Raw genomic sequence first — 72,089 nt, forward strand, 5'->3', positions numbered from 1 at the left:
ATAGTCTTCCTTGCTCGGCTTCCCATTCATTCAACTCTGTCCTAGTCCTCCCTCATGTCTTTGGAGTTACGTTATTCAATTATAATTGTGTCCCATACAAATGTAAGCAATAGAGGTGAACTGAAAAATCGTGATATTGAGATGTTGGAACATGAAAAACCATTGGGGAGAAAGAGAGTGAGACAATATGGATGAGAAGAAGAATAAAATAGAAAATGACATACATTGAAGACAGAAGAGGATATATTTCCCTTTTTTGGTGCAATTCCCATGTGCTTTGGTCCTTTCTATTGTCTGTGCATAACAGAGCAATATATTCACATTCAATGTGTTAGGAAAAACTTATAATTCTAATAAAATGACAGACACCAGCTATTGGCAGAAACTAGCAGGTCAAGTTATTTATTTACTGGTAAAAAGTGGATTCATTGAAATAAGTTGGGATACCAAATACAGGAATTTATAACACACATCCAGATACGAATGAGAGGCTGGAGCAAGGAATCCCAAAAAGGCGCTGGAGGAGGATCGTTTTTGAAAAACGAGGATATACTGAGGATCAAATAATATTTCATGTTCTTGTACAGTACATGCATTACTTTGTGAACTGTGTCTCTGTTGTTAATTCTTGTTATTTGTGCACACATGAAGAATATATTCCGCCTTCAGGAACACACTGGAACACACTGAAATCATTTTTCTACCAAACATTTACATTATCCTGTTTTATTGACATTGTCACTCGTAGTTTCTTCTTCCAAATGGATTCGGTTGCTTTCTACGCATTTACTTTTACTCTGTCTGTGAAATAAACAATAATCGTGGCTGGCGTCACTATGCAGCTTTTTTTTCGTTTCTTAACCAAAGACAAATGTGCCCTGTCTCTGATCCTTTTATCTACGGTTTCAATAAAGAAGATAACTGTAAATATATCATATACGTTTGGACTAAGGCCAAAGAAAAAGACAGACAAATTATAAATTCAAGTCACGAAAACTGTGCAAAACGTTGTTTTCAGCTTTGGTTTATAAAAATTGAACTGCTTTGTGTTGCAGATAAATGTTGTCCTATTAGAGCAGGGAGAGGAAATTCTGAAGAAATCCACACTTCTTCCATACTGTCAGATTTTCAATTTTTAGTTTGGCATTTGGTTCCGGAGACTTCAGTGCCGTAAGAACCTCTCGATTATCTCAATGGAACGTGGTTACAGAGAGCATTGTATGTGGATAACACAGCACAATCATCAAGCCTGTGAAGTGGAGCATTAACTTTTTCCTTCACCCCTAACATTGACAGATTAATTGGAGATGGGCGATAAGGCCAATAGCAGGCGATGTCAACATTCCAGCCAGAAGAAGTGCTATTTTGACATATAAAGGCTGTCGTGAAAGGAGTTAACAGGACATGGTTGTTCAGAGACTGAATGATGTCAGTCTCCGTGGATCTGAACTGTGTCAACAGAGGGTTTCTTTTGTTCTGTGGATAAGCAACTTCTTTCAATATGTTGCATCATTGTCTCAGCGGTCGCGTCATCATCATCATGATCAGGATTAGCAGAGAGGGAGAGATCAGTATCTGAGAATAACAATTGGGATGTTCTAACAATTTATAAGAATCTGACAATAATAGAGTAGAACATTACAAGAATGTAACATAATGTGAGAACGAAGATTGGAATATAACAACAATGGATCAGAATCTGAGAACGATAGAATGGAATATTACAAAAATGGATCAGAATCTGAGAACCATAGACCGGAATGTTCCAAATATGGATCAGGATCTCAATGTTCAAACAATCGACAGAAGTTTATCCTATGGTTTTTTGTTGGTTTCTCATTATTGGAAATGGATAGTGTGGCGGATAGAAGGTGTACTCATGATTATTCAGGCAGGTTACTATCCCATCCTCGCTATTGTTGGTGTTCCTGGTAAGTTTGTCTCTGTTCATTAATTAATTCTCTAAACCATTGTGAACAAAATCGCGTTTTCTGTTATCTATAGTTGGGGAAGACGTGAACCATTGTATTCACTTACATTCACAAACTTCATTTTTATTCCTTTGATTTCATACCTTTCACTAGCAAATATATGAGGAGGAACAAAACATTTTATAACAACGGAAGCCCCATTTTATCCAACGCTGATTTATATTTCAATATTCCTTCCCTTACTAAACCTGTCCACTACCACCACCATAATACATTCAGTCTTCACTTCTTTTTCAGTGCTTTTTCAAAATAAACCATCGTCTTGATATTTGAGGTGACAGTGATCTTCCAATCACTCCTCCAGCTACAAATAATTTGATAATAAACTTATTATTCTCTTTACCTGGGCTTGTGCTGGTGCAAAATGTGAAGCCGCGTTGACTCGAAAATGAGATGTTACAGATTTCTGTCACCTCTTTCAGCATAATCTGTAAAATCACACATGGGTACAGAACTGTGCTATCGGTGCCCATGAAATGGCGGTTCTACGGAACTTTTTTATGCTCGAACATGTGATTCCTAGAGTGCGTAACGTGTCCATCATCTCCCAAGTGCAGTGCCCCGATGTGTTCACATGGTGACGGAGGCTGTTTGTCCCCACTGAAGGGAATCTTTGCAGTACGGGACAGAGTAACTGATAAAAGTGAGAAACTTTGTGAGATTAGAATTAATAAAGATAAATTAGACGAAGAACCTAATTCAATGGAAGGTTGATACGATGCTGCACCAGACTAGTCCATTCCATAGTATTCTGGAAGGTGGCAAAAGAGCTAGTGAAATAATTAGAGAGTCATCCCTTTGGTCCATGCCAAACATCACCCAGTCTAAATTAGTTTCAACCGCCTGATCTTCCTCCCAATCCCTCCAAACATTCCCTCATCATATATTTCTCGAAATGTATACCGAAGGTTGTAACTACAAGAAAGAATCGTTCATTATCCTTTAAAGTTGTTCCTAATCTGAAAAATCGAGAAAGTAGTACGCCGTGAAACAAAAACAAAGTAACTTAACGATAGGACAACTTGATTTCATTTTTGCGGAAATATTAGAATCATTACAACAAATGTTATCATTAGATACTTGGGGAATTACTGTCAGGCTATAATTAGGGAAGAGAAATCACCTTTGATAATCGTGCCACAAGGTATTGTCATTAACGCATCTGCAAGTAAGTGCCAATTGTAGTGGTGTATTTGAGTGTGCAGAAGACATTTGACATGTTGTTCCACAATGAAAGAAGGAAGTCAGAATCCAAGGGTTAGGGGCGGAAATACTCCATGGATTAAGAATTGGTTCATGGAAACAATAATGGAAGTGGAATCCTTTTCTAGACTGAATGCCGTTACTCATGAAGTATCATTTGTATCAGTATTTGGACCATAAAACCGTGGAAGACATAGTAATGAATTGGAGGTTGGACCAAATAGTACACATCTCACTTGGTATTTATTAAATGGTGCGAGGTTCAGAAGTATTGCTTAAAGTGAACTGATTGCCCTTGATCGTGTGTGTGTGTGTGTGTGTGTGTGTGTATGTGTGTGTGTGTCTGCGTTGCACAGTGCTGCTGTCATTCGGAATATTGCTTTTAGTAATACACCTCCTGACACAATAAAGCCTATTCACGATCCACATTCAAATGTCAGGAGCGTGACGGAATATGACCCATGAACTGGATGGTTATGTAATGATGGTGAACCTTTAACAAAGTTATTTTCACATTTGCAGCTTTTTCAGAGTTGTCGTAAATTCAGAGTTTTCACAGTGTCTAGTCAGGATGGGTTTTCGGGGCCAATTTGATTATACCTATAAGAAACTAACTCAGGCAAAAAGCTTTCACGATTACACAAAAATCTTGTTTTATGAAAGGGGAATGGCGAGTTCTCCGCCCTCAACTTAAATTTGGTTTGAGCAAGCAGTCAGTTTCTGTGGCTGCTGATCAAAGTGACAAATGGATGCAAGAAGATGTTTCATGCTAAATCTCTGCATCTCTCGCTCCCCTCTACGACACAGACCTTTTCGTTTAAGGGGTGGCTATGGGGCTTGTTGCAGGCATTTGGATCAACATCGTTAAGTTGGGATAGTCTTGTTTATTTTCGGACACGTTAAGTTATTCTGCATTATGTTCGCTTTTGTTTGTGCTTCATTCTGTCGTGTGTAAATAAATTATGGTTTGTTTGAAGCTGTGAAATTTTGAACAGCGGAATCACTCCTAAAATTTCCACTGTACACTTGATGAAAACAACTGGAACATTCAGTATCTCTGCTGGCTTGTTGAAATGCATTGAGGGTACCTGACATGATCCATAACAGATTGGAGGCTGGTTTGAGGATTTTTCCATAATTCCAATTTGAGATTAGCGTTGCTGATCTCAAAGGAAACGAGTGACAGGTGTTAATGTCATTTGTTGTGTGTTGAATTCGTTTGGTTTCAACATTGCTGGGATAGCTGTCTCAGATACTAAGAGTTTTCTGGCTGTGGATGTAATGATTCCGGGAACTTTACAAAAGGTGAATAGCTGACAATAGCTGACAGTTTGGAGTTTGAGCTGTCTCCTTCCGTGAGAAAATGAGAGATAATTTCACCAAATCTCAGCATATAAAATTGCTGGAAACATGATCAGAATGTTTAGAGACGACGATAATTCAATTGAAAATAAATTGCGTTAGAGGAAAATTGAAGGAAAGTGCGAAAGAAATGGAACTGTTTGAGTTCCGGTTGAAAGCAGAGGAAAGAGAACAAGAATGAATCACTTTTGCAGATTCAAAAGAAAAAGGAAGAGAAAGAGACAGGAAGAAAGAGAGAAGAGAGAGATAAGCAGACCGAGAAAAGGAAGAAAGCAGGGGAGTTTGAGCGTCGGGCATTGCCAGATAGGAAATTCATTTTAAAAGAATGGTAGACGAAGGCTGAATGTAAACTTAGTGAGGAAAAGCGTGAGGATGAGCAAACCTACTGTAGCGAAAGGACGAGTGAGAATCTATTTGAATATATTTACGCATTACATAAATTTGTCAAGAGGAACGGAGAAAACCTCTTTTTTGAGGAGGTGGTTATACAGATGCACTGGCTCAAGACCACGCAGGTTCTGTTGATCCACACAAAACCTGTAAGTAGATCTCGTGAGGTATTTGCATCAATGCAGAGGTGGAATCTGAGGCGTATAGGGAGATGAAGGAAACCATTTAAAGTGCACATGAGGCTGTGCCAGAAGCCAACAGACAATGTTTCAGATATCTAAGGAGGCACCCATGACAAACATATGTTGAGAGGCTCAAGCGAAGGGATTTTGACAGGTTGACAAGCGCATTAAAAATTCAGCACATTTATAACGTTCTTACAGAGATTATTAACTTGAAAGAGTTTAATAATACACTTCAGGAAGTAATAAGAACTCATGTGAGAGGACACAGAGTGAAAATGACAACATTAGCAGCTGAAAGGGCTGATGATTAGGAGATAGCCCATAAATCAAATTTTCGCTTCAAACATCACTTTCAATCTGTAAGGGATAGAAATTGGAGAAAAGATAAATCCTCACGTCGAAAGGGAAAGAGCGATATTGGTGAAAAGCCTGGGAATCTTACTAAAGAGTAAAAAGGATGTCATTGAAGCAGATGTAGATGTTAATAAGCTCGGGTGTTTGCACTACAATAAACTACGTCACGTATAATCACAATGTTGGCGTGTTAAGAAAATAACTGGATGCCTGATGTAGGAAAACAAGATATGTCAGTGAATTCAGTGGGACGAAACACAGTGGCGGCTAAAATGCTACACCAGAATGTCAGATATGGACGCGGATTCGTTAAGGAGTGACTGCCAAATCTGCTTAAACCTCATGCAAAGATGAAATTTGCTTGCATAGGCCAGCAACAGTATGTAAGTACGTTACAATACTTAGAGACACAATATCCTATGATGTTGAATCTTTGATGTTGAAAAATGAGTAGATAGGTACCTCTGACGGACTATTGTCAAGAAACGGTAGTCGTAATGGGAATTTACGGTGAGAAAAAAAATCTTGAAATTACGTCGAGTGATTTCTGAGTCTCCAGCGAAGAGTGGAGATGTCATGGTAGGAGTACTGGGAAAACTCTCAGTTCCAGGAAGAAAATTTGTCCTCACTGATATAAGGGGTTCACAGATAGGAGTGCTATCGAATGTGGTTGAAAGGCCATTGGAAACTCAGGCAATCTAAATATTGTGGGACATATATGCTGGGTTGTTTTGCGGACTCTGGGATAACAAGGTCTAAATGTCAACAGTTGAAACACGGGAGATCAAAGAGTACAGATAACAAAGTTGAAGTTGTCATGGACTATCGCAGAACCCTCAGAACAAATCCAAGAAAGTAGCTCTGTCCCTAACTTTGATAATTATTTTAAGCCAGAATTTCTTATTATTTAGAAAGCCATAACTTGATTGGATATCGTCGCTGTGGCCTTCTCAGGGGCAGGTCATGCCTCAAAAACCTTATTGAATTCTTTGAGGATGTGGCAAAATACATTGACGAAGGTAGGGCAGTGGATATGGCGTTCAATGATTTTAAAAAGGCGTGTGAAAAGGTTCCCATTTGTTGGCTCATTCAGAAAGTAAGGAGGCATGCGATGTCGGGAAATCAGCATTGGCTGGTTCATAGCAGACAGTGTGTGGTAGTAAATTGAAAGTATTCAGCCTTGGAGTTGGTAACCAGTGGTGTTCTTCAGGAGTCGTTTCTGGAAGCTCTGCTGACTGAGATTTTTACAAAGGACTTGCATAAGTAATTGAAAAGTTGAGTTAGCCAGGATGCCGAAGAAACGATGGTTGTTAGAATGGTTGATAGTCTGAAAACCTCTTGTAGGTCGCAACGGGACATTAACAGGATCCAGAGATGGTTTGAAAAGTGGCATTTGGAGTTCAACCTGGATAAGTTGTGGTAAGTAGGTAAGTGCTGAATTTTGCTTGTTGTATTCTTTAGACCCAGTTTTTTTTAAATAAAAGTTAGCTTTAGAGGGATGGCAGTGAAGGCAGTGCAATGTTCCTCCTGCAACATGTATGAGGTGAGGGATGCCATCGACGTCCCTGCCGATTACACTTGCAGGAAGTGCACCCATCTCCAGCTCCTCCAAGACCGTGTTAGGGAACTGGAGCTGGAATTGGATGAACTTCGGATCATTCGGGAGGCAGAGGGGGTCATAGATCAGAGTTATAGGGAAGTAGTAACTCCAAAGATGGCAGATAGATGGGTGACAGTGAGGGGGACTGGGAGGAAGCAGCCAGTGCAGGGACCCCCTGCGGCCGTTCCCCTCAAGAACAAGAAAACCGTTTTGGATACTTGTGGGGGGGACGACTTACCAGGGGTAAGTAACGGGGCTCAGGTCTCTGGCACGGAGCCTGTCCCCGTTACTCAGAAGGGAAGGGTGAAGAAGAGCAGAGCAGTAGTAATTGGGGACTCGATAGTTCGGGGCACAGATAGGCGGTTTTGTGGGAACGAGAGAGACTCACGTTTGGTATGTTGCCTCCCAGGTGCAAGGGTACGTGATGTCTCTGATCGTGTTTTCCGGGTCCTGGAGGGGGAGGGGGAGCAGCCCGAAGTCGTGGTCCATATTGGCACCAACGACATAGGTAGGAGGAGTGCCGAGGATGTTAGACAGGCTTTCAGGGAGCTAGGTTGGAAGCTCAGAGTTAGAACGAACAGAGTTGTTGTCTCTGGTTTGTTACCCGTGCCACGTGATAGAGATTCGAGGAATAGGGAAAGAGAACACTTAAATGCGTGGCTACAGGGATGGTGCAGGAGGGAGGGATTCCGGTTTTTGGATAACTGGGGTTCTTTCTGGGGACGGTGGGACCTCTATAAACAGGATGGTCTACACCTGAACCTGAGGGGCACCAGTATCCTTGGGGGGAGGTTTGCTCGTGCTCTTGGGGGGGTTTAAACTAACTCTGCAGGGGCATGGGAACCCAGATTGTAGCTTCAGGGTGCAGGGCCTGGAGTGTAGGGAGGTTAGGAACATGGCATCAATTTCCAAGGAGGGTACCTGTAAACAGGAAAGTGGCTTGAAGTGTGTATACTTCAATGCAAGAAGTATACGAAATAAGGAAGGTGAACTTGCAGCGTGGGTTGGTACCTGGGACTTCGATGTTGTGGCTATTACGGAGACATGGCTAGAACAGGGACAGGATTGGCTGTTGCAGGTTCCAGGATTTAAATGTTTTAGTAGGGTCAGAGGTGGGGGTAAAAGAGGGGGAGGTGTGGCATTGCTTGTCAAAGATAGTATTACAATGGTGGAACGGACTTGCCATCTGAGGTAGTTTGGGCTGAGGTTAGGAATAGGAAAGGTGAGGTCACCCTGTTAGGAGTCTTTTACAGGCCTCCTAATAGTCCTAGAATCATTGAAGAAAGGATAGGGAAGGTGATTCAGGAGATGAGTGACAGTAATAGGGTGGTTGTTATGGGGGACTTTAACTTTCCTGATATTGATTGGGAAAGCTATAGCTCAAGTTCGTTAGATGGGTCAGTGTTTGTTCAATGTGTGCAGGAGAGTTTCCTGACACAATATGTAGACAGGCCAACAAGAGGTGAGGCCATACTGGATTTGGTTCTGGGTAACGAACCAGGCCAGGTGTTAGAATTAGAGGTAAGTGAGCACTTTGGGGATAGTGACCATAATTCGGTGATTTTTACTCTCGTGATGGAGAGGGATAAGTGTGTACTACAGGGCAAGAGTTATAGCTGGGGTCAGGGAAATTATGATGCGGTGAGGCATGACTTAGGATGTGTGGCTTGGAAAAGTAGACTCCAAGGCAAGAGTGTAAATGATATGTGGAGCTTGTTCAAGGAGCAACTATTGAGTGTCCTTGATAATTATGTACCTGTCAGGCAGGGAGGAAAGGGTCGTGCGAGGGAGCCGTGGTTTAATAAGGAATTGGAATCCCTTGTTAAATGGAAGAGGGCGGCCTATCTCAAGATGAGACGTGAAGGTTCAATTGGGGCGATTGAGAGTTATAGGGTAGCCAGGAAGGACCTGAAGAGAGAGCTAAGAGCAGCAAGGAGGGGACATGAAAGGTCCTTAGTCGGTAGGATTAGGGAAAACCCTAAGGCTTTCTATAGGTATGTTAGGAATAAAAGAATGACTAGGGTAGGAATAGGTCTAGTCAAGGATAGTAGTGGGAAGTTGCGTGTGGAGGCGGATGAGATTGGGGAGACACTGAATGAATACTTTTCTTCAGTATTTACTCAGGAACAGGGCATTGTCGTCGATGCGAATACTGAGTCACAAATAAGTAGAATGGATGGCTTTGAGGTATGTAGAGAAGAGGTGTTGGAAATCCTGGAAAAGGTGAAAATAGATAGGTCCCCTGGGCCTGATGGCATTTATCCTAGGATTCTCTGGGAAGCAAGGGAGGAGATTGCAGAGCCATTGGCCTTGATTTTTATGTCCTCTTTGTCTACAGGAGTAGTGCCAGAAGACTGGAGGATAGCAAATGTGGTTCCCTTGTTCAAAAAGGGGAGTAGGGATAACCCTAGTAACTATAGGCCGGTGAGTCTCACTTCTGTTGTGGGCAAAGTCTTAGAGAGAATTGTAAGGGATAGGATTTATGCACATCTGGATAGGAATAATGTGATCAAGGATAGTCAGCATGGTTTTGTGAAGGGCAGGTCGTGCCTCACAAACCTTATTGAATTCTTTGAAAAGGTGACGAAGGAGGTTGATGAGGGGAAAGCGGTAGATGTGGTATATATGGATTTTAGTAAGGCGTTTGATAAGGTTCCCCATGGTAGGCTACTGCAGAAAATACGGAGATATGGCATTGAGGGTGAGTTGGAGGTTTGGATTAGGAATTGGCTGGATGGAAGAAGACAGAGGGTAGTAGTTGATGGCAAACTTTCTTCATGGAGTGCCGTCACTAGCGGTGTTCCGCAAGGATCTGTTTTGGGACCATTGCTGTTTGTCATTTTTATAAATGACCTGGAAGAGGGGTTAGAAGGTTGGGTGAGCAAGTTTGCGGATGATACGAAAGTCGGAGGAGTTGTTGACAGTGAGGAAGGATGTGGCAGGTTACAGCAGGACATAGAGAAGCTGCAGAGCTGGGCAGAAAGTTGGCAAATGGAATTCAATGTAGCTAAGTGTGAGGTGATTCACTTTGGGAAGAATAACAAAAATATGGGGTACTGGGCTAATGGTCGGATACTTGGTAGTGTGGATGAGCAGAGGGATCTGGGTGTCCATGTACACAGATCTCGGAAAGTTGCCACCCAGGTAAATAGTGCGGTGAGGAAGGCATATGGCGTACTGGCTTTTATTGGTAGAGGAATTGAGTTCCGGAGTCCTGAGGTCATGATGCAGTTGTATAAGACTCTGGTGCGGCCGCATCTGGAATATTGTGTGCAGTTTTGGTCGCCATACTATAGGAAGGACGTGGAGGCACTGGAACGGGTGCAGAGGAGGTTTACCAGGATGTTGCCTGGTATGGAAGGAAGATCGTATGAGGAAAGACTGAGACACTTGGGGCTGTTTTCATTAGAGAAAAGACGGTTTAGGGGTGACTTGATTGAGGTGTACAAGATGATTAGGGGGTTAGATAGGGTTGACAGTGTGAACCCTTTCCCGCGTATGGAGTCGGGTATTACAAGAGGGCATAGCTTTAAATTAAGGGGGGGTAGATATAGGACTCAAGTTAGGGGTAGGTTCTTCACTCAGCGAGTCGTAAGTTCATGGAATGCCCTGCCAGTAGCAGTGGTGGACTCTCCCTCTTTATGGGCATTTAAGCGGGCATTGGATAGGTATATGGAGGATAGTGGGTTAGTATAGGTTAGGTGGGCTTGGATCGGCGCAACATCGAGGGCCAAAGGGCCTGTACTGCGCTGTATTCTTCTATGTTCTATGTTCTATGTTCTAAGTATGAAGTGATTAACTTTGGAAGGACGAATTTGAATGCTGAGATTACTTTTAAGGGCAGGATATTTGACAGTGTGGTGTAAAAGTGAGACGTTGGTATCTCGGTCAAAGTTGCCAGTCAAATTGATCGAGTTGCAAATAAGGCATATAGTGTGTTGGCTTTCAGTCGCGAGAGGGACCGGGTTTAAGTGACATGCGGTTATTTCCCAGCTCTGTAAAGACCTGGTTCGATCACACTAACAATATTAGGTTAAGCTTCAGAGATGCCGGTGTTGGACTGGGGTGTACAAAGTTAAAAATCACACAACACCAGGTTATAGTTTAATTGGAAGCGCACTAGTTTTCGGAGCGACGCTCCTTCATCAGGTGATTGTGACAATCACCTGATGAAGGACCGTCGCTCCGAAAGCTAGTGTGCTTCCAATTAAACCTGTTGGACTATAACCTGGTGTTGTGTGATTTTTAATATTGGGTTAGGTTCTGGTCGCTGCATTATAGTAAGGATGTAGAAGCTTTAAAGTTGGTGCAGAGGAGTTTTGCCGGGAAGCTGTCCGGACTATAGTGCATGTCTTATGAAGAAAGGTTCAGGAAACTGTATCGTTTGTCACTAGATTGAAGAAGGATGAGCGTTGGCCTGATGGAAGTGTGTAAGATGATGAGAATCATAGATAAAACTGATAGTCAGAGATTTCCTTCTCCGGGTGGAAATGTCTATCACTGGAGGACATAACTTAAGGTGATTGCAGAGATGTTTACAGGAGATGTCAGATGTAGGTTCTTTACACAAGGAGTGGTGGGTGCATTGAATCCACTACTAGTTGTATTCTTAGTGTCAGATATATTCGGGACTTTTATCGACTCTTGGATACGCACATGGACGAAAGTACAATGAAGCTTATGTAAGCTTGTTTGATCTGCTAGTAGGAGAAAAGGTCGTTATAGCATCGATGACCGAAAGCTCTGTATTGTGCTATACTGTTCTATATTCTGTGTTCTATACCTCATATTAAATTGGGCAATAAAGAAGATGTCAAAAATTAGAAAAAAATATTGAGTTACTTTCTAGAGCAAAAATTCGATATGCCCCGCAAGAGTACATAGTGTCGCATAGGGAGATGTTTAAATAAGCTTGGATGTACGAACCTGATTATGCCTAGTGTGGATGTAGAAGATACTGTTCCGATTTAGCATAATCCACTAAATATGGCTCAGTTTCAGAAAGAGATCTAACTCATCCTCCAAGACGGAATAATCCAATTGAGTTAAACTGATTGGAACTCATCCATATTAATAGTGTCGAAATCAGATAGTATCTGACTGTAATAAGTGAACGATCGCAACTTCAATGCAGTTATGAAGACTGTTGGATGTCCGACTCTGTGTTTGGAAGGCAGGGTTGAAAAGGTTGGGCAAACATATTTCTCAGATGGACTTGCTCAAAGGACATTGGCAAGTACCTTTTCCAAAAGACTGAATAAAGTTTTCGGTTTTGTAATGTTGAATAGACTATATCAATTCAAAGTCATGCTATTTCGTACCAAATAATGTGCCTGACGTATTTCATGGATTTACCAATAAAGTCGTTTCTGGATGACCAAATTGTGCCACATACATATAGATAATGTGTTAACTTTTCGTCAGACATGGAAGAATCATTTGTAACATTTACCAAAACTGTTCGATTGACTTCGTTAGGTACGCTTGGTTTTCACCTTGGAGAAAGTGAGAACTGCAGATGCTGGGGGTCAGAGCTTAAAAATGCGTTGCTGAAAAAGCGCAGCAGGTCAGGCATCATCAAAGGAGAAGGAGAATCGACGTTTCGGGCATAAGCCTTTCTCCAGGAAGGAGGAGCATTCTCCTGCTCCTTTGGTTTTCACCTTGGTAAAAGTGATTTTTTTCCGAAGCCCAAAGCATCTTCCAAGGCCATGTTATTGTTCATGGACAAATGGACCCACAGGATGAAAAATAAAGGTAACTGGGAGCTTTCCATCCTATCGAGCAATGAAACTGATTGGATTTCATTGAAAATTTATACCAAATTTTAACATTGTGGCTGCTCCAAACACTGAATTGCTCAAGAAAGGCAATGGGTTTCAGCGAAAAGGGGACTGTTAGAAGGCATTTGACAGCCTAAAACGTGTGTGAACCTCTGCCCCAGTTTGAGACAGACAAATTAATGCAAAGCCGTTCAAGGTAGCTATTGATGCGAGTGTTGTGGGTTTCAGTGCTATGTTCACGCCAGCAGACAACGAGAAGAAAGAAAAGACCTATCAGGTATTTCTCAAGATATTGAACATTCATCAGCAGAAATATTCGATAGTCTAGAAGGAGACTTTGAGCTTGTGGTTGGCATCATAACTTTTTAAATGTTTATGCGACGAGTAATGCATCTGAGACAATCATATACACGAATCATAACTCATTGGATTTTGTGGAGAAACGTAAGGACAAACATTCCAGAAAGGTTATTTGGAGCTTGTCGTTACAGTCAGTCAATTCGATGATTATGCATGTGGAGGACTAGAAATCGTGAATGGCGACGTGTTTCCGAGACTTGGATGAGAACGAGACTTCGATGACAGGAGTATAGCAGGTTGCAATCGGATTTAGTGTGCATGCTTGCATGTTTGAAGCAAATATCATCGAGATGAATGTTGCAGTGCAATGAGAATTTAAGATTAAAATGTTTTAAAATGAATATATCTTTAGATATTGTTGTTTCGTTTTATCAGGGAGGAGCTGTGATGATGCTACTCCTTCAACAAGGTTATGTTGTCATTGGGTTTTGTTTCAGAGAGGTCGTATTGGAAGACGTCCGGGATTTCAAGTCTGGATAGGTTTTACGGCCAGTTTGATTATAGCTAATAGATGCTGCCTAAGAAAAAAGGCTTTCACTTGGAAAGAAAATCACTTTTGCACGGAAAGGGGAGCAGCCAGTCCTCTCAGCTCAAATTTTCTTCGATCTGGTTTGCTTTTCGCAAGCAGTCAGTTTTGTGTGGCTGCTGGTTAAAGGAACAGTGACATGAAATAAGGCGTTCCATGCTGAATCTCTCTGCCATCTCTCTCCTGCAATATTCTGTGTTTGACTTTACCTTAAGGGCTGTTTATTCGGAATACTTCACCGATTTGAGGGAAAAAGAAGTATTAAGTTGAAGTAGTCTGTTGGGTTTTTGGCTAGGATAAGTCATTCTGCATTGCGTTCTCGTTTGTTTATGTTTCATTTAGTACTCTGTAAAGAATTTTGTTTTGTATAAAACAGAGGGACTTTACCAGATGTGCCACTTCTGAAATATTCACTATAGATATCGTGAAAATAACTCGAAAAGCTGTGGTATGGGCTAACTTCGTGAAATATTGCGATGTTTCCTGACATGGTCCATAACAGGTTCAAATTCAACAACACTCTTGAAGCTCAACAACATCCAGGAATAAGTTAGAGGATCGACGGGTATTACATACACATGTATGCACCCCCTCCACAACCAACAATTAACAATAGTGTCTAACATCTTCAAGATGTATTTCAGAAATTCACCAAAAATCCTCATATTTCACCTTCGAAAGCGAGGACCACAATATAGAACATAGAACATAGAAGAATACAGCGCAGTACAGGCCCTTCGGCCCTCGATGTTGCGCCGATCCAAGCCCACCTAACCTACACTAGCCCACTATCCTCCATATGCCTATCCAATGCCCGCTTAAATGCCCATAATGAGGGAGAGTCCACCACTGCTACTGGCAAGGCATTCCATGAACTCACGACTCGCTACCCCTAACATCTGTCCTATACCTACACCCCCCCCCTTAATTTAACACTATTCCCCCTTGTAATAGCTGACTCCATACGTGGAAAAAGATTCTCACTGGCGACCCTATCTAAACCCATAATCATCTTGTATACCTCTATCAAGTCACCCCTAAACCTTCTTTTCTCCAATGAAAACAACCCCAAGTGCCTCAGCCTTTCCTCATACGATCTTTCTACCATACCAGGCAACATCCTGGTAAACCTCCTCTGCACCCGTTCCAGTGCCTCCACATCCTTCCTATAGTATGGCGACCAAAACTGCACACAATACTCCAGATGCGGCCGCACCAGAGTCTTATACAACTGCAACATGACCTCAGGACTCCGGAACTCAATTCCTCTACCAATAAAAGCCAGTACGCCATATGCCTTCTTCACCGCACTATTTACCTGGGTGGCAACTTTCAGAGATTTGTGTACATGGACACCAAGATCCCTCTGCTCATCCACACTACCAAGTATCCGACCATTAGCCCAGTACCCCATCTTTTTATTACTCTTACCAAAGTGAATCACCTCACACTTAGCTACATTGAACTCCATTTGCCACCTTTCTGCCCAGTTCTGCAGCTTATCTATATCCCGCTGTAACCTGCCACATCCTTCCTCACTGTCTACAACTCCTCCGACTTTCGTATCATCCGCAAACCTGCTCACCCAACCCTCGAAACCCTCCTCCAGGTCATTTATAAAAATGACAAACAGCAATGGTCCCAAAACAGATCCTTGTGGAACACCGCTAGTGACGGCACTCCAAGATGAACTTTTGCCATCAACTACTACCCTCTGTCTTCTTCCAGCCAGCCAACTCCTAATCCAAACCTCCAACTCACCCTCAATGCCATACCTCCGTATTTTTTGCAGAGGCCTACCATGGGGAACCTTATCAAACGCCTTACTAAAATCCATATACACCACATCTACTGCTTTCCCCTCGTCCAACTCCTTAGTCACCTTCTCAAAGAATTCAATAAGGTTTGTGAGGCACGACCTGCCCTTCACAAAACCATGCTGACGATCCTTGATCACATTATTCCTATCCAGATGTTCATAAATCCTATCCCTTACAAATCTCTGAGATTTTGCCCACAACAGAAGTGAGACTCACCGGCCTATAGTTACTAGGGTTATCCCTACTCCCCTTCTTGAACAAGGGAACCACATTTGCTAGCCTCCAATCTTCTGGCACTACTCCTGTAGACAACGAGGACATAAAAATCAAGGCCAATGGCTCTGCAATCTCCTCCCTTGCTTCCCAGAGAATCCTAGAATAAATGCCATCAGGCCCAGGGAACTTATCTATTTTCACCCTTTCCAGAATTTCCAACACCTCTTCTCTACATACCTCAAAGCCATCCATTCTACTTAATTGTGACTCAGTACTCACATTGACAACAATGTCCTGTTCCTGATTGAATACTGACGAAAAGTATTCATTCAGTGTCTCCCCAATCTCTTCAGCCTCCACACGCAACTTCCCACTACTATCCTTGACTGGACCTATTCCTACCCTAGTCATTCTTGTATTCCTGACATACCTATAGAAAGCCTTAGGGTTTTCCTAATCCTATCAACTAAGGACCTTTCATGTCCCCTCCTTGCTGCTCTTAGCTCTCTCTTCAGGTCCTTCCTGGCTACCTTATAACTCTCAATCGCCCCAATTGAACCTTCACGCCTCATCTTTACATAGGCCGCCCTCTTCCATTTAACAAGGGATTCCAAATCCTTATTAAACCACGGCTCACTCACACGACCCTTTCCTCCCTGCCTGACGGGTACATACTTATCAAGGACACTCAATAGTTGCTCCTTGAACAAGCTCCACATATCAATTACGCCCTTGCCTTGAAGCTTACTTTTCCAAGCCTCACATCCTAAGTCATGCCTCACCGCATCATAATTTCCCTGCCCCCAGCTAAGACTCTTGCCCTGTAGTGCACACTTATCCCTCTCCATCACTAGAGTAAAAGTCACCGAATTGTGGTCACTGTCCCCAAAGTGCTCACTTACCTCTAATTCTAATACCTGACCTGGTTCATTACCCAGAACCAAATCCAGTATGGCCTCACCTCTTGTTGGCCTATCTACATATTGTGTCAGGAAACCCTCCTGCACACATTGGACGAACACTGACCCATCTAACGAACTTGAGCTATAGCTTTCCCAATCACTATCATGAAAGTTAATTTCCCCCAAAACAACCACCCAAAAACTTTCACTCTTTTCTTGAATCATCCTCGCAATCCTTTCTTCTACGTTTCTAGGACTATTAGGAGGTCTGAAAAAACTCCTAACTGGGTGAGCTCACCTTTCCTATTCCTATCCTCAGCCCAAACTACCTCAGATGGCGAGTCTTCACCCATCGTCCTTTCCACAGCTGTAATACTATCTTTGACAAGCAATGCCACACCTCCCCCTCTTTTACCCCCACCTCTGACCCTACTAAAATATTTAAACCCTGGAACCTGCAACAGCCAATCCTGTCCCTGTTCTACCCATGTCTCTGTAATAGCCACAACATCGAAATTCCAGGTACCAACCCACGCTGCAAGTTCACCTACCTTATTTCGTATACTTCTTGCATTGAAGTATACACACTTCAAACCACTTTCCTGTTTACAGGCACCCTCCTTTGAAATTGATGCCATGTTCCTAACCTCCCTACACTCCAGGTCCTGCACCCTAAAGCTACAGTCTGGGTTCCCATGTCCCTGCAGAGTTAGTTTAAACCCCACCCCAAGAGCACTGGCAAACCTCCCATCAAGGATACTGGTGCCCCTCAGGTTCAGGTGCAGACCATCCTGTTTATAGAGGTCCCACCTTCCCCAAAAAGAACCCCAGTTATCCAAATACCGGAATCCCTCCCTCCTGCACCATTCCTGTAGCCACGCATTTAACTGTTCTCTCTCGCTATTCCTCGACTCTCTTTCACGTGGCACAGGTAACAAACCAGAGACAACAACTCTGTTCGTTCTAACTCTGAGCTTCCAACCTAGCTCCCTGAAAATCTGCCTAACATCCTCAGTGCTCCTCCTACCTATGTCATTGGTGCCAATCTGGACCACGACTGCGGGCTGCTCCCCCTCCCCCTTAAGGACCCGGAAAACACGATCAGAGACATCACGTACCCTTGCACCTGGGAGGCAACATACCAAACGCGAGTCTCCCTCGTTCCCAAAAAACCGCCTATCTGTGCCCCGAACTATCGAGTCCCCAATTACTATTGCTCTGCTCTTCTCCACCCGTCCCTTCTGAGTAACGGGGACAGGCTCTGTGCCAGAGACCTGAGCCCCGTTACTTACCCCTGGTAAGTCCCCCCCCCCCACAAGTATCCAAAACGGTATACTTGTTCTTGAGGGGAACGGCCGCAGGGTGTCCCTGCACTGGCTGCTTCCTCCCAGTCCCCCTCACTGTCACCCATCTATTGCCATCTTTGGAGTTACTACTTCCCTGAAGCTCCGATCTATGACCCCCTCTGCCTCCCGAATGATCCTAAGTTTATCCAACTCCAGCTCCAGTTCCCTAACACGGTCTTGGAGGAGCTGGAGATGGGTGCACTTCCTGCAAGTGTAATCAGCAGGGACGTCCATGGCATCCCTCACCTCAAACATGTTGCAAGAGGAACATTGCACTGCCTTCACTGCCATCCCTCTGAAAGTAATCTTTTATTTAAAAAAAACTGGGTCTAAAGAATACAACAAGCAAAATGCAGCACTTACCTACTTACCACAACGGGTCTTATTATTTAGGTTAGAAGAGGAGGGCGGGTGGGAGACACTACCTCTGTAGTGCCTCGGGTTCTTCTCCTGCGCGCTTTTAAAGGAAAAAAAAACCTACCGGCTGCCCCTCCAGTCTTCGTCACTTCCCCCTGCTGCTCCCGCTCTTTCTGTAAAGAGAGAAAAAAAACCACCGCTGCCCGCTACCGGTAAGTAATTTTAACACAAACTGTCTTACTTTAGCTGCTGCTCGCACTCAAAGTGACCGTTGGCGTCGAAGGGTGAGTATTTATACTCACTGCTTTCCTTCCCGGCTGTCCCTCCGGTCTTGGTCACTTCCCCCTGCTGCTCCCGCTCTTTCTGTGAAGAGAGAAAAAAAACACCGCTGCCCGCTACCGGTAAGTAATTTTAAAACAAACTGTCTTACCTTAGCTGCTGCTCGCACTCAAAGTCACTTCTACACAACAACTCATCATCGTGTCTCTGAAACATATCAGCACTCTCTCACTGTTGCTGGAATTCCCTCAATAGGAGCAATCTTGATCAAAGTAGTGGGGAAGTGATTGCTGGGACTCTTGCTGAGATATTTTTATCAGCGATAATGTCTTGTGAGATGCCAGAAGATTGGAGTTGGCTAGCGTGGTACAAGTGTTTAAGAAAGGTGGTAAGGACAAACCAGGGAACGAAAGACCTGACGTCGTTCGTGTGTAAGTTGTTGGAGGGAATACTGAGGGACAAGGTTTATAAGTGTTTGGAAAGGAAAGGACGTATAAGGAATCGTCCGCATGGCTTTGTGCGTGTGAAATCATGTCTCAAAAAGTGGATTTTTTTGAAGAAGGAACAAAGTGGATTGATGAGGGCAGTGTGGTGGACGTGGTCATTTTGGACTTCAGTAAATCGTTCGACAGGGTTCGACATGGGGTACTGGCTATTAAGGTTCGATCTCACGAAATACAAGGAGAACGAGCTATTTAGATAAAGAATTGGTAGAAGTCAGAGGGTGGTGGTGGTGGATTGTTGCTTTTCAGACTGGAGGCCTGTGACTAGTGGCGTGCCACAAGGATCAGTTATGGATCAAGGATCGTCTCAAGGATCCTCAACTTTTCATCATTCATAGAAGTGATTTGGATGAGAACATCAGAGGTACAGTTAGTAAGTTTGCCGATGACACTGAAATTGGAGGTGTAGCGGACAATGAAGCATGTTACCTCAAATTACAAGGGGATCAGGATCAGATGGGCCAATGGGCTGATGAGTGGCTGATTAGCTTTAAATTTACATAAATGCCATTTGCTGCATTTTGGAAAAATAAATCAAAGCAGGACATATACACTTAATGATAAGTTATTAGAAAGTGTTGCCAAACAAAGAGAACTTGGAGTGCAGGTTCGTTGTTCCTTGAAATTAGAGTCGCTTATAAATAGGGTGGTGAAGAACGCGTTTGGTGTGATTTCTTTATTGGTCAGAGTATTTAGTGTAGGAATTGGGAGGTTTTGGAATTTTCTGGAAAGTTTTGGAATATTGTGTGCCATTCTTGTCCCCTTCCGATCTGAAGAATGTTTTGATAGTTGAAAGGTTTCAAAAGGGATTCATAAGGATATTGCCAGGGTTGGAGGATTTGAGTTACAGGGAGAGGTTGAATAGGCTGGGGCTGTTTTCCCTGAAACATGGAAGGACGAGTGTGACCTTCTGGACGTTTATAAAATCATGAGTGGCCTAGGTAGAGTAAATAGACAAAGTCTTTTCCCTAGGGTGGGGGAGTGCAGAACTAGAGGGAATAGGTTTCGGGTGCGAGGGGAAAAACAGAAAGGCGCTAAAGGGCAACATTTTCACGCAGAGAGTGGTGCGTGCATGGAATGATTTGCCACATGAAGTGGCGGATGCTGTTTCAATTGCAAATTTTAAAAGGCATCTGGATGGGAATATGAATGGAAAGGGTTGAAGGGAATATGTCCTATGACTGGCAAGCGGGTTTCGAGTACATTGGTGGGCAAGGACGCGTTGGACCTGTTCGAAACAAAATCAATAAAATTAAACGAGACAACAAAAACCGGAAACAAGACAATTTATTCTACGATCTTATAAGAAAGGGTATCAATTGCATAAGCAAATGAAAAATGAACATTCAAACCAGTACACAGATATACTTTTGAGCTTCGTGAGGTCACCTCTTCTGACTTCGAAATTACCCAATCAAATTTACGCTCTGACTAACTTGCGATCTGGTCTTGTTATTTCCACACCCCCTTCTCCAAGTTGGCGACCCTTCCCTCTGTACGTACTGACATAAGGAAGATTCTGCTAAACTTGGATCTTGATGTTCTTTTTACATTGCTTGTAACATCTTCCATTGTTCATAGGTCCATTCCATTCTTGAACATACGTTTTAACAATGTATCTTTTCGTGCCTAGTTTATGCGTTTCAGCTATCTCAGCTATTTTGCTGAGACTATTATTCAAAACATTATGATGAAAGAAATTATTTGCTTGAATAATTCTGCACTAAAGTCAATACTCAATTATCCACAATTTTACATTACACATTTCCCTAATGCTTGCTTAAGTGATATTTTTCTTGTACCCCTTTCCTGCACATACACACTCTTGCTTTTCTATTTCTGCAAAAGCAACACACTTCCCCATTTCTTTTTTTTATACTATTTGTTGTTTCTGCATTTTTTTTCTGCCCTCCTTTCACCCTATGGTGCCGAGGTTCACAATCTTGCCATTTCTGCACTTCTATGTCTGTCTTTTTTCAAACTCTAGGAGTAATCTTCTACTCCCTCTTTCTTGCACTTGTGTTATTGTCATGACCATTATTGATGTTGTCCTCCCAAAGACATTACCAGCTTAGTTATTATCCACTTTAACACATTAAATCCTATTGGTAGACCTACAATTATTAGTAATACATAAATGCCTAAGTTAACTAACCATTTTCCCCAACCGGTCAGTCTCCAGTCACCTCACCTTCATCCTTCATCTTTTCAGAGTTCATCCCCAATTTCTCTTATACTGCTTATCTTTTTCTTTATTATTTCTGCCTTATCTTCGACTATGGAAGAGGTGTCTGGGATGAAGGTGCAGCATTCCTTACCAATCAGAGCACAGGTTTTCCCTTTTTCAACCAAAAGGTTGCCTAAAGCCATTCGATTCTGTAAAGCTGTTAGTTATCTTGGCAATCAGTTCAGTGGTCATTGCCAATATTTAGGATTGAGTTTCTCACATTGTGCCGGCGGTATCATTAATTAAATTTTCAAGGGCAGCCGCCAGTTTCTCTATTTCCACCCCAGCCCTTATAGTGCCATAGTTTGGGAGTAGTGTCCACAGCAGACGGTCTCCTTCAAAGACCTCTCGGGTCTGACGTCTTACCCTCCCCTTTATCAAGTTGGGCTCATGTTTTTCTATTCGGAGGTGAGGGACTATATGAGCGAGGTAACAGCAGCCACTCCAGCCTTTCTGGTCTTGAGGCAGTGTTTCCTGAACTTCATAACATGCATGTATTGCTGCACATTCAGTCATGCGAACGTATTTTTCCCCGGGAATAAATGGATCGGCCTTCAGACCGCATACCCGATATGTTCCGTTTACTATTCTGGGAGTGGTCGTGGCAGTGGCTTTGGTGGTGTAGACGCAAGATGATTTTCCTAATTGGAAGGGTGCGGCGTCATTCTGATTACAGAAACAGGTGGTATTCACTGCTCCTTTCGGTGGGGAAATTCTCAGGCTATCGAAAACTCCCTGGGTTTTCGGGGCTGGCCTTGGGAAACATCCCTCAAAGTTATACTTGCTCCTTACAGATTCCCACTTTGTATTATTTGAACCTAAGTCAAATTGTTGTACATGGTATACTTCTTTTTTAATAAGCGGTATTACCGAGGTGGGGATTCCAGATTCGCCATGGTGTGGAATTTCTGCACAGACCCAACAATCGGCAAGTCCCTCTTGTTTAGCATAATTTTGGCATAGTGTAGTGAAGTGATTTTTCCCGCTTCCTTGAACAGTTACTACTACTAACATTACAATATTATACCAGTACCCACCCATCACTGAACCCTGCCTACCGCCCTGTCTTAATCTTTTAGGCGCCAGGGAGAAGTGAGTCCACGCAACCCTTTGAATCAATAACAATACATAGATCATCAAACGTTAAAAGAGTCAATTATCTCAGTTCATTCCTTTTTCTCAGCTTAACTTTCAGAGGGTTGTCTGTAGGATGAGAGTGCTACTCCACCAATGGGACGTTCAAAGGACCTTTAACGCGATGTGATGACTCCACCCTTTCTCTGCAGTCTGCTTAGCTGTCTCAGTAGTGAGAAGGGTTAGGAATGGTCCATCCCAGCTCGGGTGGAGTTTGGTATCTTTCCAGGTCTTGATCAGGACCTAATCACACGGCTGTATACGGTGTGCTGCAAATTCGAGTGGCGGTACCTGTATCAACAGGCCTTTATTTCAAAGAATAGATAATGAAGAGCCAAGTGCCGTAATGTATTTTTTCAAAAACGTGTCATTAAACTCAGCTAGGCAGTTCTCCTCTCCCTCCTAGGATTGGTAGCCCAAACATCATTTCATAAGGATAAAGTTCGATATCGCACCTTGGGGCACTCCGAATGCGCAATAGGCAAATATTTGGTCCGTGGTAATCGAGTTTCTAGGACTAGTTTAGACAATCGCTTCTTTAAGGTTTGATTCATTTGTTCCACCCGTCCAGAGGAAGGCGGGTGCCAAGGAGTGTGGAATTCCCAAGAGATTTCTAATCCTGCCATTACTTCTTGTAGGATCTTAGAGGTAAAATAGCTACCTTGGTCTGAATCTATACTTTCTACCACTCCATATCGAGGGATTATATGTTTAAAAAGAGTTTTCACTACTCCCTTCGAGGTAGCTGAGGACATTGGAAATGCCTCCACCCACCCAGTTAGGTGATCTATTCGGACTAATGCTTATTTTTGCTTCCCTACTGGGATTAGTTCGGTGTAATTCACCTGTATACATTGGAAGGGTCTCACCCCGGGTTTCTTCTTCCTCTTGCCCCCTGCATTACATTCTTGTTAATCTTTTGGCAAGTTGTACAGCTTGCGCATATCTGTTTTGCCAACGCATATAATCTCTTACATCCATATTTCCTTCCGACTAAATCACACATTGCTCGCATTCCCCAGTGACTCCCCTGATGTAGAACAGCTATAATCTCGCATCATCATTTTATTCAACACTTTCCTCCCATCGGGTAACAACCAGCGCCCATCTGCTGTCTTTGCAGATTCTACATCTTTTAGTCCCTTTTTCTCCTTTGTAGTAAACAACGGGACACCCTGAAGATCTGAAATTGTAGGTATTAGGAAGTATTTCACTGCTCCTTGTGGATTCTGGGTCGCTTCTTCAGCTACTTCATCGCCCAGTCTATTTCCTCTTACCTCTTGTTCATTCCCCTTCTGATGTCCGTTTATATTAACTATCGCTATTTCTCTCGAGAGTAACAGGGATTCCAGCACTTGTTTTATCAATTCCTCATGAGCTAGTTCTTTTCCTGTGCTATTTATCAGTCCTCTTTATTGCCATTTTTTCCAATGGTAATAACCACTCCAAACGCAGATTTGGAGTCTGTACATACCATTCCTTTTGTTTTGTTTTCTAAGGTCCTGAGAGCTCTTTCTAGGGCATAGAGTTCACATGTTTGGGCTGACCAGCCTTTAGGCAGTCTTTCAGACTCGATAACGTTTCCCTGTATCCCGTCTACTACAGCATATCCATTGTGCCTTTTGCCCTCAATCATCCGGGAGGACCCCTCTATGAACTACCGACCTCCCACATGCAACGGTACGTCTCTTAAGTTCATTCACACTTTAGTCAGATATTCATTAATATCAAGGCAGTCATGTTCTGGATTGCCAAGGGCGACCCCCCTCGCCCCGCCACAGAAATGCAGCTGGATTCAAGCAATTGTCTGTGACGAACACAAGGTCATCCTGTTCTATTAAGATTGTCTCATATTTCAAGATCCAAGAGTCTGTGAGCCATTGTCCTGCTTTCTGATTTAGTATGGTCCATACTTGGTGTGGGGTGCTGACTATTAAGTCTCCCCCAAAAGTACGTTTCCGACTCTCCTCTACAATAAGGTTGTTGCTGACAATACCTGCACACACTCCGGCCAGGAATGTAGCTTTCCATTCATTAATTAACAATTAATTAATGCAGTCATGTTTTAAACTAACCATGAATCAATATGACAGGTCACTGAGAATGTATTAAGGAATCCTGCCAATTAATATTGATTCAGGCTAACACAATTGATATATTATAAATATTAATTATTAATTGTATATATTATATAAGTCAGGGTGGAAACGCAACAAGTGACTAAAACATTTTAAAAACTGTAACTGCACAGTTCTGTTTGTTTACCAGTCACGTGTGACTTCTCATTCTGTTTCTGTAATTGTTTTGCTCGAGCGCATTCAAATGTAAGAACCTGAAAAGATTTCATCGCACCATTTACAGTTAATTCAATCCCCAATTTGCTGGCAATAATTCGTCATGAGCGCCAAACTGATTCTTCGTGCCTCTCATCACAAAACTGTTGCCATAAACCAATTAACTGTTTCGTTCCCGCTTCCTTGGGCTTAAAATTTAAGGATGAACTTGCTGCCCCGGTATCGACTAGGAAAACTACGTCCTCTTTGTAAGGTCCCACCTTTAAATTTATCAACTGTTCTTGGTGGGTCCCCGGGGGCAGGAACCCCTGACATGACTTTTTTTTTCACCATGGTTCATAAACGGCACTGCATTTACTTGCTTTTTTGGATCTGGACACTCTCTCTTAAATTGACCTGTCTTTCCATAGTTATAACATCCCGCCTGTGAGGATTTCCACTTTGATTCTTGTTCCTGTCTAACAGACCCTTTAACATCTCCTTCTCCTCCTTTTATTTTCAACATACTGCCCGCCACTATTCCGGTTTCCCTTTCCTTTTTGGTTTGTCCTTTTTCTTTATTACCTCATCAAATGTGGCTTATCATTATTTTTGCCTTCTGTTTCTGCTTCTCATTTTACGTTGCCAGATCAATTGCTGAGCCGATCTAACCAACTGAACAGCTTTAGGGCCATCTCATGGCCATTCCTCATCACTCAATGTTTTGTTTAGACCTTGACCTTTTAAAAGTAATATTGCAATATTTCTTGCTATCTGTAAACTCAAATATAATTTATCAATTTATGCCTGTCCAACTTCAAAGCCCGTTCCCAAATTTACATTTAGGAATCCTACCTGTAAACATGCATTTATATATCATAAATTCATTTATTCAGTGTTTAATATTTAAAATGTGAAATGCATACAGCTCCCAACCTTGAAATCCACCACAACTGCCCGGTTTTAGTCCCCCGATTCAAATCCAAAACTAGTTATCCCAAGTAGTCCCGACCAGCCACCGCTCAACTACAATGCTATAGGTTGTTAAAAAAAACTTCTAATTCATGAACAATGGCCAAATCCAAGGTCACCGATCCCAACCATAGGATTTTTTTTGTTTATTGCAATCTAATGTTGAACCAAAACTCCAACTGTCCTCCATAAGTCGCTTTTACGTAAGGACAAAAGAGACCAGCCAGAAACCGACAGTAAGGCAATCACAACCTCCAAAAATAGCAAAATCCAATACTCCACTTCACAATCTGCAAAATCCTTAACTCCAAAAGAAATCATGTCAAAATTTCCATAATAGAAATCAGACTCAAAACAATCCCGGATCTCAAGCTCCAGAGAACAAAGCACAAACATTCAATCACCAACAAAGAAATGTGCATTCTAATTGAATTACAAAGGGTTAAACTTTCTGTTAGCTGTACAGTCCTTTTCTCTCTGTCTCTCTCTCTCTCTCAGACACACACACACACACAACATATCTCACAGACACTTTGAGCTTCCCGTAATGACTCCTCTAGGTTTTGAATATTTTTTCTGGATGTCTGGCTATAAGTTAGTTACAAAGTGTAACCTCAGTGGCCCTTCAGCGACTAGCCCTTCTGACACGAAGCATAATCTGATTCCTTCTCACTGTAAGGCTGTTTTCCATTGACATTTTATCTTTTTTTCTCCTTTCCTCGCGTCCGAGGATTGTACTTCCAATTTCTTAACCTTTTTCCTAACGGACTGTCCGTTGGGATGTGGTACTCGGACGTCCCTCTAATGTCTCTTTCTAAACTTAAATCACTATTCTTATTTCCCATTTCAATACTCGGCCGTTTCTTTATGTAATTTAATTAACCTTACTGAGGTCCGGTGTCACCTTCTTCCGCACCCATTTCAGGGTACTGGCATGTTCGTGGGCGATTTCCACTCTTTACAACCGGACTAAGGCTGGGTGGTCCAATCAGGTAGACACCTTGCTCGTCAGATCCAGCTAGCCAATTAAATACTTTATTTTATGTGTTGCCAATTCCCTGTACTTCTCGTACATGCCCGACCACCAAGGCAATGCTTAAAGGCCCATTTTCATACCTTGGTCTGTGCACAAGAGTTACCTGGTCGAATCAGCGCGCCCCATCCCGTGTCAAAACCTGGCAACTACCGCTGCCTATCCCGATCGCCGGGATATATATCTTACCCGGGTCTTGTATACCCAAGAGTTACCCGACCAAACCTGCCACGTGTCAGCGCGCCCTGTCCCACGGCAATACTTGGCAGCAACCACCGTTGCTTACCCTGGTCAGCCAGAGATATATATCTTATCCGGATCTTCTGTACACTAAAGTTACCCGACCAAATCCGCCGCGTGTCAGCTCGCCCTGTCCCGCGGCAATACCTAGCAGCAACCACCGTTACCGATCCTGGTCGCCCGGATAATACTTATAAGATCTTTTCTTACCCGGGTCTTGTGTACACGTGTTACACGACCGAACCCGCCGCATCTCAGCGTGTCTTGTTTCCAGGGTCTCCCACTCCGGATCATGCTCGCCTGAGCTGCCGCAGCAAGTAGGGAAACTAGAGACAGCCTAAATCAGCGAGGTGCACTTCTCCGTTTTCCCAAAAATTGCTGAGCGACCAGAACTTGGGATGCCGGACGAGCCCCCAACTCTGTTCGAAACAAAACCAATAAAATTTAGACGAGACAACTAAAACCGAAAGCAAGACAACTTATTCTACGATCTTTTAAAAATGGGCATCAATTTCTGAAGCAAATGAGCAATGAACATTCAATCTTGTACACAGTTATACTTTTGAGCTGCCTGAGGTCAACTCTTCTGACTCCTACATTATCCAATCAACTTTATTCTCTGACTAACTTGCGATGTGGTCTTATTAATTCCCCCCTTTCTCCAAGTTGGCGACCTTTCCCTCTGTATGTGCTGACAGAAGGAAGATTCTGCTATCCTTGAATCTTGATGTTCTTTTTACATTGCTTGTAACATCTTCCATTGTTCACAGGTACATACCATTCTTGAACATACGTTTTAACAATGTATCTTTTCGTGCCTAGTTTATGTGTTTCAACTATCTCAGCTATTTTGCTGAGACTATCATTTAAAACATTATGATGAAAGAAGTTATTTGCTTAGTACTCAATTATGCATTAAATATAAAGACGCATTTCCCTCATGCTTTTTTAACTGATATTTTTCTTGTACCCCTTTTCTGCACATACACATTCTTGCTTTTCTATTTCTGCAAGAACAACACACTCCCCCATTTCTGACAGACCGAAGGGTCTGTTTTCGTGTACATATCTGTGACTTTATGATTCTATACTGCATGTTGACTGTGAGGTAATCGGACAATCCCTTCAGCGTGTAAACAGTATCTTCAAAAGAACGGCTCCCTAATGAACATAGTCCGCCGATTTCTCAGCAACACTCCCAACTAGGATAGAAAACACGTCCAGAAGCCTAGCCACTCGCCATTACAGCGAAGACATCTCGAAAATCACTGCCAGACTACTTGAACCCCTTGGTATCATGGTTACCCAGAAACGCACCAACACAGGAATACAGTTGCTCATGTACTTGAAAGGCTCCAGACAGACAACAGGGAAAACTGACGTCATTTACAAAATACCTTCCAAGAACTGTAACAAATACTATTTGATCAAACAGGCAGAAAACTAGCCATCAGGGATACATCAACATCAACGAGCCACAAAAACACATGACCAATCTCACTAGTATCTTTCTGTACAGATGGGGAAGGACACTACCTTGACTGGGACAGGACATGCAATCTAGTTCAAGCCAAACAAAAACACGCATGAGAATTCCTAAAAAAACATAACAGTCCAAGCGGAACTCTACCAACAAACACATTGACTTCGATTACATTTACTACCCCATGAGAAAATTAACAAGAAATGACAACACCACATGAAATTCCGTCACCACAGGAAATGACGTCACAAACTTAAGGAAACATGACCACATAAATAAAATTCTCGCCATGCCACCAGTCTTTCTTCAAGATGCTCACTGATGGTTTTTCTCAGTATGATGACACAAAGTCTGAAAACTAACCTTCCAGCTTAGCGAGCGAACCGACATCCACAGTGAAAACAGGCTATTCGGCACACCAATCCACACGGAACGTCTGGAGAGTATTCCAAACTGAGACATCCCCTACCCTGTTCATATCACCCTGTATTTACCATGGCTAATACACCTAACATAAATAGCCCTGAACACTATGGGCAATGTTAGCACGACCATTTCACTTAACTGCGTAGTTTTGGCTTGGGAGGAAACCAGAGTACCCGGAACAATCCCATGCAGACACCGGAAGAAGATGCAACACCACACAGACAGTTTCCCAAGGCTGGAGTTGAATCTCGGTCCTTGGCACTGTAGGGTAGCAGTGTTAATCACTAAAGCAACTTGCAGCCTCTGAATGTTCAAGAACTGACCACATCAACACCTCCACACATGCACCTTGGAACAGGCTATAAAGGGCCACATCCCGTGAATACATGAAAAGAAGCGAAATCCCTACTGTTTTTCACCCTGTTCTGTATCCATATGGTCTGTCTTAGAGAAGGCCAGAAGAGAGTGGCATTGCATAATGTATGTCACCACACGAACTACCAATCAGTTGCATGCATAAATGTAGAGAGGTATCAATAAACAAACACATTAACCCGCAGACAGAGCAACATGCACTTTCGCTCTGACACACACAGAAACGCACACTCACAAAAAGTCAAGCATAACCAAGCACACCCAAATACAGACACAAAAGCATCAACAAAAATACAGAGAAAGTTAGGTTGTCAGTATTTCCCTTGCTCTGTGGAGGGCCTTTCACTATTTCACTTGTTCTAGAAAGTGTGTGTTAGCATTTCTGTTGCTTATTTTGCATGGTGTCATTATTTTAATGGCTCCAATAGCAGTGTGTCAATAGTTCAGTCCCTCCATGTGCAGTTTTCCAGTATTTCACTTGTTTATATTAATGGTTGTACCAATTTGTCACTTCTTGTGTGAGGATCTTGACTCTCAGAAAATGCCAATGCTTACAGGTGTCACCAAACCGAGAAGAATTGCAAGATTTGTAGAGGACAGAGTGGAACACCAACAAGACAGTGACAAGTTGGTGACGTATTCAAGTAGATGACACCTGAGGTTCCATGCAGAGCAGTGTGATGTGATGCACTTTGGTATGAAGCACATTGAAAGACAATATAAAGTAGTCTGCAGAGTTATTAATGGGGGATGAGGGAACAGAGGACTATGAGTGTATATCAGCACGGAATGTTGAAGAATTCAGGACAAGTGGAGAGAGCAGAAAATATGGCAGATTAGTTTCATTTTCTGAGTTGTTTACAGGAGGGGGTGTTGGAGGGGTCCTCCGTGCTCCCTTCCTGGGAGATGGTGGAGACGATATGTTTTCCACCCACCGTCAGCCCAATGATACCCAGGAGATTTCATTTGAACCAGCTCAACACAAAAGGGAAATGGCATCAGGGTCACGGCTTTGTGGTTGCTCTGAGGGAACGGAGCTGACAGTGGGTTGAAAGTGAGAATTACCATTCCCTGAACATTGCTCCTTACCTGGTTGGTGGGATGTGCTCGTGCGGGGGGAGGGTGTGTGAGGGAACGGATATTGGCTACTCAATGACCCAGCTTGACCATGTCTCTGTCCTCTTCGAGGCTGTTTAATTTTCTTGGAATAGTCGAAAAGGAGGGATGAGAGAGCGTGGTAATATATGACCCTGCTGTTCGGCCTGGTGTTGGTGGTGGGGTCATGGTGTGTTTAATGAAGGGAGTCAGTCCACAATGTTGTATCCATGCCGTGTTATTAGTGTGTTGGGGGGCGGGGTAAAGTAGAGGTGAATGGCGGCGGAGGTACTGCATGCAGTAGTGAGAGAGGAAAGTCATGAGCATTGTTTAGGGGTATGTGCAAGAACAAACAGACAGTGAGTGTGAGGAAGCAGAAAATATACAGCAACACTTATCCTGACAGAGCGGGAAAGGTTATTGGTTCTTATCCTGTATTGCTGGACATATTTTAAGATCACTGGCTTTGCAATGAGCTTGGTGGTAAACTCAGACTATGCTCGGTTGATCTGCACTGTGGCCACCTTTGGGAACAGAATGGTTTCCTCTGTACTAGCCCATCTACCAGGAACTCCGTGCCCTGTCGACAAATGATGATGTAATTGCCCCTACCTGCCATGCTCTCTGTCATCTATGTAGGACAACTCTACACTGAGAAAGCTCAAACGTGTCCCCCTTGGTCTTTTAACGAACAAACCACTGCCAGGGATCAAGGAATATCCAGGGGCATCCGGGTGTTGGTGACTACCTCCAGACATGATGGGTGGGAGAAATGGGACTAGCATTGAATGAGAGGATCACCTTCGGGATGGGTAGCTGGTTAATGAGGTGGGTTCGATAAGATAGCACCAGGAAACTAAGTCAGCCTCGTGCAGAAGATCCCTCCGTCACAAAGAAAATGTCACTGAGACCAGTTATTGTTTGATTCAGGCCAGTGAGACGGAGTATCTGCTGTCCCCACCCACAGTTACAAAGCTGTAGTAAAAATCGTCACCCCACCAAAAAGTCTCCCTCATCTGGACTCAGAATAATATCCCACCCATCCATCATTACTGGGAACGCTAACTCATGTTGTAGAATGTACTGAAATGTCTACATTGCAGCATTCAGAAACCTGTGAACACATTCTTCGATGTCACTGTCTCTTCGTCTCCCCTTCTCTGTCTATTTCCCAAAGCAGTTACGTTTGTTGGTACATCAACTGATACCAGCTACTATTTTTCTCTGTCTGTGACAATCTAGGATGGTTATGTGAGGTAGATTGAGAATCTGGCAATATTTCTTTTTGTTCTCATTCTTGTAATTGGCCCCTCCAAGTTCTAATTCCTACAGCTAGTCCCATTAGCCAATCTACCTCCATATTTCAGCATTGTTGTCCAAAATGTACTTGTCCATTTTTAACGTGAACAGCTGTCCTGTAACATTTAGTGGCCTTCTATGTTACTCACCCAAGATTATCGGGATACACCACTAAAAAACCGCTCGGGTCACTCCTTAGCCTCAACACTCCAGGGATTATAGCCCCAGCCTACTTAACATTCCCTGTAGCTCAACCCCACTAAGCCACCCCCATCAAAATACCAGCAACATACTTGTGAAACTTTTATATTAGCTTTCAAGTTTATCAATGTCTTTCCGGAAGCAAAGAGACCAGGATTAAAGGCACTATTACAAAACTGGCCGAACCAATGTCCCATACAAATGCAACGCGTCATCCAAGCACTTTAACTCAAAGCACTGTCCAACAAAGGTAATTGTAGAAACTTCCTATTTTACCACCCTGCCTTGCTGTGACAAATGCAACAAATGTGGCATACCAAATGCAACACATCACATTTATGTGAAATAAATTCCATCTTCCAATGCTCAGCACAATCTCGTTAGTCCTTGCTTTTCCAAATGCATATACATCCGACCAATTTTCGAGAACATGTGCCGTTCAAGTTGAGGTTTTGAATGTTAGTTGGCCCACTGAGCTGGAAGATTTGGTTTCAAACGTTTCGTCACGAAGTTAGGGAACATCATTTTTTTTTCTTTCACTTTTAGTCACCATACTGCTAGTGTTACCCCGTATGCTGACGAATCAAACGAATGCTAAACTTTCAGCTCAGCGAGAAAATTTACATCCACAAATAAATCCTTCCCTCGAAATTCTCCATGAAAAACTGAGTCAAAGTTAAAGTCAGGCTCAGCGGGCTATAGTTCCTTACTTTCATAAGAAGTGGCATCACATGAACAAATCTCCAATCTTTTGGCACCAGCCTTGTGGCAATAATGACATAAATGTATCAGCAAGGTGCATGGCAATCACTTTCCTAGCGTCCAACAAAATTCTTGGGGACAACTGATCATGTCCCAGAGATTAATTCACTTTTATGCTCTTATGAAGGTTTAGAGGTGTACTGTATTTTTAATAGAGTTCGAAACCTCGCAAGGACCGACAAAACGCGGAGAGTCTTGAAAAAGGTAACAAGATGACTCTTGGACGAAACAATTGCAGCATCTTGTTTACCATGAAACATGATGAAATTCAAATTCTGCCCATCAGTTTGAATTATATCCCAACACAAAAAAATCCAATCAATTTGAATTTAGTATTTTGAAAATATCAAAATCAATGAAATAATCCAATGTTGTATGTTATCAATCGGAAATTTTGAACACTTAGAAGGAGAACTGCCAAAGACCAACAAATGTAGATTGCTCGCTGAAGAACTTTCTGAAACGTTCCTGTGGATAAGAAGTTTGCAGAGCAGAACGTCGAAACTCACCTGGAGGGAATCTAAAGAGGAAAATCTGCAAAGGAGAAATACGGAAAGCTCACTGGTTTTGTAGACGCTATCCACAGGTTTATATTATCAGCTGCTGGTTTCATTCTGGTTACTCACGGATCTGCTGACCCAATCTGCTGACGCTGCATTTACAGAGTGCCTGCGTCCATGGAAAACAAAAACAGCTAAGACTAACCAGAAGGGAAACTTTGCAAACAGAGAGGGGCAGAGCACTGCACTGTCCTCCCTGGGATTTCCAGTAACATATTTTGTAAATTGGACCCATTAAGGTGGCATGAGTGAAATCAGCTTGTTTCAAAAATGATGCTCTTGCACTTGCTTTAGTATTATCTGTATTCTCAGACTCAGGGTGGGACTGTGCTGACACTCACCATAAAGTGAACTGCATTGATTTTGGAACTTTTCAGGCAGATGTGGGTAACATATCCACCATGTCTGGAGTGTAGTCCTTGGATGTTTTCATTCGCTGAGAGAAGCCACCTGCCACTGAGGGGAATACATTGCTTCTATCTTCCCCAAAAAGTTATGGAAAATAATGTTATGATTTGGTAGAGTCGGCCTAGATTTAGGAAAAGGGAATTATCTTTGTTTAAACCGCTGGATTAAACCACCAATTGTCCGTGGTCACATCGACAATTGAGATACGATGGGAGTAGAGTATTTGAATCTTCAAACGTTTGACATGGTCGAATGCAGGTGAGTGGTGTTCGAATCCATGGATATATAAGTGTAGAAAATAGTCCGAATGGATTCAAAATTCCTTAATAGGCAAAATGAAGAAAGTGGTGATTTTCCATGGACTGAATGCTGTGGGGTATCAAAAATCAGTGTTTTGTAAAAACAGTTCGCAATGTATATAAAGTATTCAGTTGTGAATAACAAATGTAATAATTCTCATTTGTGTTCCTTAAAAAGGGAGATGTTGGGAAGTGCTGTCTCTAAAATGATCTTGGTTATACGTCACCTTCAGAATCCATAGGGGACAGTAAGTAATTATAACTGTAAATGACATGTGAAATGCGAAATAAGAAATGTACCAGAGTAAATATATACTACTCAAGGTTGTGTTTTGTTGAAACAGTATTTGGAGTATTGCGTAAAAACTGAGTCTACTTTATAAATAATGACCTCCATGTCATCGACACAATACGAAGGAGTTGCACCAGACCATAACCTGTCCTAATGTTACCATAAGTAGAGAATGCAGTAACTAAGGGTTAAATCTGTAGCGCTTTGAGAGTCTAAGAATTTGAAACTTGGTTATGGACAAACGTTCATTATGTCGCAGACAACCATTGATAAGGGGAGACATGCCATACTTTCCATCGAATGTCCAAGTCCAGATAGTTTACATACCTATGCAGAGATGTCACATAGATTTGCAGAGAGGGAAAGGCTCTAAATGAACTCTGAACACTTTAATTCAGAGTTATTGTGTATCTCTGCACTCAAAGTTATATTGCTCAAAATCCTGTCAGCACCCACGATACCTTCATTCTGAAATAGTCAGCCATTTCCCACCAGCTTGTGACCTCAAGAGAGAACATGGGTCTGCTCTCTCAGAGTTGGAAGATGCCTTTGTGACCAGTTTAAAAGAAGGCTTCTGCCTAGTGCCAGAACATCATGCTAAATAATACGGATGAACTGAGTAATGAAGCCACGAGGAACAAGTGGGGAAGTCCATCTGTGCAATCCTTACTCAATTTTTTTCGTGATGTTGGAACATTTTGACACCTGTGTTAGTAATTTGAGAAGCGGAATGACCTCTTCCTGTTCCTTTGTAAATGATTTCAGGTTTGAAATAGTCTCTTTCTGATGCGTGTATTAGACTTGTAGCCCTTAGCAGACTGCTTGTCTTTCTACATTATAAGCAGAGGGACTGAATAAGCCGTCCCTTTTCTTGCACAGTAATTTTGATGTGCTGAATAAGGTGCTCACATTCTTGTGAAAACTAGGTTGAGGTGCTAAATGAGCTCCTCCGTTTACTGTGGAATTGAACAGTGTCTGGCAGTGCTGTTACATGAATACTACTCACGCATTAACAGCACGATATTGAATGATGTCCAGGTATTGTTTCAATGGACATAGACTGCTTCAAGTGTGGAGGGTAGACAAATAGTCTGAACATCATGTGATCATCAGTGAACATCTCACTTTGGCTCAGTGTAGACTAAATGGGCTGACTGGCCTCCTTCCACACTTCCTAACACAAGCTGGAGATGTCTGGACCGGGACAGGAGCCCTGACGATCTCTTGCAGAGATGCCGCAGGGCTGAGATGATTGATGTGCACAGACCATAAACATCTTCGCTTGCGATATGAATGACTCCAAACAGTGGAGGATTTGCAAATGATTCTCATGAAGTGCAATTTTGCTCAGACTCCTTGATGTCACCCTCAGTTAAATACAAATTTAAGACATCACACAACACCAGATTATAACCAAAGACGTTTATTTGGCAGGACCAGCTTTCGGAGTGCTGTTCCTTTTCAGGTGGTTGTGCTGCGATCTTCTTGGAGATACTCTCTAATTTCAGCTGGCAGTTCGTGATGTCGATGATGAAGAAGCAGATATCAAGTTTCAGCAGAAATTCCTTCAATAACAGACAACATTATGCTGTTATCTGACTTTCTGTCCATCTGCATTGCCAAGAATTTTACCATTAACCTCGTTCTCTGCATTCCTGTTACTTCTTCCAAAGTGAACTACTTCACATTTTTCCACATTAACCTCTATTTGCCACCACTCTGCATCTTATCTATGTCGCCTTATCAATCGTAAAGTCCTTTGGCGCTATACAACTCTGCCTACCTGAGTGTCATCCGCAAATGTACTAGCCCATCCTTCTACGCCTAAATCCTGATCATTTATAAAAATGACAAACCGCTGTGGCCCCAAAACAGATGCTTGCGGCACATCACTGGTAACGTAGCGCCAGGATGATAACTTTCTGTCAACCTTAACCCTCTTTCTTCATTCAGCTAGCCAATTTCTGATCCAAATTGTCGAATCACATTCAATCCCGAAACACTGCAATTTGTGCAGTAGCCTACTCTGTGTAACCCTATCAAACGCCTTACTGAACTCCATGTACACCGTATGAACCGTTTTACCTTCATCCCACTGTTTTGTAAACGTCAAGAAGAACTCAATAATGTTAGTCAGGCACGACCAACCCTTCGCTAAACCGTGTTGGCTATCCCTAAACAAAATGTTCCTTTCTAGATGATTATAATTACTGTCTCTTATTTTCTAACATCTTACACACAACCAAAGTATGGCTCACTTAGCTATAATTACCAGTTTTGTCCCGACTCACCTTCTCAAAAAAAGGAACAACATTTGCTATCCCTGGCACTACTCCTTTCGCCAATGCTGACATAAAGTTCGAAGCCATTGACTCTGTAAACTCCTCCCTGGCTTCCCAGAGAATCCGAAAATAAGTCCCACCTGACCCAGGGGTCTTACACACTTTCAGATCTTCCACAATTGCTAAAACGTCCTCTTTGTCAATAGGAATCTCATCTAATCCTGTAGTGTGCATCTTCGTATCCTCACTAATATTGCCTTCTTCCAATGTGAACGCTGATGAAAATTATTCATTAAGCGCTTCTCCGATGTCCCGAAATTCCACACACAACTCTCCACTTCTATCTTTGATTGGCCTTAATCTTAATCATTTTTTTCTTGCTGATATACCGATAGAAGGCCCTGCGAATTTCCTTGATTCTATCTGCCAACAAGTATTGATGATCCTCCTGGGTATTATTAGTCTTATGCTTATTTATTTTCTGGCGAACATATAGCTCGCAATCCCCTTAACTGAGCCTTCATACCTCATCCTCACAGAAGCATTTTTCTTCCTCCTGACAAGAGGTTCAACTTCTTTAGAGAACCATTTCTCCCTTTCTAGACAACCATCTCCCTGCCTGATAGGTACATACTTATCAAGGATCCACAGTACCTGTTCCTTAAATAAGTTCAACGTTTCAAGTTTGACCATCCCCTGCATTACTATCACCCTTCCGATGGATGCTAAACCTTGCCTAATCGCGCCCTTGTGCCTTTCCCACAATTATATCTCTTTCCCTGTGATTTATACGTATCCCTGCCCATTTCTCAAGTAAACATAAGCGAATCATGGTCACTATCGCCAAGTCCTCATCTACCTCCAAATCTAACAGTTGGTCAGTGTCAAATCCAATATGGCATCTCCCCTTGTTAGACAGTCTGCGTACTGTACACATTGAACAAAAACTGACCCATGCAAACTACCTGAACACTAGTATTCCCAGTCCATATTGGGGAGGTTAAAGAGCCCGTAACAACTATCATGTTACTCTTGCTCTTATCGAGAATCATCGTTGCTATCCTTTCCTCTACATCCCTGGAACAATTCGGAGATGTATAGAAAACTCCCAACAGGGAGACATGTCTGTTCCTGTTTCGAACCACAGCCCAAACTACTTCAGTGGATCAGTCCTCCAACGTTATCCATTTGTTGTAACGGTACCCGTGATTAAGAATGCTACACATTCTCCTCTTTTACCATCACCTCTGTTCATGCTGAAACGCATAAATTCAGGTATCTGCAACAACCATTCCTGTCGCTCTTCTTGTCATGTCTCCGAAATGTCCACAACATCGAAATGCCAGGCACTAACCCATGCTGCAAGTTCACACACCTTCTTCCGGATGTTCCAGGCATTGCAGTACACACATTTGAAATCAAAATCCTGGTTGCCGGTGCACTTTCATGACCTTGTAAACCTATACATGACCTCACTACCCTGTCTCACGTGTACACTAGAAATACAATTTAGTTTCTCATATCCCTACTGCATTTGTTTAACAATCCTGCACCCCCCAAAGAGAATTAGCAAATTTCCCTCCCAGGACATTGGTGACCCTCTCATTCAGGTGAAGACCATCCTGTTTGTAGAAGTCCTACCTTCCACAGAAAGAACTCCAATTATCCCTAACGCAAAACCCTCCTTCCTGCACCATCCCTGCATCCACATGTTCAGATCCCCTTGTTAGACAGTCTGCGTACTGTACACATTGAACAAAAACTGACCCATGCAAACTACCTGAACACTAGTATTCCCAGTCCATATTGGGGAGGTTAAAGAGCCCGTAACAACTATCCTGTTACTCTTGCTCTTATCGAGAATCATCGATTCTCGATTATTCTGTTCCTCGATTTGATGGCTTGTGGCATGGACAACAATCCAGAGATAGCAACTCTGTTATAACACTAAGCGTCCATCCAACTCCCGGAATTTCTGCTTTAGGTCCCCGTCTTTCTTCTTACCAAAATAGTCGGTGCCTATGTGGATCACGACTTGGGGCTGCTCCGCCTCCGCTTCCAGGATCCCGAAAACGCGATGAGAGACATCATGACCACTGTCACCTGGGGGGCATCACACCGCTCATGAGTGTCTCTCGTTCCCATAAAGCCTCCTATCTTCCCCTTAACTGTGTAGTCTCCACTGTCTAAAGCTCTGCTCCTCTTCTCCCTTCCCCTCTGAGAAACCAGAACAGGCTCTGCACATGATACCTATGCCCCATTCCTGACCCTTGCTAAGCCGTTCCCCCGAACAATATCCAAAACGGTATATGTGTTGCTGAGGGGAATCACTACAAGAGATCCCTGCAGTAACTACGAGTTCCCTTTCCTACTCGTGATGGCAAACCATTTACCTTCATTATGTGGCAAAGGAGCAAATTCCTCCCTGCAACTCCTGTCAATAACCCATCCAGCCTCCCGAATGATTGGAATTTCATCCAGCAGCAGCTCCAGTTCGCTAACGTGGTTCTAGAGGAGCTGACGTTGGGTGCACTTGAAACAAATTAAATGAAAGGGACACGAGAGGCGAACCGTAACTGCCACGTACTGCGGGAAGGACGTGCAACTGCCTTAACCATGATTATCACTGTTCTACATTCGCAAATAGACCACTGAAAATAATGAAACACGAAAGAAAACACTTGTCATCTTACCAAACGACGCACAGTTTTTGTTTGGTTAGGGGAGTAGGACGGGTGGGAGACATTACCCGAGTAATGTTTCAGTTAAAAGAAACGCTCAAATTTGTAACATGGTTAACTCTCCGACAGTCTCCTGCTCGACGCTGCCGCACTTTCTGCTGCTGGAACACCAACGGTGGGACCCGACGCTAGAGGTGAGTTTTAACTTTTTTGCTCACATTCCCTACAGACTTCTGCTTGATGCTCCCACACGTACTGCTGTCAGAACAACAATTTGCTGCCAATTAAACTGATTCCCCTACGTCCAAATTTAATTGCCGAGTTTTGATGTGAATAACTCTCCTGTATCTTTCCCTGGACCTTACTGTTACTCATCCTACAGCATCTGTTTCTCCCATTACAAAGCTTAGAAAAAACATTTAAATGTATAGTTTGCGTCTTTTCACTTCCTGATGTCCTGCCCTGAGCTTCATTTTGGAGAGTGGTGTTTCAGCGGCTTTGAGACGTGTTTTTTGAACTGATTCTGTGCCTATCCACTGAACGCTTCTCATTTTCACTCTCTGCTGATCATGTGCGCAGTAACATGAGCGATCCCCTCAACTGTTATTGATTCATACCAGGCTTTAACCTGGAGTTGTGTGGCGTTTGAATTAATTCTGTTTTTGGAAAGTCAGTAGAAATACTGAGGATAGTTTCCCGGAGGTTGTATTTTAAACTGCTGTGAACAGTCAAGAAGACAAAACGCTTTGGTGACCAATCTCGATGAGTCATGGTCACTGTAGTTACTGCATGTGGACCTACAACATGATCAACACTTGGAGCAGAGGCTGCCAACAGGGGAATCACCGTAAAATGGAATGAGAAGTCATAATCAGATCAGCCATGGCTGAAATGTGTTTTGGGACTCGCTCAAAAGACTCACTCCTGCAACATATTCATATATTTCTGATCTTAACAAGCCAATTCACCTTCTCTCCCACTGCCACTTACTTGTAGAGATTGAGCCTCTTCTCCTGATCCTGGGTAACAGTATCGGCTCACTCGACGCCAGATTTCCCTGTGCCCGATTCTCGTGTAGTTGAATATTTGCCTCCAGTTCCTGTATCCCGGTCTCGAACAGTGAAATGTTTGCCTACTGTTCCTGTGTCCCAGTCTCAAGCAGTTCAGCGACTGCCTCCTGTTCCTATGTCCCAATCTTGAGCAGTTGAATGACTGCCTCCTGTATCTGTGTATCAGATTTGTGGAAACAAGTGTCGTCCACCAATTCCTGAGTAACAGGCTACAATAGCTGTTTGCTCTCCTTTTGCTCCTGTGGAACAGAATTGAGGGACTGAATGGCCTGTTCACATTCGTGACATCTTCGATTGGTGAAAAACGTTCTCCTGCTTCTGTAAAACATCCTTTAAATCTGAATAATGTAGCTGTGTTCTTTTTTACTGTAAGTAAGTGAGCAAACAAGATGACTGGCTGTATTTTTGTGTGGCAGGTTTGGGAAGCTCAAGTGTAATAGGCTTCAGAGTCTTAGAGTCATAGAGATGTACAGCACGGAAATACACCCTTCAGTCGAACTAGTCCGTTCTGCCCAGATAACCTATCCTAATCTGTTCACGTTTGCCAGCATTTTGACTATATCCCTCCAAACCCTTCCTATCCATAGACCTATACAGATGCCTTTTAAATGCAGCAATTGCACCAGTCTCCACGACTTCCCCTGGCAACACATTGCACACATACACAGAACAATCCCATTTATATCTTTCCCCTCTCACCCTAAACCTATGCCCACTCGTTCTGGGCTACCATACACAAGGGAAAAGACTGTCTCTAATTATCCTATGCATGACGCTCAAGATTTTGCACACCTCTATTACATCAACCTTCAGCCTCGGACGCTCCAGAGAAAACAGCCCAGCATATCCAGCATCTCCGTTTCGCTCAAATCCGTCAACCCAGGCAATATACTTGTAAATCTTTTCTGAAGCCTTCCACGTTTCACACGATCCTATGATATGAAGGAGTCTAGAACTACACGCAATATTCCAAAAGTGGCCTAACCAATGTTCTGTCGCGACCTGACTCCAAATTCCTACACTCAAATTTATGATCAATAAGGTACACATACCAAATGCATTCTTCACTCTCGTATCAAACTGATATTCTACTTCCAAGGAAATACAAACATGCGCTCCAAGGTCTCTTTGCTCACTAGCACTCCGTAGGACCATACCATTAAGTGTATAAGTCCTGCTAAAATGTGCTTTTCCAAAATGCAGCACCTCACACTTATCTAAATTAAACTCGACTGCCACTCCTCAGCCTTTTGGCCGATTTGATAATGATCCCCCTGTACTCTGAGGTAACTCTGCTACACCTCCAATTTTGGTATCATCTGCATTCTTAGTAAATATACCTCCTTTGTTCACATTCAAATTATTTATATGAATGACGAAAGATAGTGGTCCCAACACCGATTCTTGTGACACTCCACTGGTCACAGATATCAGGCTGAAAGGCAACCCTCCAGCCCCACACACTATTTTCTACCTTCGGGACAGTTCTGCATTAAAATGGCTAGTTCTCCCCGTGTTCCAAGACGTTCACGCTTGCTGAACAGTATCCCATGGAAAACCTTGCCGAACGCCTTACTGAATTCCAAGTAGATCATGTACACCACACTTCTCTCATAAAGTGAGTGAATGGCTTCCACCTTTTCCTGTATGACAAGTTTCAGGGGCTGTACTGCCTCCTCTTGCTTCCAAATATACTCTCGAATGATTAAATGATCGCCTCCTGTGTCTATGCAGCAGAGCCGGGAGGCTCAGTAGCGTCCCTGCTTTTCGTACCTCGGCAGTTACAGCACCTGGGTCTGCAAAATGAACAACAAATGGAGCAGAGGCTGCAGACAGGGGAGCTCTGAAACCACGGAGTAAGTGTTTGTCTGGGGATAGGGATCTGCAATATCCAACCCGTGTTTTTCAGGAACAGCTTCCCAAGCAATACTTAGCCCAGGATCAAAATATAAGATGACCCTTAGGGAACAAGGACCTTTTCACAGAGCGTTGTCGCCTCCTTCAACACGATCTGCAGCTTCACACAAGGGGGAGAACGGCGCTGCCAGTGGTTGTTATGATCATAATTTCAGTCAGCTTCTAGGAACAGGCACTTTCTAGGAATGAGTAGGTGACATATCCATCATCTCATCGTATGTCGCCATCAGTGTCACCATTCGTTGACAGAGGATACATATGGTGGATGAGATGAATACAATATTTTCTCCCTCACAAGGGATTGCCGGATGTTTTCCCAGTACAGCGGGTATCGCGATGGTGCACATGGCTCGGCAGAGACCCATATCAATCGGGAGAGGCAGAGGTATTTATGCAAAACTTACTCCATTAATCCTGAAGTGTGTACACGCCCAGTGCATTATATTAATTAAGACCCACTGTCCTGGCCCACTGCAGCCAAAGCCTCTTCATTCAGAAGCAGGCAGCCACTCTCATCGTCTTCAGGTTTCCAAGTGGAAAGAGAACATGACAGCTCGGATAAACGCGATCACGTTGATAGACTTCTCAATGCACCATCCCCATCACCATTTCTCACTGCCAACAACCACAACAAAATATACTGTGTTTACTGAAAGCAATGTTGCCACTGGGAAATTCAGAGAGCAGACCATCAGGGAGACGGAGCAACATGTCTGATGTCTGAATAGGTGACAGTGAGCCCTCCAGTGCACACTGTATCACTAACTCCAATAATCGCTTTCCATTTCAGGAACATACTGTCTTCAAATCTTCCTGAAAACAAAAGGCAGGTGCTATATCATGTTACATTCCACCTGCCAAACAATAACCCATTGATGTTACTGGCTGTATCCATTCGCAGCACCTCCACTTTGTCTCGACAATATCATTTCCTTTTTATGTAAGTGTCATCAGCAAACTCAATAGCTGTACATTTTTTCCACTCCTGATCATTGAGATTGATTGTAAATAGTTATGGCCGTAGCACTCGTCACTGAGTCACTGTAGTTAATATGTGTTAAACTGACAAAAAAAATCAACAATTTATCGCTGTTCCTCACCCTGTAACCAATCCTCACCGTATTTCTTTGTAGCAGCCCTGAAAGGCTGAATGTTCCCTTCCATTTGACGTGTAACAGGTTTGACAGATTAAAAGATCTACTCCAATTGTTGAGTAACAGCGTCGAATAACTGGAACGACTCATTCTGCTCCTGTTTGAAACTCTTGACGTGTTGAAGAGCCTGTTTCAGTGTAGGTGCAGTTTTGATTGATGTACAACCTTTTTCGAACAATCAATGAACAACCCACTCCTGACGTTATGTTGGAGTAAGGCCACTGATGCTGCAGCTGCTGATAGACCATCGTGGCTCATGGATGTGCAGTTTCCAATTGTTCGGTCGGCTGGATGTATGTCTTACGTCAAAGGATGTAGTGCCACATTACACAGAGGGCGTTACCTTCAAAATGAGGCTGAGAATTTCCTTCCACCAGGACTCTATGCTGATTACTCTGACCGATACTTTTCTGGATAGCGCGCTCTGTGACATGTGGGTTAATGCGCATGTTTCCGTCTTCATGGTTCCACTGTCATTTCCCACAGTCTGGCTGCTGTGTACTGAGGCTTCGCCCTGCTCAGTCAGCCGTGAGCCTGTGGAGACACTCTTGGTGATGGACATTGAAGTACCTCACCCAGAGTACGTTCTGTGCCCTTGTGACTGTCAGTGCTTCCTCCCATTTGTTTTCAACATCGAGGGGATCTGAGTTATAACGGCGGTGTTGTGTGGATGGCACACTACCAGGAGATTTACTTGTCCATCTCTAACCTGTTCCTATGAGATTTCCCGTGTTCTGTAATCAACCTTGGGGAATTCCAGGATAACTCCTTTCCTGATTGCACCCTCCCGTGCCACCACTACTGTTGAGTTTGTCCTGCCAGTGGGATAGGATATAACCGCGGATGGTGGTTGGGGCTTCATGAAACATTAACAATCAAGTTTGAATCTGTGTGTATGAAGGTATCATCGAATACAGGTTACAATGTGTCAGGGAATAATGGGTTAAAAAGCTGAATGAAAGGCACTCGACCTGAATTTCTTCTATATTCTCAAAACAGACTGAGGAAATTACTGAATACATTGAGGGAAATGGATACGATTTAATGGCATCAGAAAGACATGGCTACAGGGTCACCAATATTGGGAACTGAATAGCAGAACATTTTATATCCGAGAGTGTTAGACAGAACTGAAAACGAGATGGGGGAGAATAGCTGAATATGTGTTGACATCTACACAGACATTAAAGACGATCTTGCATCACGTTTTTGAGCTTTATCTTTGTCTTATTCATTTTGTGAACAAAGCACCAGTTGAGTTGTTTGGCGGAAGGATTCCCACCGTGAGCCTGAGTGGGTCTCACCAAAGTTAGTGGGTAGAAGGGTCTTTCTGATGAAGGTCTTTATGACTCTATCAAATTCTGTACCCGACATTCCCTGGAACATTCTATACCGGCCAATCCGCGGAATAATACATTGCCCACATTTCTTGGAACATTCTGTACCCGACATTCCCTTCAAATTTATTTACTCAACATTTCCTGGAGCATTCTATACCCGAAATTACCCAGAATATTACTTCCCTGATTTTACTTGTCAACGGCCGGACGTCAGCGAATTGAGTGAAAGATACGATCCTGAGGGAAGAGATCCCATCCCAGGGACATAAAGACACTATTCCGAAGTCCCCTCAAGCAGTTAAAGGGGTGAATACGTTTTCTCTGCATTTACATGTCTTCACGACACATGATCGACCACAATTTACACGAAAAGTCAGAAATTTCCAAACTCCGTTTGTTTTCATGGAACTGGGAGGGAATCCTTCAGGAGAGCAACGTTTACACACGAGGTATTAGGAACTTGAAAGAAGTGAACTGTGTCTGTTCTCAACTGATCGAATGTGTTGAGAATTGTTGTAAAAACTGTCTGTTCTTATGAATGTGTCTCTCTGTGTTTGGGGAGGGAGGGTTTCTTGTGTTTTGTGACACTTTTTTCATTTATTCAGACCATCCATTTATTATTTCCTTTCGAATTATTTTAATAAATCCATGAATACTGTAACACGTCTAAACATCTCACTGGGCCCTCTGTCAAACTGGTCAATTTCGCTCCAGTCTAATGTACAATTTGTTTGTTTTCCTTTCACAGTTAATATAGTGACTGTCTACGTTCTGCTTTATAAAGATTGTGGATTGTCTCCATGCGTCACACGTTACCTGGAGGCGATGGCAGTGGCAGATCTACTGGTCATTATCCTCGACCTGATCCTGAGACACATTCCCATTGTTTATATGGAACAGTTTTCTTTTCTGAGGAACATTCCCGTGTGTAATATCCACGCCGTCCTGCTTTATACAGCCACTGACTGCTCTGTCTGGTTCACCGTCACTTTCACCTTTGATCGGTTCGTGGCCATTTGTTGCCAGAAGCTGAAAAGTAAATTTTGCAGTGAGAAAACGGCGGCTGTGGTTCTGGGAGCAGTGACTGTGCTGAGCTGTTTAAAGAACATTTTTTGGTATTTTATGCTTACAGCACGGTATGGGCTATCCAACGCCCCCTGGTTTTGTGATGTAACACTCGCTGTTTATTTCTCCCGTAACTGGGCCACAATCGAGTTCCTCCACCACATTCTAACCCCAGCTCTCCCATTTCTCCTGATTCTGCTGCTCAATGTTTTCACAGTCAGACACATTTTAGTGACCAGCAGAGCCCGCACGAGACTCCGGGCTCATGCCAATGGGGCAGCTCAGTCTGACACAGAAATGAGAAATCGAAAAAAATCTCTCGTTTTACTGTTTGTCATCTCGGCTAATTTCATCTTGTTATGGTCAATGTTAATGGTGTTTTCTATATGGAATCGGATGGATTATATTGGGTATCAGTCTGTTTATCTACATCCCTTTGTGCGAGAATTGGGCTTCATGTTGCAGCTCCTCAGTTGCTGCACAAACACGGCGATTTATGCCGTGACCCAGACTAAGTTCAGACAGCAGGTGAAGAATGTTCTGAAATATCCCTTTATCAAAATCCATCAGTCAATTAAGTTCACACATTAATCAATCCATCTGAGATTTTTAAATTTCAGTATAATGTTTCAGCGAGAAAGCTGCCTATCGCTATGGTAACACACTGCTTGTAGTGCTGGTTTGTCCAAGCTTATCCCAGTAGGGACTTCGGAAACACATTTCATTGCTTCTCACAGTTCAGGGGTCAATGAGAAAAGGGACCATCCCATTGACTGAATCGATCACTTCAATTTGTAAACAATAAAGTTGTATATTAAAAAGTGCCGAGCAGCAGAGTGTATGGTATGTTTGTTTGTCTTTGCGTTGAGGAAGCTGATGTGAGCAGAGACAGACTCAGCCCCAAGTCCTGGTCCTCAGGGACGGGGACGGTATCGGGCCTGAGCTCAGAAATTGGTTTTAAATCACTCTATCCTGGCTTTCAACCCTGTGTCCCCTAATTCGATCTGGACACTGTACGATTCATCTGTCTGTCTTTTTCTTCCTCCCTACGTATCTCTCTCCTAATGTCACACTGTCCCTCTGTCTCTCTCTCCTACTCCTATTTACTAATTATATTTCATTCTCCCTCCCCTTCCCATTTTCTTTCACTCTCTTTCCGTCATGTACTCCCTCCCTCCAAATCTCATCGCTTCCTCGAGTCCTGTCTCACCTGTCTTTGCAAGTGGAGCAGAGGAAGTGTGCGGATATTCAGGCCGATCCTACACGAACAGAGATTGGTGCGGCGCTTTAGACGAAAGGTATTTTAACAACATCAGGCTTGGGCCAATAGCCATTGTTAGGGGACACAGTAGGTTTGAGCGAGTGAGCATTGGTGGGAGAGACCGAGTGAATGAGTGAGACCGGAGGGCTGGGAATAAGCCATCCCTGGAGAAACAGTGAGTTAACGAGTGAGGTTGGGAGGATGGAATCGAACGAGAGAGATCCACAGGGAACGAGTAATAAAGAGATAGCCAACCTGGTGGAGGAAGAGTGCGAGTGAATGAACGGAGCGAGGAGGAAGGAAGGGCGGTAGTGAGCCTGGATGTGAAACAATGAGCAAACAAGTGATGCCGGAATGGAAGGGGTAAAGAGATAGTGCCTGAGAGTGCTAACAAACAAGCGAACATCATTCCCGAGAGTGAGGTAGGAAGCGACTCTGTGTGGAATAGAGAGAGCAAACTCGTGAGACCGGGTTGGGACGGAATGGGCAAGCCTATCTGGGAGAGAGAAAGCAAACGGGTGAGGCGGTGATGGAGGAACAAAAAAAGCCTGGGTGAGAGAGAGTGAGCAAACGAGCAATGTGGAGAGTGAGGAAACGAGTGAGCTTGGATGGGCGAGCGCGAGCAAGGCTGGTGGGAGAAACAGCGAGTGAATCAACGGGACCAGAATGAGGTCGTAGCTATTCTGGATGTGAGACAGCGAGCAATCAAGTAAAGCAGGAAGGACGGATCAAGCAAGAAAGCGTTGTAGAGTGCTAACAGACAAGAGATGGGGAGGGAGGGAGAGAGAGATCGAACCTGCCTGGAAGAGAGCAAAAGAGCATGCGAGATGGGGCGGACGGGAGATAGCGAGCTTGTATGGAAGAGAGCGATTGAACGAGTGGGACCCGGAGGGCGGGAGAGAGCGAACATGGAGGGAGGGAAGTAAGAGAGCCTGGGTGGAAGTAAGTGAGTGGAAGAGGTGAACCAGGAAGGAAATAGGTATATAAACAGGGGGGGAAAAAATGAGCAAACGAGTGAGATCAGGAGAGTGGGAGGCAGTGAGCCTGGCTGGAAGAGAGCGAGTGAAAAATGAGACCAGGAAAACGAGAGGGAATGAGACTGGGTTGGAAAGGCCGAGTGGATGAGCCCAAGAGGAAGGAAAACAGCAAGAATGGGTGGGGGAGAGCGAGTGAACAAGTGTCACTTGGAGTGAGTTAGAGAACAAGCGGGATTGGCAGGGAGGGACCGAGCGTGGGGTGGTTGAGAGACAGCGAGTCTGGGGCTGGTATAAAGGCCGTACAAATGAAATCAAGAGGAAAGGCTGGAGCGAGCCTGTGTGGGGTAATTCAACAAAAGAGTGAGACCGCGATGGAAGAAACAAGCAACAGTGTCTGGGGGATCGTGAGAGAACAGGCGAGAAAAAGAGGGAGAAAGCTTGCGAAGCTGGGTGGAACAGAGCGAGCAAATAAGTGAGACTGGAAGGAAGGGAGGATGAGAGCCTGAGTGGGAGAGAGCGAAGGAATGGACTTGAATAGGATGGAGGAAGCAAGCGAGGCTGTGTAGAAGAGAGTGAGTGAACGAACGAGATTAGGACAGAGTGAGAGATAGAAGATGTGGTGAAGAGTAAGTAAACAGCAAGACCAGGAGGGATGGAGGAAGCGAACCTGGGTGGAAGAGAGAGAGCGAAGCAGTGTGATCTTGAGGGAGGGAGGGAGCTTTCCTGTATGGGAGAAAGCGAGTTAATGAGTCAGATGGGGAGGCAGGGAGTGAACATGCCTGGGTGGGAGACACCGAGCAAGGGAGAGTCGGAGGGAGGGAGGGAACGAACCTTGTTGGGAGAGAGTGATCGAGCCAGTGAGATGGGGAGCGAGGAAGCGAGTGAGCCTGAGTGGGAGGGTACGAGTGATCGAGTGAGATCGAGAGGGAGGGAGTAAGTGACAATTGGTGAGAGAGAGCGAGCAAATGAGTGTGACCGGGAGGGAGGGATTGCATCTTAGAGACAGGAGGGAGAGAACAAAAAAGCCTGGTGAGAGAGAATGAGGAGTGAAGTAAGACTGGGTTGGAGTGAGTGACTGACCAAATCAGACCAGGAGGTTAATAGCATTTGAACTTGTTTAGGAGAGAGTGAGCGAATGAATGGAATGGGGAGAAATTGAGCGAGTGAGCCTGACTGGAAGACAGTGAGTGAACAATAGATATCCGGACGATGGGAGCAAGCATGCCTGGGTGGGAGAGAGTGAGCAATCGACTGAGACTGGGAGGTACGCAGCGAGCAACTGGAAGAAAACCGGAGGGAGAGAGTGAATGAGCCTGGGTGGGAGATAATGACTGAGACGAGGAGGGAGGGATCGATCGAAAGGGAGAGTCTGATAGGAAGAGAGTGAGCAAGCCTCTGTGGGAGAGAGTAAGCGAACATGTGGGAGCAGCTGGGAGGGAGAGAGAGTGCCTTGGCGACTGTGAGGATGCAAACGAGTCATACCAGGAGGGAGGATGGTGCAAGCCTGATTGAGAGAGAGCAAGTGAACGGGTGAGACGGGGAGAGAGGGAGGGAGGGAGCCTGTGTGGGATAATGCCAGCAAATAGGCGAGACCATAAGGGAGAGAGCGAGCGAGCCTGGGTGAGAGACAACCAGTGAGACTGTGTGGGAGGGAGCAAGTTATTCTTGGTAGGCGTCACCAGTTGAACAAATCAGACCAGGAGGAAGGGAGTGTGCGAGCCAGTTTGGGAGAGAGTGAACGAGAGTGTGTGATGTGGAGGAAGGGAGGGAACGAGCCTGCATGAGAGATAATGAGTAAACAAGCGAGACCAGGAGGGAGAGAGCGAAATTAGTTTGAAGAGAGCGAGCGAACGTGTCACATCAGGAGGCAGGGTTCGAATCTGGGTGGGAGAGAGCGAACGAGCGAGTGAAACAAGGATGGATGGAGGGAGGGAGAGTGTGAGCGAGACCGCGAATTATCAAGAGGGCCTAGGTTGGAGAGACTGAGCTAACGAGTGACATTGGAAGGGAGGGAGGGAGCGGGAATTTCAGGTTGTTTCCTCCCCCAGGGGCATTTTGGTCCGAATCAACTTTGCCAGGGCTGGCACACAGCGTTTGCAATCGCGAAGGCGTTGATATATATAATTTCACTTGCCAGCTGGATTGTGTTTCAGTCTGGTTCTGGCCATTCAATAGGAAACTATCGTTATCCTCATGTGTGAATATAAATTCCGAACGTACCTCATACTTTTTTTTCTGAATTATGTCAGTGAAATCAGAAGAAATACATAGCAAAAACATAGGATAAAACAAAAGTGAGTAAGCTTTTCGATTACTTTTCACTCGTGGGCTGTATACCATTTCTGTCAGAGAGATGATCACTTATTTCAACTTTATAACGCAAGCCATTCGTGTTCAGGTCACGAGAGAATTTTGCTGTCTGCACATCTGTATCATGCTTTGAACATAATGAGCAAATTGGGCCAGTTTGTTCTTGTCGTCGGGGCATGCTTCATTCACATTACTCTGATTCGCGTGGTGGCCCCTAGTTTAGGATGGTTCAGGCCACACATCCGCAATATACCGGCTTTGAAGACTGGACGTTTCATTTTCAAAATAAGGAAAAGTTTCTAATGAAATGGTTTGCTGGTGAGAATCAGAAAGTGTAAGGGGCTGAGTGGGTATCCTGGAATAAAACCCACTTCAGTGTCATCCCCATCCTCAAATAGGATAGGTGTGCCAGACAAAGGCTCACGATTTTGAGGAATATCTGAATTCATTTTTTAAAGTGTTGTTGCTTTCACGCTTATGCACATTCCTCAGCCGTAGTGGCCATCCACTGTTTCTCCAGTTCCCTTTCGTTTTCATCTGGCCATTTGCACTCAGATTTTAACTTCTCCCAGCTTTGGCGAGTTCCATCTGGTGTACAAACCTTTATTATCCTATCACATGCTGAATTCCTTGAACTGGCAAGGAAGGTTTTTTTTTTCGTTTACTATCCGCTTTATCTTTCACTTTTTTAAAATTAATAATTAATCAATGCAGCCATGCTTCATGGTAACCCCGAGACAATGACACAGGTCAATACCAATGTGAAAAGGTATAAAACCAATCAACCTGCTAATGATTTCTGGTTTTGTGATTCAGGGCTAATACAATTGGGTATTTAAAAATAATAATTAGGTGTAACTCAGAGGTGGAAACTGAGCCAGTGAATAATACATTTCTGAAGTGATCAACAAAAAGTGGAAAATCATTTATTAAAACTATTACAATTACTTGGTTCTGTTCCCATAATTTCAAACCCAGATAAGGCAGCTTAAGCGGTTTTGACCAGTCATTGCACATTTACAATGTTAAAAAGCTGTGAAATGACTGCAGCTGCATGAAGGCGTCTTGTACACTCACGTGGCAACAAAATACTTCTCTTGCACAAATAATAGTCGAATCCAAAGACAGAGATATTAAAAATATGGTATTAAGTTTTGATAGTGATTTTCATAACACAATGTTCAAACAAAACGTCAATTCTCAGTGACGGAGAGGAATTGATATAGAACAAGGCTACAAATGGCACTCCATAATCACGAATGAGATGCAACAGGCTTAAGATTGAGTGGAGACATACGAGTCCGAAACAAACAAACAAAAAATTCTGCCAGTATCATTTTCTGAAAACAATATTGGTCGATTGGGATATTTTAGATCTATCGTTATACTTTCAGCTCCATGTTTTTTAAGTAAACTAAATTCTATAACGCTCATGTAATTCCTCCACTCAATGAACAAATCTTAAAGTTTAAGGTGATTTTTCTCAATGTTACTTCTGGATTATTATCTATGAAAAAAGAGCAGGCCCCTGCTGACGCCAGGGTTTGCAGTGCTACTGCGTTTACTGCATTTAGTCAAATCTTTGATTGATCCAATGAGATCAAAAATGGGTGAACTTCAAATTTGGCAGTCGCTTGACACAAATTGGGTTTTTAGAGCAGGTTCATACCAGTGTCTAATCGGAAAGTCGTCGCCCTCTATATTGAAATAATTCAAATTTAAATAAGGTTGGCTTTCATGCAAACATAAACTGTGACCATTTAGAAATTAACAGTACAGCGATCACGGTCTGTAAGAAGGAATGGTGGGCTAATATTTCAATAATATTACTTTATCTGCCATTTTTATATTTCATAATCACCCATGGTTAGTGAAGAAAAACGTTAAAAAGATACCGCCTTAAATTCCCAAAGTGCAAATTAAATTCAAAACACTCCTGAATCTCGAGCTCCAGTAAATAAATCACAAACATTCAATCACCAACAAACAAATGTGCATTCTAACTAGAGCGCAAAGGGTTAAACATTCGGCAAGCTGCAGGGAATCAACGCTGAGTCAGTCTTTCTGTCTCTCTGTCTCTCGCATACACACAAGAACGTTTTCCAACGTTTATTCCATTCTTCAAAGGCTTAAATGCAGTTCCCCCCATCCTCATGTATCCTGGGCAATGCATTGCTCAGCCAGTCCAGATCCTGGGACCCCAGTAAATATATTGCGATTGTCTGACACACTCCCAACTATCTTATGAACGAAAGCATCATTCTTTTTACATGTGGGAGCTCTTTGTCCCTGCTATCATCCTCATCCAGGGAGTTCCCTTCGGATCCTGATCCTGATTCCATCTCCATTTCATCCGACCAGTCTCCTGCTGATCGCCTTATGGTCCTCCTCTGAACACGTTGTTATACTTCATTTTGCCACTTCTATGGGTCACTTTTCCTCTGACACCATTCAACACTCTGTTTATCGTTGAGAAACTCCTCATACTGTTTCTGTTCGTGTACTGTCCGAAGTAACCTGAGTTCTTCTTCCAATTACTCCCTTTGTGTTTATGTTTTTTTTTCCACTGACTCTCGTAATATCTTACACTCCTTCTGCCATTCCTTGATTAACCCCTTCACTTCCTCCTTTCTGTGGTGCAGTTTATCCTTATCATTCCCGTCCTTAATTCCTGCAATCGAGGTTTCTTTTTGGGACTGTTGTGTATATTCAGAACAGCATAATTAAGTCCAGATTGGGTAGAGTGAGTTCTGTATGGGGTCATTTATTCTGTTCTTTGTGTTTGATTGTGTAATTTTGGGAATACATTTGTCTACTTAAATATCTAGACTTCAACCTCGCTGACTTACTCAATGTAATTTTTACTGTACACTTGACGAAACAAATTTCAAAGTAATGGCCTGGGGCTGCCGACTAAAGAATGTTTCGAATGGTCTGGACTAGTCCATAACTCTTCCTAGGGCTCCTCCCTGAGCGTGGTAGATGCTAGAGTTATTATTTCAGGTTTTGGTTCGGTTGGGTAGATAGGGCTTGGGATAGTAATGGCTCTTTTAGTCCCCAGAATTTATCTGTATATGGATGTGGTGATAACAACGAGTTGGAAGAATTAACAGAGAAGCTGCAATTGAAACTGCCTGCTTTTGTGAGGAAACGAGAGATAATTACAGCAGCACCATAGCATTAAACTTGCTAGAGCAACCAACAGAATCTATAGATTTGGCAAGAATTCAATTGTAAATGTAACTGTTTGAGTCAGAGATGAGAGATAAGGAAAAAGGGGTAGAAAGAAAACAAGTTCAGTTACAGTTAAAAACAGAAGGAAGGGAATAAGAGAGAGCAGCAGCAGAACAGAGAGAAAAAGAGACCAGCTGAACGAGGGGAGAAGAGAGAACAGAGAAAGAAGTAGACAGAGCTTTTGGACATCAAAAACTGATACTTAAAAGGAAAGTCAGCTTAAACGGCTGGAGGTTAAGGCTAATGGTAGGCTGACTGAGGAAAAGAGTGAGAATGAGCAAACCCCTAGTAGTCAGAAGGCTCGTAAGTAAGTGTTCAGGTATGTTCACGCGTGGTCTAAATTTGATGAGAAGGACGTGCGTGCCATTTTCACTTCAATTTAAAAGATGGCTAAACAAATGTAGTGGCCGTGGCAATGTGGGTTTTGTTGATCCAAAAGAGATTTGCATGTAGGGTTAGTGATGTAATCGCAGAACTATGAGAAGATGTATCTGGGGATTATAAAGAGATGAAAAAAGCCATTTTAAGTGCAGATACGTTTGTACCAGAAGCCGGTAGGCAAAGTTTCAATAGGGACCCAGGTCAAACATGCACTGTGTTTGAAAGAGTTAAACAGAGTAGTTTCAATAGATGGATAAGAGATTTAAAGATCCATAATGACCTGAGAATAGTAATTCTTTTGGAGGAATTAAAATTATTTACTGTCTGAAGTAGTGTGAACTCATGGGAAACAGCACAAATTTATAACAGCAAGATTAGCAGCTGAAGAGGTTGATGATTATGACCTGGTCCATAAAACTCGGTTTCGCAAACAGAAACATCTTCAGCCAATGCGAGATAGTAATTGGGGCAAAGAGACATTCTCACATGGAAAGGGTAAGGTAGGTATCAGTGAAAATCATAATGATTACTTACCACAGGGTAAGAAAGAATGCCTTGAGGGGGACAAATAAGTTAGAAATCTCCGGTGTTTTCATTGTAATAAAGTGGACCACACGAAATCGCAGTATTAGTGGGCTCGGAAAAAGTCTGATGTAGAAAAACCAGACAAGCCTGGAAGTTTTGTATGACTGGCAACAAGAGGCACAAGAGAAGTTAGACAACTGCCTCAGAGTGTACAAAACGATCAGAGGTCGATTAAGGAGGAAATGATAGATCCACTTTTAAATACACATGCAAGCTTAAAGTTTATTCACATAGGCTCGGAATCATAGGTAAGGAGGTTATAATATTAAGGAATACAGGATACCCCAGTCTGCAATGCTGAAAGATGAGGAGATATGTTCTCCTGAGTAATTCTTTCCAGAAAATGTGCTGGTAACATTAATTCATGGTGAGACAAAAAGTGCTCAGTTATATAAAGTGAGGCTTGAGATTCGAGAGAAGTGTGAAGAATTTATGGTTGCAGTATTGGAAATACTGTCAGATACAGGAATACAACTTGTCCTTGCAAAATGATATAACTGATGCACCGGCCGGCGTGCTGCCTACTCTAGTTGCAAAACCTGTGCAGGCGCAGGGAATTGAAGACATGGAAAATGTTTATCCATGAATTTTCATTGATTGTGTGTTTACAAGATCACAGACGAACAAGCTGAAGCAGATGGTTTCAAAAGGCACAAATAAGCAAGCTGACATAGCTTTACCGAGAGACTTTTGACCAGACAAGTGGGACAGAGAAAGAGCAAATAGCTCTGCTAAGTTGATTGAATTACAGCAGAAAGATGAAGTTACAACCTTTATATTAAAAAGCATATGCAGAGAACGAAAGTGAATGCTTCCTGTGTGTTATTACTTAACAACTGATGACTTACCGAGGAAATGGAGACAATGAACCATTCAAGCAGATGAGAAATGGGTAGATATTTGTCAAATAGTGTTGCCTTTAGTCATAGGGAGGAAGTGCTGCAAGTGACGCATGACCTACCACTTGGAGATCATTTAGGGGTATGGAAAACACGGCTAAAATACAAAGACATTTTTACTGGCCTGGACTACGTAAGGATGTCGTTGAATTTTGCTAGAAGTGTCATACATGTCAGCTAATCGGAAAACTTAAGTCAATAATAAAACTGTCTCCGTTAATACCAATTCCAAATTTGAGGAATCTTTCACAAGTGTCCTGTTTGATTGCGTAGGTTCTGCACCTTGAAAAAGAAGTGAGAACAAGTATGTATTAACAATATTGGATGTTTAGACTAGATTTCCAGAGGCAATTACATTATACAATATCGCAGCAAAAACAGCTGCAGAAGAATTACTTTTTAACAAGATCCGAATAGATAGCATTTAAAAGTATAACAGCATAGAATGAAACAAGAAGCGAATATGAAATCACAAATTTTGCAATTCGGGATAAGGTATTGGTGCCCCGTCCAGTTACAGGTGAGCCTTTAAAAACAAGGTTTAATGGAACTTATCAAATCGAAACGAAATTAAAGTGAGGTGAATTACTTGATAAGGACTCCAGACAGGACGAAATCTCTCATAATGTGCCATGTGAATATACTCAAAAGGTATTTTGACATGGAAGGAAATCAAGAAGAGAATATGTTAATTGCAACAGCATAGAAGGAAAAACCAAGTTAAGTGGATACTGAATTTGGCATTCCGCAAATCAAATTGGGTACTGAGGAAGTTGACAAAAATGAAGATAAATTATTGAGTTAACTTCACAAAAAGATCGGAATGACCTGAAAGAGTAATTACTATCACATGAGGAGATACTCAGAAATAAACTGGAAAGTATTAAGCTAATTGTGCATGTTGTGCATGTATGGGATGCTTTTACGATGAAGTAACATCCTTATCGACGTAACCCTCTAAAGTTGGTACATGTTCAGAAGGAGATAGAGCACATGCTCCAAGATGCATACTAGAAGTGAGTTACAGTGACTTGAGCTCACACATCGTCTTGGTGGCACAACCAGATGTATCTGAGGGTTATGTGTGAGGTATCGCAAAGTGAACACCGTTACAAAGACTGATGCCTATCTAATTCCATGGTAGGAGGATAGTATCGAAAACTTGTGACAAGCAACTTACATTTCTCAGTTGGATTTACTCAGAGGATACTGGTAAATATCTCTGTCAGAGAGACCAAAGGAAATTTTGACTATTGCAACACCATATGGACTTTCTCAGTTGAGTCATGCAATTTATTATGAGAAACACTCCAGCCACATTTGAGAGACTGGGTAATAAGTTCATTGGCAGATTACCTAACTGTGTGGTGTATATTGATAACCTGGTGATTTTTAGTCAGTTATGGAAGGAGCATCGACAGAATTTATCAGACATGTTCGATCGACTTTAGAAGGCAGTTAAACTTAACTGTTGGTGAAATTAGCCCAATAAAGCAGAGATCACAAAACACAGAGCAAAGAAAAATTAACAAACCGTTTATTAACACAGTGATGTCGTGGAAAAGAGAAGAACTGCGCTGAAACAGCACAGACAGTCTGTTCATGTAGACGAAACACCCTTCCACGAGCTGAGAATCAACCTGTTCAATGATGATAATTAAAATAGGGAAAATGCAATGGTCTTAATCAATGAATCCAGTTAGTGTTGGTCGCAATACAGTTATCAGAATATCTTGAATATAGATATAATGCAGCACCCTGGCAGCATCGATCAGTTCTTAACGGGATCAGGAGATCTCAGTGCTATTAGAGGGTAGATGAGAATATCCCTTTTAAAGCAATAAGGTGTTTAATTGCTTCTCTCCTGTGAGCAAGGTAATCTGATGCCACTCTATCTGACCTATCCTTTGTGTGGCTTTGGTATCATTGGGTTACGAGACTGCCCTTAACCTTTGGTACAGCTGTGATGATCGATTCCAAGAAGATTATTGTTAGGTTCTCTTTCGAGGTGTATTCGTTGGGCTGAGAGTGACTCTGGACATGTCTGGTTTGCCGTGTCAGCCTGCTTTGTCAATGCTGAGGCATTCCGGGAGTTTATACCATGGTTGGGACATGCTTGATTTTCTGGGGTCTGTGTGGCCATGCTGTGGGTAGGCAGGGTAGCAGACTTTTTCGCCACAGTTCCCCCTTTTCTAAGGGACGGAATGAGAAGAGGGCAAAGTAGCCAGTTCGAGGGGAATTGTCGCTTGGGGAAGGGGATTGTTCGTTATTATAGACATCGTCCTCGGTGTCTGAGCACAACTCAGAAGAGGTTTCTTGGGGGAGGGATGATCCCCCATTTGTTCTGTACTAGCGGAATGGTGACGGGGGCAGAGGGCAATAGTATGGAACACAAGGGTGAACAGCAGAGTCGGATGTCCATGGCCAGTACTACACTCCGTGCAATGATAGCAAGGATGGCAATCAGTGCCTGTAGCAGGGATGTACCCCATGAGTGCAGTCAGGCGGTTTCCCAGTCCTATAAGTCCCAATGCTATTCCTGCTCATGCTAGAGAGAAGGCATCTGCTGGATATACTGGTCCAGGTCCGTGATGTCCTCGCGGGGATCAGGGATTTAAGTGCAGCAGTCAGCAACAATGAGGGCGCATGTGCCCCCTTTTGCAGCGAGCAGGGAGTCAAAGGTCATCCTATTTTTCAGGGTAACAGTGCGAATGGGAGTATCCTCCGCATTCAGCTGTGTGAGCACACCAACTATGAAATTTGCCAACTCCTCTAATATGGTGGTGAGTCTGTGGACTTGCATGTGCAACCGCACGGGTCCAGGGAGATGCCTTCACTGAGAGAGCTGCATCAAGGGCATCAAAGGCTCGTTTGCAACAAGTGGGGGCTTTGGGAATTTAGGGGTCTGGGAGTGATAGATTAATGGTATCACGCACCTGACATACCAACTGCCACCCCAGGACAGCAAAAGACAAAGGTAGGCATTGTGGGCACGGATAAAACAGGTGCCTTTGTAGGTACAGAATTTTCAAGTCTGGATCCTGTCCAGATGGTGAGGAAGGTGGTATTCTGGGTGATCCTTTTGAGGACCTGTTGATTTGTTATGCTGCCTTGTGCTGCGGATCGACATGCTGAGTGAGTTAGAGGAAGGGAGTGAGTGCACAGACTCCAGCCAGCCTCCCTTCCAGATGGATGTGTGCTTTATAAATAGATGGATCCTGTCGGTGTCCACTGTTCGGTGGTGTCAGCAATGTGTAGGGCTGGGGATTAATCAGAGACGTTGTAAAACCACCCTGTAAATTTTCCAGGTGGTACGCCGCAGATTACCAGCGGGATGGGCTATTGAATGTTACCGGGGATCGCGAATCTGGGGACGACATCCCTCAGGAGGCATTTTACCACTATGTATGCATCATTCTTTCTTGTGGGAAACGTTTCCTCCCGTTTAGAGAACATGTCGATGATGACAAGGATGTATTTGTAACCCTGTTTTGGGAGCATGTGAGCAACGTGAATCTACAAGTGGCTAAAAGTCCCCAAATAACTGGTAGTCAGTCACACCTGGCAACAGACTTTTATGCATTATTGTGCAGGCATACGAGGCATTGTGACAGCATGGCTTATGCAGGGGCAGCAAATACCAGTGCAAACCAGGATTGTGTGACAGCATGTAACGTGCCCCTCTTGTCTGCGTGTCCAGCGCTGTGGGCTGCTAGGACGAGTATATGCAGGTGGGCTCTTCGACAAATGATATGGTCGTCGGGGTGTCCAAGCAGCTGTAGAGAATGTGACTGACACAATTCTGACCCAACTGTCCTGTATTTGCGGTAGAGCAGCCTGTTCGTCAGTTCACACTGCTTCCTTGGGGTCAGGGAATACAGATGCCTTCGATATTCTGGTGGCATGTAGGACGGAAGTGGTGGGGTGCAGTGCAGCTTTTCGGGCTGCTGTGTCTGCTGAGGCATTCCCGACGGTCACAGGGACAGTGGCAGTGATATAAGCAGCACACTTTGAAATCGCTGGGGCTAAGGGTAACATGACTCTTTCGAGGAGGTTGGAGATTAGCGCAGCGTGTTGCAGTGGCCTCCCTGCTGAAGTGATTAGCCCTCTCTGTTTAAGAGTGTGCCAAAGTCGTGAAGGATACCACAGGTATAATTGGAGTCAGTGTAAATGTTGGTTGTGTGACCTTTTGCTATGATGCAAGCCCGAATTTGCCTGAACAGCTCTACAGGCTGTGCAGCTTTGCCATTTGGTAACGCAGCATATTCCAGGATAGTGGAAGAGGTGCAGAAGGTCAGTGATCCAGTGCCTGCAGTAATTCGCCATCCCCAGGAAATCCTGCAGTCATGTTCTTGTGGCTGTAGGGGGAAACTAACTGGTGGCTACGATTCTAGCTCTCGTTAGTGCCCTGAGGCCACATAAGAGTTGGTATACCAAGTACGTATTTTATACTGGCAGAGTTGCATCTTTTTTTTTCCAGTGAAACCCTGTATCTATCTTTTGTTCGACAGCAGCGCAACGCCACAGTGTCCTGCATGCATGTTTCAGCGCAGGTGGAGGCCAGTAACAAATGGTCCACATATTCGGGGAAGGTGCTGCTGCACGGCAGGTATCGAGTGAAGGTGGTACTGCAACAATATAGACTGCGGTGCTCTCTGTGGAACACTGGGACAGCCATTGTATATAAAAGCGAAAAGGTACCGGCTCTTGGGGACAATTTAATGGAGAAAAAGCATGAGCAGAGGTCGATTACAGAAAAAATGGTTGGCTGAAACAGGGCTGCTGGTGAGTATGGCGTTACTGTCCAAGACCACTGGGGAGAAATGACGAACAATTGCATTTACAGCCCTCAGATCCTGGACAAAACCCCACTTTTCTGGCCACTTGGGTTTTGGATGTGCTGGATGGGTGCATTACAGGAACTTGTTGTAGCAACTAGGGCACCCTGTTGTAAGAGGGAGTCACTCACCGGCTTGATCCCCTCTACTGCTGCTGGCGTCAGATGGTATTGCCGTATAAACGGCAAGATGGCGTCCAGCTTGAGTGTGGGAGGGTGTAGTGGGAGGAACTCACCTGGCCTGCATGGTGGGGGTGCTGTGCCTACAGTGACGTGGGAGGATCAGCTAGCAACAGAGGGCTTCGTAGGAGAGTAGCTCCCAGGTTTTGCGTGTTAAAAGCGGGCTGGAGTTGCAGGAGCTCAGAAAACACAAAACACAATCTGCCCAAGTTGCACAACCCCTAACAGGGCAACGGGGGCCTATCTGAGGGACGTGAAGTGAAGGGGTCGCTGTCGTAAAAGTATCATCATGAGGCCTAAATGATGCTGGCAATCGATTTATACAAGGTCTGGCCGGCACAGAAAGGCGGCTGGGCTAGAGATGAAACTAATGGGAACATCAGGGACAGTGGAAGGTCCAAAACTGAAGTAAATGATTTGGGAAAGTCGCCCCATTCTGGGCACTCCAGAAACCCCTAAGTTGTGTACGGTTTTGTAACTCGGGAACAATTCTGCAGAGAGAGATTCAGGCCAGTTGGTGCCCAGAAAAGAAATGATACGTCCCCAAACCTCCACATCCATCACAGGATTTTTGAACGGGCAGTTGGAGAAGCGTATTGCGACCCATTTCAAAACTTCATCGCGCTGCAGCACAAATTTGTTTCTGGGGCATGGGGAAAGGGATCAGTCATGGGTTAGGCAGTCTGCCAAAGTTAGGTGGCCTGCTGTCGTCCTGTAGGGGGTGGGGGAGGATGGAGGAACCTGGGCGCCCCTGCCTGTGTGTTGACCAGCATTGTTTTTTCTAGTGTGCCGATTACCATAGTTCCAGCACGATCCTTCATGAAATCCCTTAGGTCTCTGTACTGGCCTTGTGGTGTCTTTACGGCAGTCCAACTGTGCACTGCGGAGAACGCCTGCGTCTGTTTTGGCATTGTCAACAGCCCATTACTCTCTAAGTTACTTCGTATGGTCAAGGAGAGCCCCAGGTATGCCAAGTGAGAGTATGCAGAACATATGTAGGCAGCACGCAGTTCAATAGGATCTGCACAGCCATCTTTTCATTTTCTGCGAATGGAATGCCCGCCAAGGAGTTCCACACCTCAATAAAGCAGGCAATGAAATCGGGCAAGTGCTCGTCTGCTCTCGTCGTTACAGCACCAAAGTCGGCTTGCTGTCTTGCCCTGGCCTTCATTGCATCTTTTTTGACGGGGCTATCCAGCAATTTCTCCCGGTCAGCAGTGGTATCCCAGGGTTGTGTGGGAATTTCAATAGCAAGGCGAATTGTCGCCCAGTGGGTTCGTTATGCGAGCTGCCATAGGATCTGCACATTTTGGGCAGACAGTTGTCAATGGTGCAAATTTGGAATAGACAATTGTAGACTGGGAATGGGTGCTTCAACGGGTCTTGCAGCATGCATGGGTCCCCACTGCATGAGTCCTGGTCTAATCGAGGGGAGTAGAGCCAATCATGATACGTGTAAACTGGCAGCCGGTGCCCTGGATTTTCTGGGCAGCTTCCACGCTACTTCTGAGTTTGGGGCTACCATTCGTGCTGGGCAGCTATGATGGTTCTGACCGAGTGGCGTCTGCTGTTAATTGCTGCAAGCTTCTAGTGGGTTTGTGCGGTGAGAAATGTCCCTCCCCACTTCATTGACAGTGGGTCTTGCTGTGCAGCTGTTAGGGGACGTTTTGGAGAAACGGCGTGCGGCCGTGTCCAATGATATTAGGATCTCCAATATTGCAGCGGTCTTTTTCCTTCGGGGGCTGATGCAGTTTGGCATTTTCCCAAAAATGTTCAAGACACTGCAGCATGTAAAGAGTGTCCTGGAGGGCTCCCCGAGCCATCCCGTATTGGTAATGGCCCAGTAATCAATCGTATCCAATTTAAAGGTTCCTCCACATGGACAATTCCCTCGGGACCAGGTGTAAAGGTTTCCTGTGCAGGGGATGCATAATGGCTGTCACCTGTCTCTTTTAGCACGGTGTCTACCGGTGAAGCAGGTGTAACAAGATCAACTCCAACCTTCGTCTTGAATTTCATACCATGGCTTCTTTGCATCTTCTTGCTCATCTTCGGACCAGGCCGGTCTCAAAACGTATTTGGGGTCACGCAGCTCCCGCAGCTGGCACCTTCCGGCAGAGGGAGTATATCTGTGCCCCATGGCGTCTTGGTCATCCTGGGTTGAGTGCGAAGTGTTGTACTTTGGCTTTCGAGGAAAAAAGAACAGAGCGAGGGCTCATTGAACACACAAGCAGCGAGTGATTGACACGTTAAAGGGTAATCGAGCATGTCCTCACTGAACACAACGTAAACAAACATTTTACGGATGGATGAACACATTCGGACAAGACACCTGAAATTCACAAGTCAAGCACTTAGTAACAGCAAAGCAACAGACACACACAAAACAAACACTCAGAAACCACAGAATAGAAAACAATGAACAGATAGGTCCCCTGCCAATTTCAATTCAAGCTGAGGATCTCTCAGTATTAAAGCAAAATTTTAATCGGCAATTTCGCCTTCTATCTTGCCAGACATCCGTTCGCTGACCGTGTTTCCCCTGGCTGGATCAGCTTGTTGGCACAAGCCCTGGCTCATGTTGGATCACACATCTGCCAAATTAGTTAAAATTTAGTTGATCAATTTAGGATCTTAATCGAATACCTCCTCAGAACAAGTCAGTGGTTTCTGAAAGCTAAATTGTTGCAGTTGTTGGATTTGAATTGTGGCTAACTTCCTGAGTCATCCAACCTTTCACTCGGTCTGACCCGCTGTGGCAGAGCTAGCCGCCAGGTGTGAATTGGGATAACTTTAAAATGTCATTTTCACTTAACCTGTTGAGAGAAAAGGGGCTACCGACGACGCCAAATGTTTTGGACAAATATGGCAGGCTGTCTAGATCTAAGTCAGGACTGCATATGCTGGAGATCAGAGTATAGATGAGAGTGGAGCTCGGAAAGCACACCATGTCAGGCAGCATTCGAGGAGGAAGAAAATCGACGTTTCGGGCAAAATAACTTTGTTAGTAATGAAGGCAGAGAGCCTCCGGGGTGAAGAGATAAACGCAAGGGGTCGTGGGTCTGGGGAGAAGGTAGCCAAGTGTATAATAGGTGGATGGGGATGGGGTTGAAGGAGGCAGGTCAGAGAGAAGAGTCGAGTGGATAGGTGGGAAGAAAGATTGGCAGGCCGGACAGTTCATGAGGATGGTGCTGAGCTGGAAGGTTGGAGCTGGGGTAAGGTAGGGGGAGGGGAAATGAGGAAACTGGTGAAGTGCACATTGATACCCCAGAGTTAAAGTGTTCCGAAGTGGAAGATGAGTCCTTCTTCCTCCAGGCGTCGGGTAGTGAGGGAGTGGCGGTAGAGGAGGCCCAGGACCTGGAGGTCCTCGGCAGAGTGAGAGGGGGAGTTGACACGTTGGGACACGGGGCGGTGGGGTTGTTTGGAGCGGGTGTCCCGGAGATGTTCCCGAAAGCGCTCTGTGAGAAGGTGTCCAATTTCACCAATGTAAAGGAGACTAGGTTGGGAGCAACAGATACTCTAAATGACATTGGTGCAGGTAACAATTTGATGGATGAGGAAGGCTCCCTTGTGACCTTGGATGGAAATGAGGGGGGAGGTGTGGGCGCAGGCTTTGCAATTCCTGCGGTGGCACAGGAAGGTGCCAGGAGGGGAGGGTGGGTTTTTGGGGGCGTGGTCCTAACCAGATCATCATGGAGTGAACCGTCTTTGCGGAATGTCGAAAGGGGTGGCGTCTCTGTAGGTCACCGGAACTCTTCCTGGAGTTAAAAATTAAGCCATTTTTTATAATAAAGTTGCACAATGAGGTTGAATAAAATGGGGAAATTGCAATGTATTTGAAAATTAAATAATCCAATTACAATGATGCTAATTACAAAGCAGCTATCAGAAGAATGTTCTGATTGCCGATGCAATGTAAATTTCCATCAGCATCAAACAGTTCTTGATGAGATCAGTAGGTTCCAGCTCTCTTCGAGGGTAGGTGAGATTTTCTATTTTGAAGGAGTAATGTGTTTCCATTGTTTCTCTCCTGTGAACGAGGTATTTGGGTGACTCGCCTCTGACCTGCATTTTCTGTGGTTTTGGTATGACTGGGGTACGAGACTGCTCTTTGAGTTTTGGCTCAGCTGTGTTGATCCGGTCCAGGAAGCTTATTGCGGGTTTGTTAAAGGGAGTGTATTCTCTGGTCTGCGAGCGACTATGATCATATCTGGTTATCCTTGTCAGACGCTTTGGTCAATGCTGAAGCATTCTCGGTATTTCTTGTCTGGTTTGGACAGGCTTGATTATCTGTTCTGTGTGGGCAAGTATGGGTAGGCAGGGTGAAAGATCTTTTCCCGCATCTAGGGTATAAGACGGGGATGGAATTGAAAACGTGAGAGAAAACCTGCCAACAAGCTGGTTGAAAGAAGTCTCTCGTTAAAGTACATTTTCGATCAGTAACATGTGATACAGAAATTCCTAACAAGTGGAAAAGAAGACATAGCAAGTTCCGAAGACAAGAACATACGCCGCTTGGTTTTGAGATGAGAAGTGTTGTTTCGTAAATCCTAATTAGGAGTTTTATCAGACTAGTATTTGGAAGGGAAGGTAAAAGATAGACTAGTGAACGAAATTGCAGATAGTGGTTAGGTAATTATTCTCTGCTATATTTTAAGAAATAAGGTTGTTATGATTTACTTTACATAGTTCTTGGCCACTCGAATTTTTACAGATTACTGCATGGGACTAATCTTTTCTGTGTTGCTGGTTTTAAATTAAGCAGGAGAGCCTGCCCCGTATAAGTGATGGCAAAAGAAAGTTCTGCATTTGTAACACCAATGGGCCATATCAGCTTAAGGTGATGCCTGTGGAATGAAAATCACGTCCGCCACACTCCAAATATTCAATAACAGAGTTGTGGTTCGGTTACAAACGGTATAGTCTGTCTGGGCGAAGCAGTGATTTTTATTAATCCGAGGAAGATTACATGATGCAGTTGACAGAGCTCTTTGAACGAGTTTGAGAAGAAAAACTGGTGACAAACAAAAATAAAACGGAATTTGCAAAATCAGAAGTGACGTTATTGGGACATTACATCGGTCATGGAAGACTAACCTCACGAATGCAAAGACGAAGTTTATCGAGCAATTCCCACCACCAACCTCGAGCTAAGAGGTGATTTGATTCTTCGAACTCTCCGGATTCTTTCGGAAGTTTCTTCCATAATTCAGCAATGTGGTGGCACGATTAAACAATTTGCTGGTGAATAACACGGCGTTTCGGTGGAAAGAACTATGCCAGGAGGCATTCGACGATTTGAAATCGAAATTAAACAACAACCAGATTTAGCGACACCAAACGTTTCAACACCTTTTAAAGTCGCTACTGATGCTACTGACATTGGAGTTGGAGCTGCCCTGTGGATGGGATTGAACTGCCAGCTGGTTACTTTTTGAAGAAGATCAACAGCCACCAGTGGAAATACTCCTCAGTCGAAAAGGAACTATTGAGTTTGGTATCGCCTCACAGCATTTCAATGAAAATGTCACTAACAATATGTTGAAGGCCACAATACACTGACATTTCTGGAACATTTTCAATATCAGAATATGAGTCTATATCGTTGTAGTTTAATGCTACAGACATTTAGTTTAAAAACAATACACATGTTGTGGGTCAGAAGAATGTCATTACGGCGGATATAACTGATAAAGTTGAGATGAGATTTGTCTTTATTTAGTCTTTTATATGTATATAGACATGTATATTGGAAGAAGTTAATGTGGACTTATATTAAATTTATCTGTATGTCAGGGTAACGTGTTTAAAATAGTTGTGAAAATAAATGAAAAGCCTCATTTCATTCCGATATTTCTTTTTTTGTCTCAACAATGGATGTATTATGAAGATGTGGTATAACTTTAAATGAGTTATAAGCCGGAGAACTACCGGCTCCAGCACTAAATGTACCCCAAAGAGTAACAATGTAACACTGAGGCAAATTACTTAATTAGTTCGCTGCTTGGAGACTAAAACTAATTCGAATTTGGCCAAACAGTTTAAATTATACCAGATATATATCAAACTCGAATAATATTTGAAGTGAATATATTGGAAATCTTGAAAGCCAATGACACAATTCGATGCTCTGGGATATTATAACAGGGAAAATTGAACAGTTGAGAGGAAATGCCATGTCCAAGCATGTAAGATCTGCTTGAAAATAGCTCTCTCTTAAAAGGACCTTTTCCATTTGTAATCTGTGATGCAGACATTCCTAACAAGGAGTAAAGAAGAGCTTTAAAATGTGTTGCTGGAAAAGTACAGCAGGTCAGGCAGCATCAAAGGAACAGGAGAATCGACGTTTCGGGCATAAGTCCTTCTTCAGGAAGAAGGGCTTATGCCCGAAACGTCGATTCACCTGTTCCTTTGATGCTGCCTGACCTGCTGCGCTTTACCAATAACACATTTTTAAGCTCTGATCTCCAACATTTGCAGACCTCACTTTCTCCAAGGAGTAAAGAAGACACAGGAAGATCCGGAGACAAGAATTTTGAACCGGGCCACCTGTGCAAGGAAAGCAAACGCTTTTACTATAGGATCAGAGCACGATAGCAACACTCTTAAACAGAATGGCCATCGGTGCTGTACACATATGCGTGTGTGACTCAGTATGTTTTACTAAATTCAACGGTACTTATTAGAGATGCACAAAAGGCAGTTTCTGCACATATTAATAAAAAGCAAACGGCAAGCTCCCACGCCCGCCCACACAAGATGTCAAAGATTTGCGAAGTAAATGTGAATGTTCTTTGGTCTCAATGTGAAAAGCTGTCTCAGCTGTGTCACATTCACGTCACTTGTTGCTGACTGAATCAGAAAGAAGGAGTATCACCATATCTGTATCTGTCTCGCTTTGTTATCCCGCTTCCCAACTCCCAGAAGCCTTTTACATTTTCCTGCTCTTCTGTGACGAAATGGAAAGAGACTGGATGCAATGTCATTAATAGCCTGTCTGTCATTTCCTCAGCTTCTGTTCCAAACTGGCTTAGGTATCAGGGTACGTATTAATATTAGTCACTCCATGCCAGCGCACGTCAAAGGTTCATCTGAGATTGTGACTTCTTTCATTGCTGTTGCTAACTGATTGAAGTCGCTAACATGCAAACTACTCCAAAACATGACTCAAGACTTCTAGTGATGATTGTCGAACGTTGAAAAGCCGCAGACAGCATCCAAATGAGACCTTTCAGAGACTACTTCGGGATAGATTTGAGGGAGAGTCTACATTAGGATTCTGCAGTGCACTGTGACACCAGCAATTCAGCCTCTCCCTTGAATTAAAACAGCCGCCTGTGCAAGGTAAGCAAACACAGTACAGCTGTTAGGGAAGGATCAGAGCACGGTAACTACTCTCTTTAACGGAATGGTCGTGGGTGGTATACACATCTGCGCATATTCAGAACCAGTTTGGAGATAACAATGTTTCACACAGTACTTAATTGAAATTGCATTCCTTTTCAACACTACAACAGGTATGGGCGAACAAATTCAAAGCTCGGGTTGCTGATGAGCGAAACAAGGAAGAAAACTCCGTTCATATCAATCTAAACAACTGCCGTCGGAAAAAAGGCTGCTGCTGCCCGTTTCAAACAGGGAACGTTCGCGGGTGAGGCAAATGTAATGCCCACAGCACTACAGAAACAAGCCCCGCTACCAGTTGGTACTCAGAGTCGTCTCGCACTGAAATTTGCAACTGTTAAACACTTCACTTTCTGTTTCCCGTCGCTCATTGTTGTCCAACGTAGTTGGCAGCATTGAAAGATTAAGAAAATCACGTGGAATTGGTCGCAAACGATAGACATGGATGTTGTTAGCGTGGCAAGATTTGCACTGTAGTGCAACGTTCTCTGCAGCGTCGTGCGCAGGCGTGACATTCTGGAATGTGTATAAACTGATTACGTAAGCGTTTATTTTTCTCAGGGTGGAGCAAATTGAAAACTAGATACGATTGGATTCAAGTGAGGGGGTAAAATTTAAAAGGACCCTGAGGCAAATTTCCCACGCAGAAGGTTGTGCATGTATGGAATGAGCTACCAGAGGAAGTAGCAGAGGCTGGTTCTCTCAAAAGATTTCAAAGTCACTTAGATGACTCTGTGGATAGGAAAGGTTTATAGGGATATGGACAAATCCTGGTAAATAGGACATAATTAATTTGGACAATGTGGTCAGCATGTCCGAGATACGCTGAAGAGTCTGTTTCCATGCTGTGTAGTTCAGTGACGCAATGTTGCTTAACCGACTTTAATAGATTATTTTTAGTGGCACTTGCCCTCTGTCTCAGTGGCGTAATATTTTAATCTGTTCGACTGTTCACCGGAAAGGTAGAATTGTGAAGCACTGCAGAACCGAAGGACTTCCGCACTGTTGCCCCCTGAAATAATCCTTGAAATTATCCCAGATCTTCAGTTGAGAATTGTTGCTGCCGGGAGTTACCTCACAAACCGTGTTATCCCATAATATATTGAATGAGCCGGAAAACAGACAACACATAAAGAGTAACACTAGCAAAAATGACAAAGTAAATGCGTTTTCAGTCAAATCAAATTATGAATGCTGTCTGTGAGACTGTCCGAGGGCAATGACCCACAAACTAATCGCACATCTGGCAGCAGGGCAATTCCAAACAGCTTTTCCAAACACACTGGAAGCTTAGTTCACCTCAGATTCCCAGAAAGTGCTAAAATGAGATAAAAGAAAGAACAATAAGAATGGGCTATGAAAAGTGAATTTTACCAATCACAGTCTTGATTAGATGAGCTTTCTCTTCCGATTAACAATGCGGGAGTGCGTGTGGCGTATCAGCAGCATCCGTCTCCCGGACAGAAATTAAGCAAATGAGAGAAATTTAAGAACATGTGGCATCGCAATTAATTGGAATTCTTTTCACATTCATCAGAGCACCAAATAACGACGAGTAGAGTCACTGCAGGATTTTGTTGCACAACAGCGATGAAATAACAATGTCCTTTCGTTTTCAGTGAACACATAACTTGCCTGGATTATGAAGCAGCAGTGGAACTGCTGAAACAGGGGACTTTTCACGCGGAAGGCGAACGTGATCAGAAGCGCAGACGCTGACCAAATGGAGAGTCTGCACTCTCCCACAACACAGGTCGGTTTCCAAGAAGGAAATCCAACCTGTTGTGTTGAACTTAAATGGTTCAGCACGCTGCAGCATGATATGTGATCTGCACAAATGGCAGCCATGGTGCTCGCACCCAAACTGCTTAGAGACTGGAACCTAAATCCAGCACTGTAAAATGCTCGGCCACGCTACCAGCCACAGGGGTAACGCATTCTCGTATGGTTCCTTTGGTACTCCTTCAAAACAACAGAAGCAAAGTCACAGGGGAAGAGTTCCACGATCCCTATCCTGCTCGCAGTGCTGCTTGGATGTGCCCAGCACAATATCAATTTTGCAGCAGATAATTCCTTCAATCCACACAAAAATGAATGCAGAGCTAAACATACCTTCTGAGACTCGATCGAGCTACAAATGTAATGTGTGTGTGAATGAGCGTCTGAAAAATGAATACAGGTTGTGTTGGAACATGGAGACTCAAGACCTCTGCCTATGTGACTCTTGCAGCTCGAGACAAAGTGGCTCCCTGCGCATACATGTCTAACTGCAGCTAGTATCTAAAGGTACATAAATGATTTGCAACTCGATAGCAGAACTGGACCGATAAAATGATGAAGTGCTAAACAGGCTGCACAGCCGCAGATCTTTGTATCACAAGATAAGAACGATCTAATCGTTATGATCTAAGTTGTTTACCAGTTAATATCATTAGATCAAAAAAATATCAATGAAGTGATACCATGTATTGATAGGTAATTGTCTGAATAAACTATGCGATTATGCCTTATGTTCTGCTTTATGAAAAGTATAAAAATGCCTCTGTATTAAGCCAGTATGTGCTGTTCCTCCGAGGGATACGGAAGTACATAACTTCTGTGTTTCTAAACGTTCTATCCCGGGCAATATTCTAAACAAAGAGTGAAGTATTAAGATTAAGAGAGATTGCGTGTGTTTATTGACCGATCACAGAACTGAGAGACCACTCGCACCCCCTCCGGGGTTCAGAACTTCATGAGAAAGTATATTCGGTAAAGTTTTGTAAACAAAACCATGAGCTGCGTTCCATTACTGGAATTTAGATTATTGATTTGGGAAATGATATCACCCATTGCTCTAAACAGAATAACATTCGCGTAACAAGAAAATCACCAGACACCGACAAAATGTACAAGCTGAACAGGCCGTGTACCAGATCATACCATGTAGCATATTTACAGTTACCACGTTTGTTTTGCAGAATAAGCATCCCAAAGAAGGTTCTCCATCTGAAAAGCTGAGTTAGCATTCGAATCTGAGAAGGACAGATCACTTTTTGAGGCTGTTCGATCGTCGGTGCCTGTGTCATAAAGCTGTTCTCTTTTTATCTAACAGCTGTTCTTTGGATCAAGGATGAACTGTCCTTGATTTTTTTTCAGGGGGCAATAAACCGGACTCCTGTCAGATTTATTTGGTACAGTGATGAAAAGGATATTGAGAGGCCTTCAGAACAAAGTGCTCATGCTTTAGAGTGACCTGTATAAAAAAAGGGAGTGGTCAGTTCTTCAGTTTGATAGGCTGAGGGGTTTTTGTTAAGTTTAAACATGGATGTTGAACAGGGAGCTGTGTGGAAAATCTTCTCTTTTCTGTCTTTCAACATCAACCTGTAAGTACGTCTTCCACTTAAACTAGGTATTAAAGGGAGTTTGCTTATTGGGAGTGTTGTGTGTATTCCAAACAGCATAATTAAGACTAACGGGATAGGTTTCATTCTGTCGGGTTTCTTTATTCTGTTCTTTGCTTTTCATTGTGTAATTTCGTGAATAATATTTTATGTCTGCTTTTAAATCCAACAGTCAACGTAGCGACCTTACCCCAGGTAATTTTCACTGGGCACTTATGAAACAAATTACAAATTACAAAGTACTAGGGCTGCCTCTTAAGAATGTTTGAAGCGGTCTGGACTAGTTCATAACAGTTTGGGGCTCTTTACGTTATTTTAGACAGCGAGTGGTAGGTGCTAGTGCTTTTATTTTGGGTGTTTGTTTGGTTGGGTAGACAAAATTGGGTAGTAATGGCACTTTCAGTCGGCAAACGTTTTCTGGATATGGATGTGGTTACTTTTGAAGGTGTGCAAAAAGTGAGAAAGACCTAGTAACGAAATTTGCAGAGAAACTGGAAGTGGAACTATCTGCTTCTTTGAGGGAAGCACAGGTAACTACAGCAGTAGCTCACTATTTAAACCTGCTGGAGAAACCATCAGCATCTATACAGATGGCAAGTTATCAATTACAAAAGAAGTAGGCGAGAGATAAGGAAAGGGCAGAAAAATGGAACAGCTTGAGTTACCATTAAAAGCTGAACAGAAAGAAAAAGAGAGAGTTTTTGAACTTCAAAAACTCTCACTTGAAAAGGAAAGTCAACTTGAAAGGCTTGAGATAAAGGCTGAGGATATACTCATTGCGGAAGTGCTGAAAACTCATTTGAAGAGCAGACAGCAAAAACAGCAATACTCTCACATGAGAAGGCTGATGATTATGAGCTGGACCAGAAAACACGG

At 43.5% G+C, this 72,089-nt stretch overlaps 1 protein-coding gene across 1 annotated transcript; it reads left to right on the top strand.

Annotated features, from left to right (window-relative positions):
- Positions 1–1,687: 1,687 nt before the first annotated feature.
- Positions 1,688–46,353, top strand: LOC148137587 (putative G protein-coupled receptor 139). Its single transcript, XM_087982096.1, has 2 exons — positions 1,688–1,931; positions 45,446–46,353. Exons 1-2 carry the CDS (start codon positions 1,688–1,690, stop codon positions 46,351–46,353), a joined length of 1,152 nt encoding a protein of 383 aa, XP_087838222.1.
- The last annotated feature ends 25,736 nt before the right edge of the window (positions 46,354–72,089 follow it).

Source organism: Chiloscyllium plagiosum, unplaced genomic scaffold, assembly GCF_037043375.1.
Source record: "Chiloscyllium plagiosum isolate Xiang-an unplaced genomic scaffold, Cpla_swu_hap1 HiC_scaffold_42, whole genome shotgun sequence".
Taxonomy (NCBI): domain Eukaryota; kingdom Metazoa; phylum Chordata; class Chondrichthyes; order Orectolobiformes; family Hemiscylliidae; genus Chiloscyllium; species Chiloscyllium plagiosum.

Excerpts from the sequence above, each read along its gene's own strand:
- LOC148137587 (XM_087982096.1), top strand. The coding sequence starts at position 1,688 with ATGGATCAGAATCTGAGAACGATAGAATGGAATATTACAAAAATGGAT. Across the intron at positions 1,932-45,445 it reads CGCTATTGTTGGTGTTCCTG|TTAATATAGTGACTGTCTAC; the intron begins GTAAGTTTGTCT and ends TTCCTTTCACAG.